This window comes from Dendropsophus ebraccatus, chromosome 2 (genome assembly GCF_027789765.1).
Source record: "Dendropsophus ebraccatus isolate aDenEbr1 chromosome 2, aDenEbr1.pat, whole genome shotgun sequence".
Taxonomy (NCBI): domain Eukaryota; kingdom Metazoa; phylum Chordata; class Amphibia; order Anura; family Hylidae; genus Dendropsophus; species Dendropsophus ebraccatus.
The window spans coordinates 8261157-8333245 of record NC_091455.1 but is presented as its reverse complement, the minus strand read 5'-3'; the positions used below and the strand labels follow the sequence as shown (position 1 = coordinate 8333245).

At 44.9% G+C, this 72089-nt stretch overlaps 2 protein-coding genes and 1 long non-coding RNA gene across 9 annotated transcripts; 1 reads left to right on the top strand and 2 right to left on the bottom strand.

Annotated features, from left to right (window-relative positions):
- The first annotated feature begins 11874 nt into the window (after positions 1-11874).
- Positions 11875-46945, top strand: OPLAH (5-oxoprolinase, ATP-hydrolysing). Of its 6 annotated transcripts, none has more exons than XM_069957014.1 (27): positions 11875-11912; positions 18333-18517; positions 18607-18798; positions 18986-19100; positions 19790-19913; positions 19994-20189; positions 20293-20458; positions 22375-22513; positions 22612-22679; positions 23215-23480; positions 24042-24154; positions 24231-24401; positions 25767-25904; positions 26495-26633; positions 31838-31950; positions 32843-32994; positions 33073-33233; positions 33596-33697; positions 34001-34175; positions 34261-34445; positions 42407-42553; positions 43729-43863; positions 43995-44144; positions 44650-44807; positions 45054-45214; positions 45561-45658; positions 46048-46945. In XM_069957014.1, exons 2-27 carry the CDS (start codon positions 18350-18352, stop codon positions 46195-46197), a joined length of 3882 nt encoding a protein of 1293 aa, XP_069813115.1. In that variant the 5' UTR covers positions 11875-11912; positions 18333-18349; the 3' UTR covers positions 46198-46945. The 6 variants fall into 6 exon arrangements, with proteins under 6 accessions (XP_069813115.1, XP_069813113.1, XP_069813112.1 ...); XM_069957012.1 differs by having other exon boundaries at positions 11886-12170; XM_069957011.1 differs by having other exon boundaries at positions 11886-12270.
- Positions 33596-38792, bottom strand: LOC138782969 (uncharacterized). Of its 2 annotated transcripts, none has more exons than XR_011361604.1 (3): positions 38764-38792; positions 36281-36396; positions 33596-34144 (listed from the first exon to the last, which is right to left on the bottom strand). It is a non-coding gene; the product is annotated as an uncharacterized lncRNA (long non-coding RNA). The 2 variants fall into 2 exon arrangements; XR_011361603.1 differs by having other exon boundaries at positions 36281-36429; positions 38764-38790.
- An 8205-nt stretch (positions 46946-55150) lies between the features above and the next one.
- Positions 55151-58668, bottom strand: LOC138784282 (forkhead activin signal transducer 3-like). The gene is made up of 3 exons (XM_069959795.1): positions 57910-58668; positions 57569-57673; positions 55151-56044 (listed from the first exon to the last, which is right to left on the bottom strand). The coding sequence occupies exons 1-3, from the start codon at positions 58189-58191 to the stop codon at positions 55382-55384; spliced, it is 1050 nt and encodes a 349-aa protein (XP_069815896.1). The 5' UTR covers positions 58192-58668; the 3' UTR covers positions 55151-55381.
- Between the last annotated feature and the right edge of the window lie 13421 nt (positions 58669-72089).

Here is a 72089-nt window from a genome sequence, read left to right as displayed (position 1 = left end):
CTCCCGTACCATTGCAATTGGGAAGAGAAAGGGTTGGACACAGAAAAAATATACTGTTCCTCCCAGAATGACATGGTTAAGTTTGCTAATGAGGGGGAATGTCTAGCCCCCATTGAAACACCACTGCGCTGAAGATAGAATTTTCGATCAAACATAAAAAAGTTATGACCCAACAAAAAGGATGCAACATCCAAAATGAAGTTGCACAAATCATTTGTATACTGCCCATATTTATGGAGGTGAAATTCTAAAGCAGTTAATGCAACTGACCAAGGGATGGATGTATACAACGACATGACGTCACATGACAGCCAGTGCCACTCTGGCTGCCATGTGACGTCGCTGAGGGACGTGAGAACATCTCTAGAGTCCTGTAAGTAACCCGGCACTCGTTTGACCAGCGGCTGTAATAAACCGTCCAACCATGCTGAAAGTCTTTCCAGCAACGAACCCGTACTGGACACTATAGGACGCATGGGTGGGGGCAGAATCCCCTTATGCGTTTTCGGTAGTGCATACATAATGGGGGTGATGGGATTCTTCACCATTAAGTAGTCAGACTCTCTGGTACTAAGAATCCCCAAATATACACTATTGTTAATGATTTGTTGTAGTTCGCCCGAAAATTTCTTGGTGGGATCAAATGTGAGTTTGGTGTAAGTTGTCTCATCACATAATAAAATATCCACCTGGTGCATATATTCAGTTTTGTTCATAACTGTAACCACTCCACCCTTATCAGACATCCTGACTACAATGTCGTCATATGTGGATAACTCTCTCAAAGCTTTTTGTTCACCTGGTGATAAATTGTGTTTGGTGTGATGATTCAAATTACACGTTCCAAGTAAGTTGGAAATATCACGTTCTACCACATTTTGAAATCTATCCATACAGTCCGCACGGGACTGAACAGGATAAAAATCTGGGTTTTTAGTAAGAAATGAAGCATTATTATGTACATCCTTTACCGTGGTTATATCATGTAGATCCAACAATGACAAAAGAGCTTGTTGCTCTGAAAATGATTTGCCAACAAATTCATTCGCAACCGCAAGTGTGCTAGAAGTATGGGTGTGAACAGTGTCCACTTCAGAAAAATGTCTACGTATAGTTAGGTTGCGAATGAATTTGTTGACATCACATAAGATGGAAAACGCATCAGGTGTATTAGTTGGTGCAAAATTCATACCCCTAGAAAGAACGGAAATTTGATCTTGGGATATTTCCCTAGTGGATAAGTTCATTACTACTTTTTCTTCACTTGACTCCTCAATTCCCGTGCCTCCACGTTTCCTATGTTTCCTGCCGCCCCGCCGGGGCTTTGCCTGTTTTTTGATTTTTTATTTTTGGAAAAATATGAGGCACTTGAAGATGGTTTTGGGGAGGCTTCTGAAGCGGAGCTGTCGGGGTTATCTGTTTCCATCTCTGAGGAGCTGAAGGTAACTTTTGATTTTCTAAATTTTTTCTTTTTTTTCCCCTCGCCCTTCTTGAGAATAGATTTTGGTGTAAAATCACTGCGATCCCATCGGCCCCATTCGTATACTTGTTTTTTTGCATAGTCATTTGTGTCACGGTCAAATTTGATTTTTTTCATTTCCATGATTTGTTCCTCCAGCTGCTTTATACGGTTATTCATGTTAGTATTGAGCAGTTCAAAATCTGGTACATTGTTGTAATTAGGTAAAGTCTCCTTCATTTGCGCAATGTCCTTTTTTAATGTGTCAAGCTCCAGAGCCTCATACTTGGTAATGGCCTTCATTAGGCGTGCAGAGCAATCACTCAGGGCGTCGTTCCACTCTTGAACAAATTCATCACAATATACTTTTGTAGGAATTTTCTTTATACGAAGGCCCCGTGGGATCATCTCTTTACTTATATAGCTGTTTAGCGTAACATGATCCCACCAGACCCTCATTTCTTGGTTTAAGGCTTTTTCCAAATTATGCATTAGGATCTTAAAGTCCACTGTGTCATCATTAATGGTGCTAGCATTTGAAAATAATAATGCAGCTTTTTCTGCGCGGTCCATGCCGCCTTCTGCCATGTTAGTAGCTGCAGTCACAAAAAGGGTATGCACTATATAGGTGTTCACAATAAAGCGTGAGTTGCTTGAGTCATATGGGAGCACGAAAAACGCCAGCTGGAAAGACTTTCAGCATGGTTGGACGGTTTATTACAGCCGCTGGTCAAACGAGTGCCGGGTTACTTACAGGACTCTAGAGATGTTCTCACGTCCCTCAGCGACGTCACATGGCAGCCAGAGTGGCACTGGCTGTCATGTGACGTCGTGTCGTTGTATACATCCATCCCTTGGTCAGTTGCATTAACTGCTTTAGAATTTCACCTCCATAAATATGGGCAGTATACAAATGATTTGTGCAACTTCATTTTGGATGTTGCATCTTTTTTGTTGGGTCATAACTTTTTTATGTTTGATCGAAAATTCTATCTTCAGCGCAGTGGTGTTTCAATGGGGGCTAGACATTCCCCCTCATTAGCAAACTTAACCATGTCATTCTGGGAGGAACAGTATATTTTTTCTGTGTCCAACCCTTTCTCTTCCCAATTGCAATGGTACGGGAGATTCATCGATGATGTCATCATCATTTGGAACGGAGATGAATCTTCCGTACCATTGTTCCTTGAGTATCTGAACTCTAATAAATATAATTTGAGATTTACATATAATCCCAAAAAACATAAGATTGAGTTCTTGGATTTGCTATTACAGGGTATACCAAACAAACAAGTGGAATTTTCCACCTTTCGCAAACCCATCTCAGGGAACACACTACTAAGAGCAGATAGTAATCATCCCACTCATACCATACGGGCTATTCCTGTGGGGGAACTGACACGTATCAAGAGGAATTGCACCAATATAGATACATTTAATCAGGAAGCCCTAGCTCTAGAGGGTAGATTGAGGAAGAGGGGGTACAGCAATTTCCACTGTGACAGGGCCCGACATATAGTGGCTAGGAAAGACCGTCAAACCCTGATACAGACTAAACAAAAAACACATAACAGCAATATGATATCTAAACCAGTTTTGTCACTAACTTATACTCCTATATTTAATCAAATCAAGTACATCATAAAAAAACATATACACATCTTACAGGAGGATGACAAACTATCTGAAATCTTGGCTCAGGGTTGTGCCATTGTCCCCAAGAGAGCAAAAACCCTTGGGGATATACTATCCCCTAGCCTAGTTCTATCCGAGAAAAGGTCACCTACATGGCTGCAACGACATGGTTCATTTAAGTGCGGAACTCATCCATGCCGCACGTGCACATATGTCAAAGTATGTAACATGTTTCATAATCATGACCACACACGCCAATTTCATATTGGACAACACATAGATTGTAACTCCGTAAACGTGGTATATGTCATAGAATGCACGGAGTGTAGAATCAAATATGTCGGTTGCACGGGTAGAAAATTAAAAATACGTGCATTAGAACATCTAAATGACATCACAGGCAATCCACTCAGGAACAAGTCAGGTGCCTCGTTGCATTTCATTCATGAACACCACAAAAGTAGTAGAAACTTCATAATATATGGTATTGAAAGGGTTATTCCAAAACCAAGAGGGGGTGACACACAGAAACATCTAAGAGATCGGGAAGCTTTTTGGCAGTATACTCTGGGGACACGAACCCCCACGGGCATGAATATACGTAGAGAGCTGTTATTTCACTATTGATTTCAGTTGCCCTGGTCTTCATTTGCTTCTATTCATTATACACCATGCGTATTACTTTTATTGGTCACCATTCACACACATGGTGCATGTGATCTCTTCTTATGGCATTTATTACAGTATATACAAAAATAAATATAAATTATGAATTATATTATATAAGCAATTTCATCATCTCATTACCCTGGGATTATTTTGGCCATATGATTATTATAGTCCCCCCCTTTGCATTTCATAATTTTGCAATTTTATTTATTATTCATTATTTAGTATTTTTTCATATATTTATTTATTGGCAAATTTATGTTTATGAGTACCATTTGTTGTTGGGCACATCTATGCAGGCTTATAGTGATGATTATGTTACACTAATATTATATTTTATTACAATTCATTTGTTTATATTTGGTTAGTGTAGTTATATGAAATATGAGTAATTAATTTTTATTATGATCATTATTTGTTATTATTAATATTGTCATTATTATCCAGTCTGCGTTTCTTCTGCGTTTTACCAATGGTGGGTTCATTTGGGTGCATATGGTTGGTAATGTCATATATTCATATACCATTTTGGATTAGTGCACCCTACACACCCGCCACTTGGTGTTAGTAAGTTATGTATATTCTTTTTATGTGATTGGTTTGATTCAACATTATTTTTCTTTTTTGTACTACATAGTATGCAGTCATTTAATCATTCTTTACTTCTTACACCTGCATGTTGCACCTGTGGATCTGGTTATAGTGGTTGGAAGTAGGGGGTGGGATCATCAGTGAACAAGAGTGCGCATGCGCTCGAAACGCGTCTGATCTGTGGGGTCCCTGCACTATGGTGTTTCACTTGTAAGATCTGCATTTTGAAAATAAAGGCTAATTTTCCTTGCAACGTGCTGGATCGCTGGTCTCTCTTATGCATAATTTAGAAAAGGTACTTTACATAGACATTGGGGGGTGGGGGGGACAAGAACACAGGTTATGTTTCTATAACATTTTGGCCCTGAATTTGCCATATACATTGACAACTTGTAAAGAAATTTTACCACCATATAGTACAGCGTACTACATAAGTGACGTCTTGTCTCCAGCTCCCAACGGCATCACTGTATAAGTGCTGCGTATTGGAACTGGAGTCATGATGTCACCTACAGCAGCTGCAGAGCGCTGTGGGACCCCTGCCCAGATTAGTGGCAGGTATACAAAGTATATTAGAAAGTTGCAGGGATCCCTAAAAGCCCGGAGGCCCCCTGTAAGTTTTCTCATAATTCTATGGACTTGAGCCTTTATTCACATACAGCATGGGTCACAGGCAGCAGTCCTACTGCTGCCTGTGACCCATGTTGTATGTGAATAAAGATGCAGATTTTGGTGGAAAGATGCAGATTTTGGTGGCACCTTTTCATTAACTAACATTTTAGTACATACTCTTCTCCACACTGCTTCACCACAGAAAAAGGAAGCTGTGAGGAGAAAAACAAGAGGAGGAGCCCTGCAGGTGTCCCTAGAAGCTGCCCTGTGATTGGCTGACGATAGAGGAGCCATTCCTGCCCAGGAGGACTTCATACAGAAGATGGCCGACACAGGGCCATGAAGAGTAAGTTTTTTAACACCCACAGCACCCCCCCGGGCCATATTACAGACAGGAGGCCAATAGCAACAAACACCACCCTCTCCCCCCGGACACAGTGCGTCCGGGAGCGCGACATCAGCGGCACAACCAGGATCACTGCAGCGGCTATGTGTGCCCTGTCATTGTGCTTGCTGCTGCAGATGTGATCATGATCCTGTCGCATATGCCTGAACGATATCGGCTTAGATATATTCCTTTCCGGTATCCAAGATGCTATCGAGAGGGCGCTATTTACCTTGGCCAGTGGGGGTAGGTGCGCAGTGTAGGGGTACACCTGCTCACCTCTGGCGCGGGGAAGACCTCGTGAAGTGGAACTTGAGGAGTCGGCGAGGCCAGCCGCCGGAACAACTAGGACATGCCCACCGCTGGAGCGGTGGTCTGGCATGCTGGTGACCTCGCCCAGAAGATGTCGAGCAAGGTCTTTCTCCTCCAGATGTTTAATGGTAATGCAGTGTCCCGGAACAGGCTCTCTATTCCTGTTCTGGAAAGCATATCCACTGCAACTGTTTGCCATGCCACCCCCTACAACTCTCAGGTTCTATGGTTATACTCAGGTTTCCTGTATATTCCTTTGTGCACATGTTTTTGTATAGTGGTTATGCAAAGGCTGGTGATCACGTGACTGTGCCCTGTTACCATGGTAACCCCAATGGCCGTCGAGCTTTGGCCAGGGGTTGCCATGTGACTTCCTCTAGCCCTCAGTTCCTGTTCCCTACCTCAGAGGGGATAGGTGTGTTCCCTGCAGTCTCTCTCCCCTGTTAGGAGAGTGGTCTGTGCTCTGCTGCTCCAGTTCCTGGCTGTCCGACTGCTTCAAGTGCCAAGAGTATCCTCGTATCTGGGTGTCGTTCCAGTCCTCAACTTCCTCATCAACTCAAGTTATTTACCGCAAGTACTCATTCTTCGTATATTCCACCCAGCATCTCTACTCTATTGTCACCACTACTCCCATCATCCTGCATGCTTCACCAACAGCCTATTGCAGCACCACTGGTTGCATCCGGAAGAGACTGTTGCTATTGGTTACTACCGGTACAATAAAATTGTAACCATCCTTGTTACTGAACCCTGGCATTGGTGTGATAATTGGTGCCCGACTAAGTGCAACGAAGAATCGCATGCCCAGTATTCCCGCATGGTCAGGAGCCCAGTTTCCAGCTGTATGACCCTCGTGCCTACACCGTGACAACCCTATGCCCTACAGCTGCCCCGGCACCTGCCTGTTAGTACCATCTACACTGCGGAGTGGCCCCTAGGGGCCAGGGTCATTGCAGTAACAAGTTTTTGTTTTGAAAATAAACAAGCTGTGGCCTACCCCCATGCATAAAAAGTAACTGGTGTCTGAGCCTTAATTGTTCACAAGCTGGTAATGGTCTGACGGTCAAGAAGGTATGGTCAGGGCCGCCGATAGGGCATTACAACTGGTACTGCCGTATGGGGCCCGGACCCTAAGAGACATGGGGGGGGCCCGCCAGGCCCGCCGCCCCCTGTCCGCTACGCTAGGGGGGCCCGCACGGCCCCCCTTGCCACCTGTTTTTGAGCATCCCGAGAAGCTGCGGCCGCGCAGCTTCTCGGGATGCACTGATCGCTTTGATGTTCCGCCCGCACATTGAGCGGGCGGAACATTAAAGCGATCAGAATACAGGAGCAGGACCTGTCAGCGTCCTCCTCCTGTATTCTCTCCCATAGGCTGCCGGCACTTCATACCAGCAGCCTATGGGAGGCCGGGCCGTGACCTCTCCGGCAGGCGTGATCATGTGACGTCATCACGCCTGCCGGAAGTCCCGTCCCTGCGGCTCGCAAGATGGAGCCCGAAGAGGAAGAGCTGCTGCCTGCACAGCGCGGATTAGGTGAGTAGGATGTTTGTTTTTTTAGGGGCACCTCTGGGGGCATTATTAGTGTATGGGGGCACCTCTGGGGGCATTATTAGTGTATGGGGGCACCTCTGGGGGCATTATTAGTATATGGGGGCACCTCTGAGGGCATTATTAGTATATAGGGGCACCTCTGGAGGCATTATTAGTATATGGGGGGCACCTCTGGGGCCATTATTAGTGTATGGGGGCACCTCTGGGGGCATTATTAGTGTATGGGAGCACCTCTGGGGGCGCTATTAGTTCATAGGGGGCACTTCTGGGGGCATTATTATATGGGGGCACCTCTGGGGGCATTATTAGTGTTAGGGGGCACCTCTGGGGGCATTATTAGTTCATGGGGGGCACTTCTGGGGGCATTATTATATGGGGGCACCTCTGGGGGCATTATTAGTGTTAGGGGGGCACCTCTGGGGGCATTATTAGTATATGGGGGCACCTCTGGGGGCATTATTATCTCATGGGGGCACCTCTGGGGGCATTAGTATATGGGGGCACCTCTGGGGGCAGTATTAGTTCATGGGGGGCACCTCTGGGGGCATTATTAGTTCATGGGGGGCACCTCTGGGGGCATTATTAGTATATGGGGGCACCTCTGGGGGCATTATCAGTGTATGGGGGCACCTCTGGGGGCATTATTAGTGTATGGGGGCACCGCTGGGGGCATTATTAGTATATGGGGGCACCTCTGGGGGCATTATTAGTATATGGGAGCACCTCTGGGGGCATTATTATTTCATGGGGGGCACCTCTGGGGGCATTATTAGTGTATGGGGGCACCTCCGGGGGCATTATTAGTATATGGGGGGCACCTCTGGGGGCATTATTAGTTCATGGGGGCACCTCTGGGGGCATTATTGGTTCATGGGGGCACCTCTGGGGGCATTATTAGTTCATGGGGGCACCTCTGGGGGCATTATTAGCTCATGGGGGCACCTCTGGGGGCATTATTAGTATATGGGGGTACCTCTGGGGGCATTATTAGTTCATGGGGGCACCTCTGGGGCATTATTAGTTCATGGGGGCACCTCTGGGGGCATTATTAGTATATGGGGGTACCTCTGGGGGCATTATTAGTTCATGGGGGCACCTCTGGGGGCATTATTAGTATATGGGGGCACCTCTGGGGACATTATTAGCTCATGGGGGCACAGCAGGGAATCCTACATACAGGGGGCATCCCACATTCCTACTCGCTTTACTGCACATAACACCAAACAGGGCAGTTACTATGGGAGCCTACAGGGGGGAGGAAGGGAAGGAAGTTGCTAGAAATGTGCGGAGCCTAAATTGTTTGTCTCGCAGGTTCTGAAAAGATGAAACGTATCTGGAAGGACTCATCATGGAGGTCTGGGCATGCTGTTACATAGGACTGCAGGTCACATCTACTACATTATCTGTACTCAGAGATATCACTGTGTTATCTGTGGTATTACATAGGACTGCAGGTGACAGCTACTACATTATCTGTACTCAGAGATATCACTGTGTTATCTGTTGTGTTACATAGGACTGCAGGTGACTACTACATTATCTGTACTCAGAGATATCACTGTGTTATCTGTGGTGTTACATAGGACTGCAGGTGACTACTACATTATCTGTACTCAGAGATATCACTGTGTTATCTGTGCTGTTACATAGGACTGCAGGTGACATCTACTACATGATCTATACTCAGAGATATCACTGTGTTATCTGTGCTGTTACATAGGACTGCAGGTGAAATCTACTACATTATCTGTACTCAGATACTCTGTGTTATGTGGTGTTACATAGGACTGCAGGTGATATCAGGTGATTTCTCCAGGTTGCAGAAGTTCAAACTTCATCGTGCCCTGGTGTGCTGGTGTCTGTATACATGTGTGCTGGTGTCTGTATGTGTGTATACATGTGTGCTGGTGTCTGTATACATGTGTGCTGGTGTCTGTATACATGTGTGCTGGTGTCTGTATGTGTGTATACATGTGTTCTGGTGTCTGTATGTCTGTATACATGTGTGCTGGTGTCTGTATACATGTGTGCTGGTGTCTGTATACATGTGTGCTGGTGTCTGCGTGTGAGATCAATTCTAGAGAACTGGCTCATATACCCCATTTTCCCCAGTGGCTTAAAATGTAACCTCTGTTATACAGTTATAAAATTGTAGAACCTAAATGTGAACAAGGTGCAATTCAAACAGACACTTACTTGTATAGCTGTCTCTTGTGCTCTGTATGCAGTGCGTTATACTCACCCCTGCAACGTACAATTTATAGCGTGTCTACACGCCCAGTGGGGCTCATTATGATGGAGACTAAAACTTATACAAGAGTGGGGTAGGGGTTCCCCTGTATTCAGAATGCTGTTGAGTACTAGGCAATGCCCCGTCTGGGATTATTGAATTTCGAGGGTCTATGCAGAGCAGGATAAAGACACCTCTGCTGCACAAACAGGATCTCCTAGAAAGCGTTCTCACCGCCATGTATTCGCTATCACTGGCTTGGGTGAGCTAAACTAGTCTGCCTGGGGTAGTCTGCCTCTACCCCAGTACACACTGCTCATGCTATATCCTCTGCCCCAGTACACACTGCTCATGTTATATCCTCTGCCCCAGTACACACTGCTCATGCTATATCCTCTGCCCCAGTACACACTGCTCATGTTATATCCTCTGCCCCAGTACACACTGCTCATGCTATATCCTCTGCCCCAGTATATATACACTGCTCATGTTATATCCTCTGCCCCAGTACACACACTGCTCATGCTATATCCTCTGCCCCAGTACACACACTGCTCATGCTATATCCTCTGCCCCAGTACACACACACTGCTCATGTTATATCCTCTGCCCCAGTACACACTGCTCATGCTATATCCTCTGCCCCAGTATATACACTGCTCATGTTATATCCTCTGCCCCAGTACACACACTGCTCATGCTATATCCTCTGCCCCAGTACACACACTGCTCATGTTATATCCTCTGCCCCAGTACACACTGCTCATGTTATATCCTCTGTCCCAGTATATACACTGCTCATGTTATATCCTCTGCCCCAGTACATAGACTGCTCATGCTATATCCTCTGCCCCAGTATATACACACTGCTCATGTTATATCCTCTGCCCCAGTACACACACTGCTCATGTTATATCCTCTGCCCCAGTACACACACTGCTCATGCTATATCCTCTGCCCCAGTATATACACTGCTTATTCTATATCCTCTGCCCCAGTACACACTGCTCATGCTATATCCTCTGCCCCAGTATATACACTGCTTATGTTATATCCTCTGCCCCAGTACACACTGCTCATGCTATATCCTCTGCCCCAGTACATAGACTGCTCATGTTATATCCTCTGCCCCAGTATATATACACTGCTCATGCTGTATCCTCTGCCCCAGTACACACTGCTCATGCTATATCCTCTGCCCCAGTACACACTGCTCATGTTATATCCTCTGCCCCAGTATATACACACTGCTCATGTTATATCCTCTGCCCCAGTACACACTGCTCATACTATATCCTCTGCCCCAGTATATATACACTGCTCATGCTGTATCCTCTACCCCAGTACACACTGCTCATGTTATATCCTCTGCTCCAGTATATATACACTGCTCATGCTATATCCTCTGCCCCAGTACACACTGCTCATGTTATATCCTCTGCCCCAGTATATACACACTGCTCATGTTATATCCTCTGCCCCAGTACACACTGCTCATGCTATATCCTCTGCCCCAGTATATATACACTGCTCATGCTGTATCCTCTACCCCAGTACACACTGCTCATGTTATATCCTCTGCCCCAGTATATACACTGCTCATGTTATATCCTCTGCCCCAGTATATATACACTGCTCATGTTATATCCTCTGCCCCAGTATATACACTGCTCATGCTATATCCTCTGCCCCAGTACATACACACACTGCTCATGTTATATCCTCTGCCCCATTACACACTGCTCATGTTATATCCTCTGCCCCAGTATATATACACTGCTCATGTTATATCCTCTGCCCCAGTATATACACTGCTCATGTTATATCCTCTGCCCCAGTATATATACACTGCTCATGTTATATCCTCTGCCCCAGTATATACACTGCTCATGCTATATCCTCTGCCCCAGTATATACACACTGCTCATGCTGTATCCTCTGCCCCAGTATATATACACTGCTCATGCTATATCCTCTGCCCCAGTATATATACACTGCTCATGCTGTATCCTCTGCCCCAGTACACACACTGCTCATGCTATATCCTCTGCCCCAGTACACACTGCTCATGTTATATCCTCTGCCCCAGTATATATACACTGCTCATGCTGTATCCTCTGCCCCAGTATATACACTGCTCATGCTATATCCTCTGCCCCAGTATATATACACTGCTCATGCTATATCCTCTGCCCCAGTACACACACTGCTCATGTTATATCCTGCTGCCAGGTCACATGACCCCCACACAATGCACAGCACAGACACGTGGCTGCAGCTTATATCCAAATGACTGCCTTCTGGGCGGGATTATATATGACTGCGGCCAATCGCAGGTGGCCACTCTCCAATCCTGTTTTTCCATTGGTCGATCAGGAGGCGTGTGCATAAAGCTACAGAGAAGAATGTTGTTAACCCCTTGAGTGCTGCAGGTGGGTTCAGCTTCATGACATCTTGGAGGAGCAGGAGGTGAGGAGTCTGCAGAACGGGTTCTGCAGAATATTCCTCCTGCGTCTATAGATAAATGTTTGTGCCTATAGTCAGTGTAGGAGGCTCCTCGCTGCACAATCGGGGGTCTCGGTGTGGTCGGTGCACTTGTCCCCTCCTCCTGCCGGCCTTGTTATTACTGCTGGGATTCTGAGGTTATCCTTCATTCACCTCTGGTCGGAGGGATTGTAGACGCCGACCTCGGAGACGCAGATCCTGAAGACGTGGTGTCCTGTCCTGGTGAGCCGGTGTCCTGTCCTGAAGACGTGGTGTCCTGCCCTGGTGAGCCGGTGTCCTGTCCTGGAGACGTGGTGTCCTGGTGAACCGGTGTCCTGCCCTGGTGAGCCGGTGTCCTGTCCTGGAGACGTGGTGTCCTGGTGAACCGGTGTCCTGTCCTGGTGAGCCAGTGTCCTGGAGACGTGGTGTCCTGTCCTGGTGAGCCAGTGTCCTGTCCCGGAGACGTGGTGTCCTGGTGAACCGGTGTCCTGTCCTGGTGAGCCAGTGTCCTGTCCTGGTGAACCAGTGTCCTGTCCCGGAAACGTGGTGTCCTGGAGACGTGGTGTCCTGTCCTGGTGAGCCAGTGTCCCGGAGACGTGGTGTCCTGGAGACGTGGTGTCCTGTCCTGGTGAGCCAGTGTCCCGGAGACGTGGTGTCCTGGAGACGTGGTGTCTGTCCTGGTGAGCCAGTGTCCTGGTGAACCAGTGTCCTGTCCCGGAGACGTGGTGTCCTGGAGACGTGGTGTCCTGTCCTGGTGAGCCAGTGTCCCGGAGACGTGGTGTCCTGGAGACGTGGTGTCCTGTCCTGGTGAGCCAGTGTCCCGGAGACGTGGTGTCCTGGAGACGTGGTGTCTGTCCTGGTGAGCCAGTGTCCTGGTGAACCAGTGTCCTGTCCCGGAGACGTGGTGTCCTGGAGACGTGGTGTCCTGTCCTGGTGAGCCAGTGTCCCGGAGACGTGGTGTCCTGGAGACGTGCTGTCCTGGTGAGCCAGTGTCCTGGAGACGTGGTGTCCTGGTGAGCCAGTGTCCTGTCCTGGAGACGTGGTGTCCTGGTGAACCGGTGTCCTGTCCTGGTGAGCCAGTGTCCTGGAGACGTGGTGTCCTGGTGAGCCGGTCTCCTGTCCCGGAGACGCAGGTAGGTGACCAGGAAGTGATGAGTGCTGTTATACAGAGGGGATGGATGACACCGCCCTGTTACCTTATACAACCTGCAATATCCATCTGACAGTGATCAAGAGTAGTAGATACTTGGAGGAATCTTCCAGCAGATGTGGTTATAGATGCCAATCACTGGCCGAGGATCTCTCTGTGTAGCCCTAATCTAGTCAGCACACCTTGGCCAAGGAACGTTGCTTGTAGCCCCCAGAGATCATGCCCCCACCCCCCTCTATTGCTTTTTAGAGTTTGGATTTGTTTTAGGACAGGAGAGGCGCTGTTTCTAGAAGACAGTGGCCATGTTTTTCTAATGAATACAATTAGCATATGTTACTGCTTCTCTGACCTCCCCTGTAGGACCCGTCATTGTTTCCAGGGGTCAGGTGACCATCACACAGGTGCACAACTAGATTAGAAAGGACTGGAACAAGTGTAGCGATCTCTGCACCCATGTGACGGTCACATGACCGGGGGGGTTGAGTGGAGCTGCAAACTGTTAGGGTATGTGCACACTGAGGAAAACAGGCGGAGGACTTGTGGCAGATTCCGACGCTCATCCCCGCACTCTCCCACTTCACAATCCGTCTGGGGGTGACATCTACCTCATTATCTGTACCAGAGGCGTAGCTAGGATTCATGGGGCCCCAAAGTAACAAACTGTACAGGGCCCCATGAATCCTGTACGCCCCCCCCCCCCCATACATGGCCAACTCCTGAACACACACAGTGATGCACATATATACACACAGAGGCCACCACTAACATACACACATTTACACTAGTGCAGACATATACACCATGAATAGACCAGATACAGGGAAATCATCTCCCAACTGTAATAAGAACTAATGATCCAGAAATAATATCTGCAGCATTTTCTTTTAGTGGTGGTTCCTTTATTAGAGCCCAGCATTAATACAAAACTGCTGCAGAACATCTTTGGGACCAAACCTGTCAATCACTTGAGACACTACTGACATACACAAACACACACATATACACCAGTGTTACAGACATTACTGACACATACACACACATATACACCACTGTCGCAGACACTACTGACATACACACAAAGATACGTAGATACAGTAGATACACACACTGACATATACAGCCAAAGATACATACATACACTGACCTATACATATATACCCACAGATACACACACTCACTGACACATACACACATACACAGAACTTACAGCTCCCAGGCTTCCCCCTCCTCCTCCTGTAGTCGGGCTGATCTATACACAGAAGTATTGAGGACCTTTGGGTCATGTGATCAGGTCCTTCATTCCTCTCCTTCTGTGTGTGCAGGACCTGGCTGGTCCTGCTCCTCTATTCCTCTCCTTCTGATGTGCAGCTCACCCTGCACTAGGGAAGAGTACAGTGGAGGGTCCCACTCCCTCTCCGGGCCCCTGGTGTAGCAGTGGTGTGGTCCTCGGCTGTCTGTGGCTTACCTACCATGAAGGCAGAGCAGGCTTTCCCGGGCCCCCTTCCTGCAGGGGCCCCATAGCAGTCGCCTTCCCTGCCTTCATGGTAGCTACCCCACTGGTCTGTACTCAGAGAGATATCACTGTTTATCCATGGTGTTACATAGGACTGCGGGTGGTGTTACATAGGACTGCGGGCAGCTTATTCTGTCAGTATCCGGGTGGCTGGCAGCGGTTGGCATTTGTTATCTAATCTGAGCAGTTGACACCTCGGTGCAGATAACCGGTCGCTGCCCTGGAAATCATAAACTTCTGCTGCCAAAAAAAGAGAAAAAGATCCCGGGAGTCTAACAATTCCCCCTGTGCGGTGATATCGGTGTCTGTGGGTTCTGGCAGGTTTTATCTCCGGTATAAATGTGGGGAAATCTGTGAGAATTGGACACGGTATATGGGGGAGCCATAGGGATTAGATACAGGGCGAAGGAAATCCTGGCTGCCTCCCTGCTGGTGAATAACAGCGCCCCCACCAGATTTCTGTCTAATAAATGATCTTATAATGCAGGTATTTGTGTAGAGACTCCGCCATATTTATACCCCTCTTCCATATTGTTACCCCTCTCCCTTATCAATGCCCCTCTCCCATATTACTGCCCTTATTCTTACCCCTGTCCCTTATTGATGCCCTTATTCTTACCCCTCTCCCATATTGATGCCCTTATTCTTACCCCTGTCCCTTATTGATGCCCTTATTCTTACCCCTGTCCCATATTGATGCCCTTATTCTTATCCCTGTCCCATATTGATGCCCTTATTCTTACCCCTGTCCCTTATTGATGCCCTCCTCCCATATTGATCACCTCTCCCTTAGGGCCCTATTACACAGGATGATTATCGTGCGAAAAATCGTTAAATCGTTCAAATTTAAACGATAATCGTTCTGTGTAATTGCAGGCAACGATTGAAAAATCGTTCGTATGTCGTTGATCGTTGATATAGATCTGAACCTAAAATTATCGTTAATCGTTTGCTAATCGTTCGCTGTAATTCCACATTCTTTCACTCAAGTTCCGCATTTTCCGCATCGTTCAGTGTCATTACACATTGTTCATTGTTTTTCTGGGATCAGAAGGAATTCGTGTGAATTTGCACGATAACTATCGAATTTGAACGACAATTGTACATGTAAACGCAGCGAACGATAAAGCAACGAGCGAGAAATCGTTCATTTTGATTTTACAACATGTTCTAAAATCGTTGTTTGTCGTTTGCAAACAATTCGCAGATCGTTCCATGTAAACAGTCGTTCACCGATTCTACCTATATGCGAGATAGGCTTAAGCAATCGCAAAACGATTTTTCCGTACGATATATCGTTCTGTCTAAACGCTGATCGTTATAAAAAAAAAATCGTTACTTCGAAATCGTTAATCGTACGATCGGGCGAGTTATCGCTCCGTGTAAACGCAGCATTAGTTACAATCGTTACTATGATCATTTTTGCGATCGTTAGGGCCCTATTACACGGGACGATTAGCGTGCGAAAAATCATTAAATCGTTCAAATTTAAATGATAATCATTCTGTGTAATTGCAGGCAACGATCGAAAAATCGTTTGTATGTCGTTGATATAGATCTGAACCTAAAATTATCGTTAATTGTTCCCTAATCGTTCGCTGTAATTCCACATTCGATCTCTCAAGTTCCACGTTTTTTTTTTCTCTAATCGTTCAGTGTTATTGCACATTGTTCATTGTTTTTCTGGGATCAGAAGGAATAAACGATCATAGTAACGATCGCAATAACGATCATAGCAACGATCGTAACTAACGATTATCTTTCTGTGTAATATGGTGAACGATTTCAGGTTAACGATAAACAATCTCGTTTGCGATCGTTTATCGTTAATCATTAAAAATCACTCAGTGTAATAGGACCCTTATGCTGCGTTTACACGTAACGATTATTGGCCCGATCGTACGATTAGCGATGTCGGATTTACGATTTTTTTTTAATAACGATCAGCGTTTAGATGGTACGATATATCGTACGAATATTCGCACTGCGATCGTTTTGCGATCGTTTAAGCCTATCTCACACATTGGTTAAATCGGCGAACGACTGTTCACACGGAACGATTTGCGAATTTTTTTCGTATGATGGACGATTTGATGACCTGATAAAAGATCAAAATGTACGATTTATCGTGCGTCGTTCGATCGTTCGCTGCGTTTACACGTACGATTATCGTTCGAATTCGACCGTTATCGCGCAAATTCGCACGATAATCGTTACGTGTAAACACAGCATTATTCATCCCCTTTGCCATATTGTTACCCATGTCCCTTGTTACCCCTCTCCCTTATCAATGCCTCTCTCCCATATTGATGCCCTTATTCTTACCCCTGTCCCATAGTGATGCCCTCCTCCCATATTGATTCCCTCTCCCTTATTGTTACCCCTCTCCCTTATCAATGCCTCTCTCCCATATTGATGCCCTTATTCTTACCCCTCTCTTATTGGCCCTATCCCTCCTGGTCTCGATGCTGAAGGATTTCTGACCTATCCCTGATGAAGCCTGAGGGGGCGCTCTTCGTGTGGCCTCACTGCGTCTTTGCGTTTACTTTAGCTTGGACTTTATCACTTCGTCTTCATTGAACCAGAAAACTTTCTTTTCAGTTCCGAGAGTGGAAGTGAATGGATTACTGATTGTAGGAGAGGAATGTGCGGAGATTTCTGCTGCGTCAGAGGTTTCAGCGTCCACAATTATCATAACTATCCCCTCTTATTGTAGTATAGTCCTGGTTTAATAGCCGGACCCTCTCTATTGTTAGCAGATTACAATGTTATTAGGCAATAGGTATAGCAGTCATTTCACCCAATCGCAGCGCACCGTACACACTGTAGAGGAAGTTAGTCCCATGGGTGGGGGAGGAGCCATTCTGTGTACTAATAATGAGATGGGAGCCATGCTGGGGACTAGAAATGAGATGGGAGCCATGCTGGGGACTAGGAATGAGATAGGAAGCCATGCTGGGGACTAGGAATGAGATGGGGAGCCATGCTGGGGACTAGGAATGAGATGGGAGCCATGCTGGGGACTAGGAATGAGATGGGAGCCATGCTGGGGACTAGGAATGAGATGGGGAGCCATGCTGGGCACTAGGAATGAGATAGGAGCCATACTGGGGACTAGGAGCGAGATGGGAGCCCTGCTGGGGACTAGGAATGAGATGGGGAGCCATGCTGGGCACTAGGAATGAGATAGGAGCCATACTGGGGACTAGGAATGAGATGGGGAGCCATGCTGGGCACTAGGAATGAGATGGGAAGCCATGCTGGGGACTAGGAATGAGATGGGAGCCATGCTGGGGGGCAGGAATGAGATGGGAGCCATGCTGGGGACTAGGAATGAGATGGGGGCCATGCTGCAGAGCAGGAATGAGATGGGAGCCATGCTGGGGACTAGGAATGAGATGGGGAGCCATGATGGGGACTAGGAATGAGATGGGGAGCCATGCTGGGGACTAGGAATGAGATGGGAGCTGTGCTGGGGACTAGGAATGAGATGGGAGCCATGCTGGGGACTAGGAATGAGATGGGAGCCATGCTGGGGACTAGGAATGAGATGGGAGCCATGCTGGGGACTAGGGATGAGATGGGAGCCATGCTGGGGACTAGGGATGAGATGGGAGCCATGCTGGGGACTAGGAATGAGATGGGGATCCACATTGGGGACCAATAACAGAAATATCTCGGCACAGTAGCCATTAGCTGTTTTTGTGAGATCTAACAGAGTTACATATACCTTTCATAACAGGAGGCACCTGACAGATAATGGCCGACCTTCAGAAGTTCCAGTTTGCCATAGATCGCGGCGGCACCTTCACCGATGTGTTTGCAAGATGCCCTGGAGGAAAGGTCCGAGTGATGAAATTATTGTCTGAGGACCCAGCAAACTACAAGGATGCCCCCACTGAGGGAATCCGGCGGATCCTAGAGGAGGTGAGAGGCAGCACTGCTTCCATAGAGATCCATCACTGAATGCTGAATTTAACTATAACAAGTATTCGCATCTGTAATTCGTCTCTCAGGAGACTGGTCGTACTTACCCCCGCGACCGTCCACTGGACACTGAACAGATAGAATGGATTCGGATGGGGACCACAGTGGCCACCAACGCTCTTCTGGAAAGAAAAGGAGAAAGGATCGCTCTGTTGATCACAAAGGGCTTCAGGGATCTGCTGCATATTGGAAACCAGGCCCGGCCCAAAATCTTTGACCTGGTAGGCCTCCACATCATGTAGGTCGTGGGCCATATAGGGGATACAGAGGTGGCTTCACATCCTGGCCCTGGTACCTGAGGGGACACTAAGCTCCTGGACACCAGTATTATACGTGTATTATAGGTAGAGCGTCTGTTACCAATTTTTTTTGTTTTGTTTTTTATGTTATTTTTGTTTCCTTTTCCAGGAAATTCGGATGCCCGAGGTTCTGTATGAAGAAGTGATCGAGGTGGAAGAAAGAGTCGTTCTGCATCAGAAGGGCTGTCAGCTTCCCAAGGATCCTTCTCTGAGGACATTTATAGGTGAGGGACACCACAGATCTGCAAAATATAAGGGACGGTCCAGCCTTTATGGGTCCTCCGGAGGGCGAGGTGCCTGCTGGAGGGATCAGTATAATAGCCTAGCCTGTGTTCCCCTAGGTCTCCTCTTCTGCCCGCTGCTTTAAGAGGGCGTCAATGAGTGATCTCACCCTCCATTCCAATCTACTTCATGCATATTAGATCACCGGATGATCCTGCTGAAGTAGATGTGCTCATCCAACCTGTGTGGCCAATGTTAGACCACCATTTTCTAGTATTAGCGGCTACGTGGCTCACTGTGTCTGCTGCCTTGATGCCACTGGTGCTAGTGCTATGAACAGAAGCACTGCACTCCCAGGAGATTATATGCTCGTGAAATTTTTATTCAGAAGAAAAATTAGATATCACAATCCAACCAGATCAAGATATGCGAATTTAAGTAGAGAAGTAATGCTACGGGCGACGTTTCGGTCGTGCTTCCGACCTTCCTCAGGCCTATGTAGCCATACTGTAGGACGAATGTATAGTACGGGGGATCTGGTGGTAGTGGTAGACTGGGGGAAGGGATTGTGGTCAGGGTCCGGTTATTTGGGGTTCAGATGTAACCTGTGCCATTGATTATCGACAGCAGTTTCTAGTCTTTCTGGCCTTTACGTCTAACACATGGTGAGTGGGTGTTCTTCTGTTTCCAGGTTCCACTGGTGACACCTTAGAAGTCTGGGAGCCGGTTAATATAGAGAAACTGAGGATCCAGCTACAAGACGTCTTGTCCAGGGGGATCCGGAGCCTGGCGGTGGTCCTTATGCACTCTTACACGTGAGTCGGGATGGGGGAGAGGACTGTGGTACACAGTATAGTGAGACCTTTCCTTTATGTTGGTCTCCATTATTTTCCAGGTGGTCCTCACATGAACATCAGATTGGGAAACTGGCACGTTCATTGGGTTTTACCCACGTTTCTCTTTCTTCGGAGGTAATGCCAATGATTCGGATGGTGCCGCGAGGGTACACGGCCTGTGCTGATGCCTATCTCACCCCGTGTATACAGAGGTATCTGGATGGGTTTCGTGGCGGCTTTAAAAACCAACTTAGGGTAAGACGTGGAATGTTTGACCGCACAACATGACATTGAGGGGGTGGCCCATTGGTCAGTTTTTTGACTGATGGATTCACAGGTTGTGCCACTTTTTTCACAGGACCTTCAGGTTCTCTTCATGCGCTCAGATGGAGGACTGACCCCCATGCACAGCTTCAGTGGGTCTCGTGCCATCCTATCTGGACCTGCAGGGGGAGTGGTAGGTTACGCCATCACCACCTATCAACCCGAAAATCCTCAGCCTGTTATTGGCTTCGATATGGGAGGTGAGATAGAAGATCAGTGGGGGATGGAAACTCGATATTAAACTTGTATATCGACATGATTACATTTTCCAACACCCCCTGCTTGTTCGCAGTCTATGCAGAGTATGGCCTGGAGAAATACAATTGTCAGCAAGGAAGGACTAACATTTCCCATGGCCATAAGTAGTCAGCCCATTCGCTACCACACATGAAATTCAGCTGCTCCAATTTCTCCTGATCATTCCTGAGATGTTTCTTCATCTTGATTGGACTCACCAGTGGTAAATTCAGCTGATTGGGTGGAATATGGAGAGACTCCGCCCCTGTCCATATAAGGTCCCATAGCTAATAATGTATCAGGGCAAATGCCAAGCCATGAGGAGGAAAGAGCTGCCTGTAGAGCTCAGAGACAGGACTGCGTGGAGGAGGAAAGAGCTGCATGTAAAGCTCAGAGACAGGACTGTGTGGAGGAGGAAAGAGCTGCCTGTAGAGCTCAGAGACCGGACTGTGTGGAGGAGGAAAGAGCTGCCTGTAGAGCTCAGAGACAGGACTGTGTGGAGGAGGAAGGAGCTGCCTGTAGAGCTCAGAGACAGGACTGTGTGGAGGAGGAAAGAGCTGCCTGTAGAGCTCAGAGACCGGACTGTGTGGAGGAGGAAAGAGCTGCCTGTAGAGCTCAGAGACAGGACTGTGTGGAGGAAAGAGCTGCATGTAAAGCTCAGAGACAGGACTGTGTGGAGGAGGAAAGAGCTGCCTGTAGAGCTCAGAGACAGGACTGTGTGGAGGAGGAAGGAGCTGCCTGTAGAGCTCAGAGACAGGACTGTGTGGAGGAGGAAAGAGCTGCCTGTAGAGCTCAGATACAGGACTGTGTGGAGGAAAGAGCTGCATGTAAAGCTCAGAGACAGGACTGTGTGGAGGAGGAAAGAGCTGCCTGTAGAGCTCAGAGACAGGATTGCGTGAAGGAGAAAAGATCTGCCTGTAGAGCTCAGAGACAGGACTGTGTAGAGGAGGAGAGAGCTGCCTGTAGAGCTCAGAGACAGGATTGTGTGGAGGAGGAGAGAGCTGCCTGTAGAGCTCAGAGACCGGACTGTGTGGAGGAGGAAAGAGCTGCCTGTAGAGCTCAGATACAGGACTGTGTGGAGGAAAGAGCTGCATGTAAAGCTCAGAGACAGGACTGTGTGGAGGAGGAAAGAGCTGCCTGTAGAGCTCAGAGACCGGACTGTGTGGAGGAGGAAAGAGCTGCCTGTAGAGCTCAGGATTGTGTGGGGGAGGAGGGAGCTGCCTGTAGAGCTCAGGATTGTGTGGGGGGAGGCTTATCTGGAGAAGAGGATAAACATGTCCCTGTTGGAGTGCACTGGTCAGTGTTGGGGGAAAGCTGAATAGAGTAAAGATTTTCTTACCCATAATATGAGCCAAATCAGGACCTCAGACTGGGTTGAGGTTTCATCTTCCAACAAGGCAATGACCCTAAGCACACAGCGAGGACCAGACAGGAGCGGCCTAGGGACAACTCTGTGAATGTCCTGGAGGGAGAACCGTGACCCCAATGGGACATCTCTGGGGAGATCTGACAATGGCGTCCACCACCACCGGCCCCCATCCAACCTGACAGGACGGGGGAAGAATGGCCGAACAGTCCCCAAATCCAGGTGTCACCCTTGTGGCCTTATAGCCAATAACACTGGGGGAGGAATCTCTGCCCGAGGGGCTTCACCTAATGCTGAGGGACCACTCCGAATACTGATGGGGACGGAGATTATAGGGAGTATAAGGATGACCACCATCCTGTCCCCACTTATCACTATGGGGTATTGGGGGCAGAATGATGGGGAAATGTTCTGGTAAGGTGTGGGGGTCCTGACCTGGGGGGCTTCTCCTGATGATGTCACCATATACAGGGATGTACCGACGACCACATGACGGCCCCTTCTCTCCTCCAGGGACCTCCACGGATGTCAGCCGCTACGCCGGAGAGTATGAACACGTGTTTGAAGCCACCACAGCCGGGATCAGTATCCAGGCCCCTCAGCTGGACGTGAACACTGTGGCCGCTGGAGGGGGCTCCATGCTCTTCTTTAGGTGGGTGTCCGCAGATGGTCGCACATCTAGTGGTAGAAGGAAGTTACTAAGCAATAATATATATATATATATATTAATAATTGACTCCATTTTTGTAGGTCGGGATTGTTTGTTGTTGGGCCGGAGTCTGCAGGAGCCCACCCCGGACCCACCTGCTACAGGAAAGGTAATGGCAATAATGGGGGCAGTCATAAATAGGGAAGGATTAAAGGGGTACTCCGGGGAAAGTCTTCTTCTTTCAAATCAACTGGTGTCAGAAAGTTATACAGATTTGTAATTTACTTCTATTTAAAAATCTCTTGTCTTCCAGTACTTATCAGCTGCTGTATGTCCTGCAGGAAGTGGTGTATTCTCTCCATTATGACACGGTGCTCTTTGCTGCCAACTCTGTCCATGTCAGGAACTGTCCAGAGCAGCAGCAAATCCCCATAGAAAACCTCTCCTGCTCTGGACAGTCCCTGGACATCGGAGTACCCCTTTAATATACAATGGGTGCTTCCATTCAGAATTTCTACTGTTCATATAAATCAAGTTATTTCTGTATAAGGTGAAATTTTACTATTTTTTGCATTTTACACTCTTTGCTATTTCTGGGATTTCCGCTGACTGTCAGTGAATGGAAACAATTGTTATTTATATAGAGGCCGGAGACCCGTCCTGATGGGGTGTAACTCATTATTTATTCCTCCCTTCTCCTCTAGGGGGACCGCTGACCGTGACGGACGCCAATCTCTGTCTCGGCCGCCTCCTTCCTGATTACTTTCCTCACATCTTTGGTCCATCTGAGGATCAGCCTCTCTCCAAGGAAGACACTATACACAAGTTCAAGGAACTCGCTCTAGAAATCAACCAATTCCAGCATGGCCGACCAGGGGGCGGAGCTTCACTCAGCATCGAGGAGGTGGCCATGGGTTTCATCCGAGTGGCCAATGAAGCCATGTGTCGTCCAATCAGATCTCTTACTCAGGTGATGACGGACTGAGTCAGTAATGTAATGTATGTACACAGTGACCCCACCACCAGAATAGTGAGCGCAGCTCTGGAGTATAATACAGGATGTGACTCAGGATCAGTAATGTAATGTATGTACACAGTGACCCCACCAGCAGAATAGTGAGTGCAGCTCTGGAGTATAATACAGGATGTAACTCAGGATCAGTAATGTAATGTATGTACACAGTGACCCCACCAGCAGAATAGTGAGTGCAGCTCTGCAGTATAATACAGGATGTAACTCAGGATCAGTAATGTATGTACACAGTGACCTCACCAGCAGAATAGTGAGTGCAGCTCTGGGGTATAATACAGGATGTAACTCAGGATCAGTAATGTATGTACACAGTGACGGCACCACCAGAATAGTGAGCGCAGCTCTGGAGTATAATACAGGATGTAACTCAGGATCAGTAATGTATGTACACAGTGACCTCACCACCAGAATAGTGAGCGCAGCTCTGGAGTGAAATATAGGATGTAACTCAGGATCCGTACAGGATCATTGATATATATTGTTATTATTTGTCCGCAGGCTAAAGGTCATGACACTTCCCGTCACATCCTGGCATGTTTTGGGGGTGCCGGGGGGCAGCATGCTTGTGCTATCGCTCGTTCTCTTGGCATGAAGACGGTGTTCATCCATAAGTGAGTGCCGCCATTGATCAGTTCTTGCCCTGGTATCTGTGTATATAGCTCTGAGCTGTACATGTTGTGTATACAGATATGGCGGTGTGCTCTCGGCGTACGGTATGGCGCTGGCGGACGTGGTCCATGAGGCTCAGGAGCCCTGCTCTATGCTGTATGGTCAGGAGTCCTTCCCGCTTCTAGAGGAGAGAATCGCAGCTCTGGAGGCTCAGTGCATGGAAGCTCTGCAGGGACAAGGATTTCACCGGTAGGAGATCAGCAATTTAGCTTTACCTGTCAGGCAGATTTCTTAACTTTTGCCATATTTTTTGGCTGGTACTTACATGTACATGATTAGCGGAGGTAGGTAGTACAGCGGCTGCCTGGTCACCATCTCTCCATTATAGAGGGGGAGGTGTCAATCACAGACCCTCTCTATTACCTCCTTATAACTTGGTGTCGCCATCCCTGGTGGTCTAGGGTAGTGTAAGCGTCCCTGGTAATCTGGAGTAGTGGAGTCACTGCCACCATCCTTTGTGGTCTGGGATAGTGGAAAGGTCAGTGTTGAATTCATGTTGGCACCCTCGTAGTCTGGGTTAGATCCAGCATCCCTGGAAATCTGGAGGAACCTATATCCTTGGTAGTCTGGAGTAACCTCTATCCCTGGTAATTCCGAGTAACCTCTATCCCTGGTAATCTGGAGTAACCTATATCCTTGGTAGTCTGGAGTAACCTATATCCTTTGTAGTCTGGAGTAGACTGTATCCCTGGTAATCTGGAGTAACCTATATCCCTGGTAATCTGGGGTAACCTGCATCCCTGGTAATCTGGAGTAACCTGCATCCTTGGTAATCTGGAGTAACCTGCATCCCTGGTAATCTGGAGTAACCTGCATCCTTGGTAATCTGGAGTAACCTCTATCCCTGGTAGTCTGGAGTAACCTGTATCCCTGGTAATCTGGAGTAAACTCTATCCCTGGTAATCTGGAGTAACCTGTATCCCTGGTAATCTGGAGTAAACTCTATCCCTGGTAATCTGGAGTAACCTGTATCCCTGGTAATCTGGAGTAAACTCTATCCCTGGTAATCTGGAGTAACTTGTATCCCTGGTAATCTGGAGTAAACTCTATCCCTGGTAATCTGGAGTAACCTGTATCCCTGGTAATCTGTAGTAAACTCTATCCCTGGTAATCTGGAGTAACTTGTATCCCTGGTAATCTGGGGTAACCTGCATCCCTGGTAATCTGGGGTAACCTGCATCCCTGGTAATCTGGGGTAACCTGTATCCTTGGTAATCTGGAGTAACTTGCATTTCTGGTAATCTGGAGTAACCTGCATCCCTGGTAATCTGGAGTAACCTGCATCCCTGGTAATCTGGAGTAACCTGCATCCCTGGTAATCTGGAGTAACCTGCATCCCTGGTAATCTGGAGTAACCTGTATCCCTGGTAATCTGGAGTAACCTGCATCCCTAGTAACCTGCATCCCTGGTGGGCTAGAGCATTCCAAAAATTAAAGGTTCATATATCAGAACACACATGGCTAACATAGAGATATAAAATCCCGGCATGGTAACACGACGACGATGAGACCCCAGAGGCCGACACTTACACCGTCTCCTATCACTTTATACAGGTCCCAGATCGACACTGAGCCCTTCCTGCATCTCCGCTACGAGAGAACGGACTGCGCTCTAATGTGCTCAGCGAGGGGATACCCGGGGACCCCCGACTCCTGCCGCCTGGGGGACTTCAAGGCGGCCTTCACTGCCCGGTGAGATGGCATTACTGTATATGAGTGTGAGTTCTCTATAGAAGCAATTGTAGTATCAGCTGGAGGATATACTGCGGCTCAGCTCATAGGTTAAACCGGTTGTTCAACAAAACTTTTTTTTTTCTTCATATGAACTGGTGCCAGAAAGTGCCAGAGATTTGTAATTTACATCTAATAAAAATCTCCAGTCTTCCAGTACTTATCAGCTGCTGTATGCCCTGCAGGAAGTGGTGTATTCTCTCCAGTCTGACACAGTGCTCTCTGCTGCCACCTCAGTCCATGTCAGGAACTGTCCAGAGCAGCGGCAAATCCCCATAGAAAACCTCTCCTGCTCTGAACAGTTCCTGACATGGACAGAGGTGGCAGCAGAGAGCACTGTGTCAGAGTGGAGAGAATACACCACTTCCTGCAGGACATACAGCAGCTGAAAAGTACTGGAATTAAAGTAAATTACAAATATGTATAACTTTCTTGCACCAGTTGATTTGAATACATTTTTGGGGGGTGAACAATTCAGGAAATAACCCAGAGAAGTGATATTTTAGTTTTTTATGACCATTCTGAGGGGTCTGGATGCTGATCCTCACCAGGTATATGAAGGAGTTTGGATTCACCATCCCATCCAGGAATATTGTAGTGGACGACATCCGTGTACGAGGGCCCGGCAGCACCGGCATCCGCTGCGAGACTGCTATGGAGGCCGGCGGACGGGCGGCTCGTGTGGAGACTGTGAGTGACCATTACGGGTGATGTATAGTGATCAGTGTGTGACCCCCTCGCTGCCAGACACACCATACAGGAGAATGGCATGGGGAACCTCCGGCCCCTCCAGCAGGTGCAAAACTACATTTCCCATCATGTCTGTAGAGCTAAAGCTTTGGCTGTCAAGGCATGATGGGAATTGTAGTTTTGCATCCCTGATGTAGAGGATAAGATAAAATATTTTTCTTTGAAATCAACTGTTTTTAGAAAATTATATAGATTTGTAATTTACTTCTATAAAAAAATCTCCAGTGTTCCCGTACTTATCAGCTGCTGTATGTCCTGCAGGAAATGGTGTGTTTTTTCCAGTCTGACACAGTGCTCTCTGCTGCCACCTCTGTCCATGTCAGGAACTGTCCAGAGCAGGAGGGGTTTTCTATGGGGATTTGCTGCTGCTCTGGACAGTTCCTGACATGGACAGAGGTGGCAGCAGAGAGCACTGTGTCGGACTGGAGAGAATACACCACTTCCTGCAGGACATACAGCAGCTGATAAGTACTGGAAGACTGGAGATTTTAAATAGAACTAAATTACAAATCTGTATAACTTTCTGAATCTAGTGGATTTGAAAGAAAAAGATTTTTCCCAGAGTACCTTCCCCCCCTTAAATAACTAATCCAGTTATGCACAGTCCCCACCCACCCTCCACTTTTATAACCCAATCACCCACAATCACTATACACCTACAGGACACACTACACACAGGACACACTACACACAGGACACACTACACACAGGACACACTACACACCTCCACTACACACCTACACTACACACAGGACACACTACACACAGGAGACACTACACACCTACACTACACACAGGAGACACTACACACCTACACTACACACAGGAGACACTACACACCTACACTACACACAGGACACACTACACACCTACACTACACACCTACACTACACACAGGACACACTACACACCTCCACTACACACCTACACTACACACAGGACACACTACACACAGGAGACACTACACACCTACACTACACACAGGAGACACTACACACCTCCACTACACACCTACACTACACACAGGACACACTACACACAGGAGACACTACACACCTACACTACACACAGGAGACACTACACACCTACACTACACACAGGAGACACTACACACCTACACTACACACAGGACACACTACACACCTACACTACACACCTACACTACACACAGGAGACCCTACACACCTACACTACACACAGAACACAGTACAGACCTACAGGACAGACTACACACCTACACTATACACAGGAGACACTACACGCAGGACACACCTACACTACACACAGAACACAGTACACACCTACACTACACACAGGGCACACTACACACAGTACACACCTACACTACACACCTACACTACACACAGGAGACACTACACACCTACACTACACACAGGAGACACTACACACCTACACTACACACAGGACACACTACACACCTACTCTACACACAGGACACAGTACACACCTACTCTACACACAGGACACAGTACACACCTACACTGCACACAGGACACACTACACACCTACACTGCACACAGGACAGACTACACACCTACACTGCACACAGGACACACTACACACCTACACTACACACAGGACACACTACACACCTACACTACACACCTACACTACACACAGGACACACTACACACCTCCACTACACACCTACACTACACACAGGACACACTACACACAGGAGACACTACACACCTACACTACACACAGGAGACACTACACACCTCCACTACACACCTACACTACACACAGGAGACACTACACACCTACACTACACACAGGAGACACTACACACCTACACTACACACAGGAGACACTACACACCTACACTACACACAGAACACACCTACACTACACACAGAACACAGTACACACCTACAGGACAGACTACACACCTACACTATACACAGGAGACACTACACACCTACACTACACACAGGAGACACTACACACCTACACTACACACAGAACACACCTACACTACACACAGAACACAGTACACACCTACAGGACAGACTACACACCTACACTATACACAGGAGACACTACACACCTACATTACACACAGGACACACCTACACTACACACAGAACACAGTACACACATACACTACACACAGGGCACACTACACACAGAACACAGTACACACCTACACTACACACCTACACTACACACAGGGCACACTACACACCTACACTGCACACAGGACACACTACACACCTACACTGCACACAGGACACACTACACACCTACACTACACACAGGACACACTACACACAGGAGACACTACACTCCTACACTACACACCTACACTACACACAGGAGACACTACACACCTACACTACACACAGGAGACACTACACACCTACACTACACACAGGACACACTACACACCTACACTACACACCTACACTACACACAGGAGACACTACACACCTACACTACACACAGGAGACCCTACACACCTACACTACACACAGGACACACTACACACTTACACTACACACAGGAGACACTACACACCTACACTACACACAGGAGACACTACACACCTACACTATACACAGGACACACTACACACCTACACTACACACAGGACACACTACACACCTACTCTACACACAGGACACAGTACACACCTACACTACACACAGGACACACTACACACCTACACTGCACACAGGACACACTACACACCTACACTGCACACAGGACACACTACACACCTACACTGCACACAGGACACACTACACACCTACACTACACACAGGACACACTACACACCTACACTACACACCTACACTACACACAGGAGACACTACACACCTACACTACACTACACACAGGACACACTACACACCTACACTACACACAGGACACACTACACACCTCCACTACACACCTCCACTACACACAGGACACTACACACAGGAGACACTACACACCTACACTACACACAGGAGACACTACACACAGGAGACACTACACACCTACACTACACACAGGACACACTACACACCTACACTACACACAGGACACACTACACACCTACACTACACACAGGAGACACTACACACCTACACTACACACAGGAGACACTACACACCTACACTACACACAGGACACACTACACACCTACACTACACACAGGAGACCCTACACACCTACACTACACACAGGACACACTACACACCTACACTACACACAGGAGACACTACACACCTACACTACACACAGGACACACTACACACCTACACTACACACAGGACACACTACACACCTACACTACACACAGGAGACCCTACACACCTACACTACACACAGGACACACTACACACCTACACTACACACAGGAGACACTACACACCTACACTACACACCTACACTACACACAGGAGACACTACACACCTACACTACACTACACACAGGACACACTACACACCTACACTACACACAGGACACACTACACACCTCCACTACACACCTCCACTACACACAGGACACTACACACAGGAGACACTACACACCTACACTACACACAGGAGACACTACACACCTACACTACACACAGGAGACACTACACACAGGAGACACTACACACCTACACTACACACAGGACACACTACACACCTACACTACACACAGGACACACTACACACCTACACTACACACAGGAGACACTACACACCTACACTACACACAGGAGACACTACACACCTACACTACACACAGGACACACTACACACCTACACTACACACAGGAGACCCTACACACCTACACTACACACAGGACACACTACACACCTACACTACACACAGGAGACACTACACACCTACACTACACACAGGAGACACTACACACCTACACTACACTACACACAGGACACACTACACACCTACACTACACACAGGACACACTACACACCTCCACTACACACAGGACACTACACACAGGAGACACTACACACCTACACTACACACAGGAGACACTACACACCTACACTACACACAGGAGACACTACACACAGGAGACACTACACACCTACACTACACACAGGACACACTACACACCTACACTACACACAGGACACACTACACACCTACACTACACACAGGAGACACTACACACCTACACTACACACAGGAGACACTACACACCTACACTACACACAGGACACACTACACACCTACACTACACACAGGAGACCCTACACACCTACACTACACACAGGACACACTACACACCTACACTACACACAGGAGACACTACACACCTACACTACACACAGGACACACTACACACCTACACTACACACAGGAGACCCTACACACCTACACTACACACAGGAGACCCTACACACCTACACTACACACAGGACACACTACACACCTACACTACACACAGGAGACACTACACACCTACACTACACACCTACACTACACACAGGAGACACTACACACCTACACTACACTACACACAGGACACACTACACACCTACACTACACACAGGACACACTACACACCTCCACTACACACCTCCACTACACACAGGAGACATTACACACCTACACTACACACAGGAGACACTACACACCTACACTACACACAGGAGACACTACACACAGGAGACACTACACACCTACACTACACACAGGACACACTACACACCTACACTACACACAGGACACACTACACACCTACACTACACACAGGACACACTACACACCTACACTACACACAGGAGACCCTACACACCTACACTACACACAGGACACACTACACACCTACACTACACACAGGAGACACTACACACCTACACTACACACAGGAGACACTACACACCTACACTACACACAGGAGACACTACACACCTACACTACACTTACTGAGGACCTGCCACATGCCATGCCACCACTGGTCAGGTACCACGTTTATACCGCTCACCCACTGGACACTTGTCACACCCATTCATTGCCGCTCACCTCCTGGGCACGTGCCACGTTTACCCCCTATACACACAAATGCCACTAGCCTGGTGGCCGCCTTCCCTACTAACACAGCAGCTGGCAGCGATCACCGTCTCCTTCTCCTACACTGTGACTTCTTATCTTCTTCTCCCCGCAGGTCACTAGATGTTTCTTTGAGGATGGATACATGGACACCGATGTGTATCTCCTGGAGGACTTGTCCTGTGAGCACACCATCACTGGGCCGGCCATCATCATCGATAAGAACAGGTGCGGACAATGCGTGACCATACTGGGTCTCATCTATGGACGCACCCTACATAATAATAATCAATCAGTGGATAATATTCAGCCCACGTGGAGGGGAGGCTAAGGTGCCCGGACGGGGGTCACTGCTGGAGAGCCCTGGGGTCTTAATAATGGGGTATACCCCTCAAACATAACTTCTAATATGTTGCTGCCCATGATGAGACTAACAATTCATTCTATACTTGTTATTATCTATTCAGTCTCCTTCCCCCAGTTCTCAGCTGCTTTCTGCTGAAAACACAAAAATCTGTGTGTGAGCCTTTCTCTCTGTCTCCCTTCTGAGACGGCTGATGTAAACAAGTCCTTGGCAGGCTGTATCTGTAACATTTTAGCTTCTTTGTAATGCTACGAGGGTTATTCTGACGTCAAATTGCTGATGAACTCGCTGTGATCCTCCAGCATTAAAAGGAAGCTACAATGTTGCAGATACAGCCTGCCAGGGACTTGTTTACATCAGCTGTCTCAGAAGGGAGGGGGGAAGAGGAGGGAGAGACAGAGAGAGAGGCTCACATACAGATTTTTGTGTCTTCAGCTGAAAGCAGCAGCTTAGAACTGGGGGAAGGAGACTGAATAGATAATAACACGTATGGAAGGAATTGTTAGTCTCACCATGGGCAGCAACATATCAGAAGTTATGTTTGAGTGGAATACCCCTTTAACCCCACTGTTGACCTTGTGTCATGGGTATTGAGCTGGTGGGCACAGTAAGCCATGGTGTATAGTGATATCATGGAGTCAGAAGGCTGGGTTGGGGCTCTGGCTTTGTAGTAATAATCCAGAATGTGATTGGACTTGATTAGTATTATTAGTATCTGGATTTTTTTCTGGAGTTACCATATGTTTGTATCCGTAGCACGGTGTTGGTAGAGCCGGACTGTGTGGCCTCTATTACGGAGTATGGTGATATCCGGATCTCTGTAGGGAGCGGCAAACAGCATACGATTGGGCCGGAGCTCGATACCATCCAGCTGTCCATCTTCTCCCATCGCTTCATGAGCATAGCCGGTCAGACTCCAGCATAGTCCGCTGCCATCTGCTTATGATACCGATTCCCGTACTCATCCAGCGTCTCCTCCTCCACAGAACAAATGGGTCGTATCCTGCAGAGAACGGCCATCTCCACCAACATCAAGGAACGCCTGGACTTCTCCTGTGCTCTCTTTGGTCCTGATGGGGGCCTGGTGTCCAACGCCCCCCACATCCCTGTGCACTTAGGAGCCATGCAGGAGACCGTGCAATTCCAGGTAACAGGAGTATTGTAACTGGAGCCGGATCCCGGCAGCTGCCAGCCAGTGTCCGATATAGGTTAAAGGGGATCTCCAGCAGTTTTTTTACTTTTGACGTCAGAAACCTCTATAGATTTTTAATTTGCTTCTACTTAAAAATTTCCAGTCTTCCAGTACTTGTTAGCTGCTGTATGTTGGCGTTCCCCTTTAATGACCCTTCATATAAAAATGAAGGCACATTATTTATTCTGCACAATTTGACACACAAAGAAAGTGCAAAAAACTAGTAAAACATCTCCTGGTTGTGCACAGTGTAAAGCACCAAGAGATTTGTGAAATTTATCAAAATTTATTTTTAGTTTATTTTTTTTTTGCTTTAGATTAAAAACTTGCAGGATGATCTGAAGGAAGGTGATGTGATTCTGAGCAATCACCCCTGTGCCGGGGGCAGCCACCTCCCGGACCTGACCGTCATCACACCGGTAAGAGTCCATCCATCATGTAACCTCAGAATTATTACTTTGTGTTTTATATGGTTGTTTATATGGTATTAGGCATGTAACAATAATTGTTTATACATGCACAGCGCCATATATACAGTTGTGGCTGTGCTTGGTATTACAGTCCATCCCCATTCACTTTGCTGATAGGAAATGGTTCCGTTGGATCTTTGTTTCTCCTAAGGATAAGTCGGTAACCAGTTCTCAGAAAATGTCACCAGTTCAGACCTTTATGTTATTTTTATGTTGGTTTCTGCTGGATTCCTTTGACTCTTTGTCCTGCAGGTGTTTCGAATTGAAGCTCCACGTCCAGTCTTCTTTGTGGCATCCCGTGGCCACCATGCTGACATTGGAGGCATCACCCCGGGCTCCATGCCGCCACATTCCAAGTCCTTGAATGAAGAAGGAGCCGTCTTTACCTCTTTCAAACTGGTGAAGGCAGGAATGTTCCAAGAAGAAGGTGAGCGGACAAGAAATACGAGGAGTATGGCGGTATATTTACTGAATATCTCCTGTTACAGTAAAACATTTATGTGTTCTTACAGCGGTTACTGAGGCTCTGATGGCTCCAGGACTAATACCCGGCAGCAGTGGAACCCGAAATCTCCATGATAATTTATCAGACCTGCGCGCACAAGTGGCAGCCAACCAGAAGGGCATCCAGCTAGTAAATGAGTTAATTGACATCTACGGGCTGGAAGTAGTACAGGCATACATGGCGCATATCCAGGTCAGTATCTGTGAGTTGTCTTTGATTAAATATAACTACTATAATGCTGCTCCTATATACAGGAATATAACTACTATAATACTGCCCCTATATACAGGAATATAACTACTATAATACTGCTCCTATATACAGGAATATAACTACTATAATACTGCTCCTATATACAGGAATATAACTACTATAATACTGCTCCTATATACAGGAATATAACTACTATAATACTGCCCCCTATATACAAGAATATAACTACTATAATACTGCTGCTATATACAGGAATATAAATACTATAATACTGCTCCTATATACAAGAATATAACTACTATAATACTGCTCCTATATACAGGAATATAACTACTATAATACTGCTTCCTATATACAGGAATATACTACTATAATACTGCTCCCTATATACAGGAATATAACTACTATAATACTGCTCCTATATACAGGGATATAACTACTATAATACTGCTCCCATATACAGGGATATAACTACTATAATACTGCTCCTATATACAGGAATATAACTACTATAATACTGCTCCTATATACAGGAATATAACTACTATAATACTGCCTCCTATATACAGGAATATAACTACTATAATACTGCTCCTATATACAGGAATAGAACTACTATACTACTGCCTCCTATATACAGGAATATAACTACTATAATACTGCTCCTATATACAGGAATATAACTACTATAATACTGCTCCTATATACAGGAATATAACTACTATAATACTGCTCCTATATACAAGAATATAACTACTATAATACTGCTCCTATATACAAGAATATAACTACTATAATACTGCTCCTATATACAGGGATATAACTACTATAATACTGCTCCTATATACAGGAATATAACTACTATAATACTGCCCATATATACAGGAATATAACTACTATAATACTGCTCCTATATACAAGAATATAACTACTATAATACTTCTCCCTATATACAGGAATATAACTACTATAATACTGCTCCTATATACAGGAATATAACTACTATAATACTGCTCCTATATACAGGAATATAACTACTATAATACTGCCCCTATATACAAGAATATAACTACTATAATACTGCTCCCTATATACAGGAATATAACTACTATAATACTGCTCCTATATACAGGGATATAACTACTATAATACTGCTCCCTATATACAAGAATATAACTACTATAATGCTCTCCTATATACAGAAATATAACTACTATAATACTGCTCCTATATACAGGAATATACTACTATAATACTGCTCCTATATACAGGAATATAACTACTATAATACTGCTCCCTATATACAGGGATACAACTACTATAATACTGCCTCCTATATACAGGAATATAACTACTATAATACTGCCCCCTATATACAAGAATATAACTACTATAATACTGCCCCTATATACAGGAATATAACTACTATAATACTGCTCCTATATACAAGAATATAACTACTATAATACTGCTCCCTATATACAGGAATATAACTACTATAATACTGCTCCTATATACAGGAATATAACTACTATAATACTGCTCCTATATACAGGAATATAACTACTATAATACTGCTCCTATATACAGGGATATAACTACTATAATACTGCTCCTATATACAGGAATATAACTACTATAATACTGCTCCTATATACAGGAATATAACTAGTATAATACTCCCCCCTATATACAGGAATATAACTACTATAATACTGCTCCCTATATACAGGAATATACTACTATAATACTGCTCCCTATATACAGGAATATAACTACTATAATGTAAACGGGAGAAATGATCCAGCACTCACCAGGAGATGTCTTCAGCAGTTTATTTTGTGGATTCCATAGCAGGGAGGGGGAAGGTGGAGAGGTGTAGGTGCAGGCGCATCACCTGGAATAGCTATTTCGGGACTCCTCCCTTCGTCTAGCCAGGAATATAACTACTATAATACTGCCCCTATATACAGGAATATAACTACTATAATACTGCTCCTATATACAAGAATATAACTACTATAATACTGCTCCCTATATACAGGAATATAACTACTATAATACTGCTCCCTATATACAGGGATATAACTACTATAATACTGCTCCTATATACAGGAATATAACTACTATAATACTGCCCCTATATACAGGAATATAACTACTATAATACTGCCCCTATATACAGGAATATAACTACTATAATATTGCTCCTATATACAAGAATATAACTACTATAATACTGCTCCTATATACAGGAATATAACTACTATAATACTGCTCCTATATACAGGAATATAACTACTATAATACTGCTCCCTATATACAAGAATATAACTACTATAATACTGCTCCTATATACAGGAATATACTACTATAATACTGCTCCCTATATACAGGAATATACTACTATAATACTGCTCCCTATATACAGGAATATAACTACTATAATACTGCTCAGGGCCGGGACAAGGAGTTTTGGTGCCCTAGGCAGAGAAGACAGATGTCCCCCCCCCCCCCCCCCAGAGTAGACTGTACACTATACGGGGGCAGCCAGGAGGCTATACTGTATGTGGGGGCTGATACTTGGTCATCACAGGCTCTGCAGAGTATTACCACACTGCAGACTATATGTACCCTCTAAATATGACAGGACCATGTATACTGTACCCCCTGACTGTAACAGGACCGTGTATACTGTACCCCTTACTGTAACAGGACCATGTATACTGTACCCCCTGACTGTAACAGGACCATGTATACTGTACCCCCTGACTGTAACAGGACCATGTATACTGTACCCCCTGACTGTAACAGGACATGTATACTGTACCCCCTGACTGTAACAGGACCGTGTATACTGTACCCCCTGACTGTAACAGGACATATATACTGTACCCCCTGACTGTAACAGGACCATGTATACTGTACCCCCTGACTGTAACAGGACCATGTATACTGTACCCCCTGACTGTAACAGGACCGTGTATACTGTACCCCCTGACTGTAACAGGACCGTGTATACTGTACCCCCTGACTGTAACAGGACCGTGTATACTGTACCCCCTGACTGTAACAGGACATATATACTGTACCCCCTGACTGTAACAGGACATGTATACTGTACCCCCTGACTGTAACAGGACATGTATACTGTACCCCCTGACTGTAACAGGACCGTGTATACTGTACCCCCTGACTGTAACAGGACGTGTATACTGTACCCCCTGACTGTAACAGGACCATGTATACTGTACCCCCTGACTGTAACAGGACCATGTATACTGTACCCCCTGACTGTAACAGGACCGTGTATACTGTACCCCCTGACTGTAACAGGACATGTATACTGTACCCCCTGACTGTAACAGGACCGTGTATACTGTACCCCCTGACTGTAACAGGACATATATACTGTACCCCCTGACTGTAACAGGACCGTGTATACTGTACCCCCTGACTGTAACAGGACATGTATACTGTACCCCCTGACTGTAACAGGACCATGTATACTGTACCCCCTGACTGTAACAGGACCTTGTATACTGTACCCCCTGACTGTAACAGGACCGTGTATACTGTACCCCCTGACTGTAACAGGACCTTGTATACTGTACCCCCTGACTGTAACAGGACCGTGTATACTGTACCCCCTGAATGTAACAGGACCATGTATACTGTACCCCCTGACTGTAACAGGACCGTGTATACTGTACCCCCTGACTGTAACAGGACATATATACTGTACCCCTGACTGTAACAGGACCGTGTATACTGTACCCCCTGACTGTAACAGGACATATATACTGTACCCCCTGACTGTAACAGGACCGTGTATACTGTACCCCCTGACTGTAACAGGACATATATACTGTACCCCCTGACTGTAACAGGACCGTGTATACTGTACCCCCTGACTGTAACAGGACCGTGTATACTGTACCCCCTGACTGTAAATCACTGGTGTCAGGGGGATTAGCCTGTACACAATAAACAGAATATAAGTGTTCACCAACCTGTGGGTCCCGAGCTGTGGCAGGACTACAACTCCTATCATGCTGTGACTGTTGTAGTTTTGGAGCAGCTGGTGACCCACAGGTTGGGGAACAATATGGGAAGTGCTGTGTATAGAGGAGCAGTGCAGGGATATGGGGCAGTGTTATATGGGGCAGCCCTGTAACCTAGGTGACCTCCCTCTCCCAGCTCTCCCAGCTCTCCCAGCATTCCCAGCATTCCCAGCTCTCCCAGCATTCCCAGCCTTCCTACACCTAAAGAATGATGAGTCAGTCAGTGAACTCACCAGACAGCAGCCTAGAAGTGGTACAGCCTCCAGCAGTCAGACAGAGAAGAGGTCACATGGTGAGGAGGGGGCGGAGCCTCTGTAGGTCCTGGCAGGTCCTGCAGGTCAATGATTTTTTTTTTTTTTTTTAAAGAAATTGAAATTGCGCCCCTGTAATTTACCACTAGATGGCGCCCTAGGCCATCACCTACCCTGGCCTACCCTTTGTCCCGGCCCTGATACTGCTCCTGTATACAGGGATATAACCAGGGCCGGATTAAGGTTGGTGGAGGCCCCGGGCGACAATTTTGTTGGAGGCCCCCACTCCCCTCCCCCCCCCCCCCCCCAAAAAAAACCAAAAAAAAACCTATACCGCGATCTATACGTATGTTAGCTTACTGTAGGTGACTTAGCACAGACCCCCCCTCGCTCCTGGCTGTATGGCTCAGCATCCTCCTCTGTTATGCACGTGATGGTCACTAGAGGCTGCAGTGCAGAGGAAGATGCCAGGCCTAGAGACAGGAGCAGGGAGGGCTGACTATTAGGGTGTGTTCTCATATTGTGTTAATAATGCAATGTGAGAACCCAGCACTTTACAAACTACCGAAAAAAAAATGTAATTCAGTAACTCACAGGTGACGGCTTCTTTGATCTGAGGCAATCGCTCTCAGTTTCCTTTCCATCTTGCCCAGACCTCCATGATGATTTCTTCAAGCTACAATTCATCTCTTCAGAACCTGTCAGACAAACATCTTAGACTCCGCACATTTCCAGCAACTTTTTTCCCTTTTTCCCACCTATAGGCTTTCATACAGTAGTAACTCTGCTGTTTGGTGTCATGTGCAGTAAAGTAAGGAGGTTTGTGGGTCCCGTGTTGTGCCCCCCATATAGTAATAATGTCCCCATGCTGTGCCCTCCATATAGTAAAAATGCCCTCTGTCCCCATAGTAATGCCCTCTGCTCTGCCCCCATAGTAATGTCCCCTGCTCTGCCCCCATAGTAATGTCCCCTGCTCTGCCCCCATAGTAATGTCCCCTGCTCTGCCCCCATAGTAATGTCCCCTGCTCTGCCCCCATAGTAATGTCCCCTGCTCTGCCCCCATAGTAATGTCCCCTGCTCTGCCCCCATAGTAATGTCCCCTGCTCTGCCCCCATAGTAATGTCCCCTGCTCTGCCCCCATAGTAATGTCCCCTTCTCTGCCCCATAGTAATGTCCCCTGCTCTGCCCCCATAGTAATGTCCCCTTCTCTGCCCCATAGTAATGCCCCCTGCTCTGCCCCCATAATGCCCCCTGCTCTGTCCCCATAGTAATGCCCTCTGCTCTGCCCCCATAGTAATGTCCCCTGCTCTGCCCCCATAGTAATGTCCCCTGCTCTGCCCCCATAGTAATGTCCCCTGCTCTGCCCCCATAGTAATGTCCCCTGCTCTGCCCCCATAGTAATGTCCCCTGCTCTGCCCCCATAGTAATGTCCCCTGCTCTGCCCCCATAGTAATGTCCCCTGCTCTGCCCCCATAGTAATGTCCCCTTCTCTGCCCCATAGTAATGTCCCCTGCTCTGCCCCCATAGTAATGTCCCCTTCTCTGCCCCATAGTAATGCCCCCTGCTCTGCCCCCATAATGCCCCCTGCTCTGTCCCCATAGTAATGCCCCTGCTCTGCCCCCATAGTAATGCCCCCTGCTCTGCCCCAATAGTAATGTCCCCTGCTCTGTCCCCATAGTAATGTCCCCTGCTCTGCCCCCATAGTAATGTCCCCTCCTCTGTCCCATAGTAATGTCCCCTGCTCTGTCCCCATAGAAATGCCCTCTGCTCTGTCCCATAGAAATGCCCTCTGCTCTGTCCCATAGAAATGCCCTCTGCTCTGGCCCCATAAAAATGCTCCATGCTCTGCCCCATAGTAATGTCCCCTGCCCTGCGCCCCATAGTAATGCCCCATGCTCTGCCCCCATAGTAATGACCCATGCCCCCATAGAAATGTCCCCTGCCCCATAGTAGATGCCCCCTGCTCAGCCCCTATAGTAATGTCCCCTGCCCCATAGTAGATGCCCCCTGCTCTGCCCCCAGAGAAATGCCCCCTTCTCTGCCCCCATAGAAATGCCCCCTGCTCAGCCCCTACAGTAATGCCCCCTGCCCCCATAGAAATGCCCCCTGCTCTCTCTCAACACAAGAAAATAAAAAAATAAAATCATACTCACTAATTCGGGTCCTCTCCCTGGAGTCTGTATTCTAGCTTCTTCACCTTAGAGTAATGGAGTTGCCAGACATTATTACAATCAGGAGGCATTACATGAGGTATAAGAGGAGGACTACAACTCCCAGCATGGCCAGCCTGTTATTATGGGAGATCAGAGGACATTACAGGAGGAGGTATAAGAGGAGGACTACAACTCCCAGCATGGCCAGCCTGTTATTATGGGAGATCAGAGGACATTACAGGAGGAGATATAATAGGACTACAACTTCCAGCATGTCCAGCCTGTTATTATGGGAGATCAGAGGACATTACATGAGGTGGTATGAGGACTACAACTCCCAGCATTGCCAGCCTGTTGTTATGGGAGATAAGAGGACATTATAGGAGGAGATAGAATAGGACTACAACTCCAAGCATGTCCAGCCTGTATTATGGGTGATCAGAGGAGATTACAGGAGGAGATATAATAGGAATACAACTCCAAGCATGTCCAGCCTGTTATTATGAATGATCAGAGGAGATTACAGGAGTCGGTATGAGGACTACAACTTCCAGCATGGCCAGCCTGTTATTATGGGAGATCAGAGGACATTACAGGAGGCGGTATGAGGACTACAACTTTCAGCATGGCCAGCCTGTTATTATGGGAGATCAGAGGACATTACAGGAGGCGGTATGAGGACTACAACTTCCAGCATGGCCAGCCTGTTATTATAGGAGATCAGAGGACATTACAGGAGGAGATATAAGAGGAGGACTACAACTGCCAGCATGGCCTGCCTGTTATTATGGGAGATCAGAGGACATTACAGGAGGAGGTATGAGGACTACAACTCCCAGCATGTCCAGCCTGTTATTATGGGAGATCAGAGGACATTACAGGAGGAAGTATAAGAGCATACAGCATACAGAGGGGAGGTATAAGTGAGCCCCGCCCCCTCAAGTCACATGACAATGATCACAGGGCCTTCATCCACCAGCATCCTCCCGTTCTCAGCCCCGCCCCTTATGACGTCACCACAGGTCCTTCCCCATCACTCTGCTGCAGACACGGCAGGTCCTTTACACCTCCTTCTAACAACTCGATTCTAGGGAGGGAGGGAGGGCCCCCCGGACGCAGGGTCGGCAGCACCCGCCCCTGGGGGCCCAAGTAAGCCGGGTGCTGACGCCGGCCCTGATATACACCAGCCTGAACCCGGAACTCTGTTTCCGGGTTCGGGCTGGTGGGTGCCCCTGTGTGGTGGGGGCCCCGGGGCACGTGCCCCTTGTGCCCTCCCTTTTATCCGGCCCTGGATATAACTACTATAATACCGCTCCTATATACAGGAATATAACTACTATAATAATGCTCTTATATACAGGAATATAACTACTATAATACTGCTCCTATATACAGGAATATAACTACTATTATACTGCTCCTATATACAGGAATATAACTGCTATAATCCTGTCCCTGTATGTCTCACATAGGCCAACGCTGAGGTTGCAGTGAGGGAGATGTTGAGGGAGTTTGCGGAGCGGTGGGAGCAGCAGACGGGGGCTCTGGAGGTGGACTCTGTGGATTATATGGATGATGGGTCTCCTATCAAGCTGAAGGTGAAGATTAACAAGGCGGAGGTAATATCAGCTATAAGGTGAAGGGGTTGGCGGAGGGTCTGCGTCTTGATCTGTGTATAAATGGTTGTGATATAATGGAGATCAGAAGGAGAGGTTGTGTCTCCTCCCCATCCTGACATCATGTATAGCACACATATAGTACATATAGCACACATATAGTACACATAGCACATATAGCACACATAGCACATATAGTACATATAGCACACATAGCACATATAGTACATATAGCACACATATAGTATACATAGCACATATAGCACACATAGCACACAGCACGTATAGCACATATAGCACACATATAGTACACATAGCACATTTAGCACACACAGCACATATAGCACACACAGCACACATAGCACATATAGTACATATAGCACACACAGCACATATAGCACACACAGCACATACTGTATAGTACATATAGCACACACAGCACATATAGTACATATAGCACACATAGCACATATAGTACATATAGCACACATAGCATACATAGCACATATAGCGCATATAGCACACATAGCATACATAGCACATATAGCACACATAGTACATATAGCACACATAGCACATATAGCACACATAGCACATATAGCACACATAGCACATATAGCACACATAGTACATATAGCACACATAGCACATATAGCACACATAGCACATATAGCGCATATAGCACACATAGTACATATAGCACACATAGCACATATAGCACACATAGCACACATAGCACATATAGCGCATATAGCACACATAGCATACATAGCGCATATAGCACATATAGCGCACATATAGCACACATAGCACATATAGCACACATAGTACATATAGCACACATAGCACATATAGCACACATAGCATACATAGCACATATAGCGCATATAGCGCACATATAGCACACATAGTACATATAGCACACATAGCACATATAGCACATATAGCACACACAGCACATATAGCACACATAGTACATATAGCACACATAGCACATATAGTACATATAGCACACATAGCACATATAGTACATATAGCACACGTAGCTCATATAGTGAAATCTTTTGCACAGATATTAAATATTCTCGTTATTTTTTAATCAGAAATAAAGGGAAATTCCACTACAAATCACTGAGTTCTATGATCAGCAATGTGAGGTTGTGTCCACTCTTCCACAGGGGAGCGCTGTGTTTGACTTTACCCACTCCGGGTATGAAGTGTTTGGGAACTGTAATGCCCCCCGTGCCATCACCCTGTCTGCCCTCATATACTGCCTGCGCTGCATGGTGGGACAAGACATTCCACTGAACCAGGTGAGCGTGTGTCTGGCACTGCAGCTTTTTTTTATTATTATTATTATATTTATACAATATTTTTTTATTTTTGACTTTGTTTTAATTATTTTAAATCCTAGACAACTTTTTATGTTTCGTTGTTTCTTTAGGGTTGCTTGGTGCCCATCCGAGTCATCATCCCTAAAGGATCTATCCTGGATCCCTCTCCGGACGCGGCAGTGGTGGGCGGCAACGTGCTGACATCACAGAGGATTGTTGATGTCATCTTTAAGGCCTTCCAAGTCTGTGCAGCTTCCCAGGTGTGATGTCTGGGGGCCCGCTCTGCTATGCTTACTATAACTATACAATATGGTGCTCTGAGCCCCGTAAGATCTGTGGTCTGCAATATGGCCGCCTTTAGGGTTATCCAGGATTTGAAAAAAATCCTAGCTACTTTTTTCCTCCCCCAGTAACAGCGCCACTCTTGTCCTAAGGTAGGGTGTGGTACTACAGCTATGTTTCATTAAAGTGAATGGAGCTGAGTTGTAATACCACACACAACCTGAAGACAGGGTGGCGCTGTTTCTGGAAGGAAGCAGCTATGATTTTATAGTCCTAAACAACCCCATTATATATATTTTTTCAAAAATATGAGGTCCCTTATACATCATAAGCCGCTATGTTGGGCACTGTTTGCTACGTAACGGGTGTGAACAGGGCTGAGACTTTAGATATATTTTCCTTACCCTGCGTCCTCTATCTGGAGGAGAAGCTGCGGGTCGGTGCGGTGACATCATTGTAATGGTCTCCAGTGTGTCTCTCCAGGGTTGTATGAACAACATCACGTTTGGTAACCAGAACATCGGCTACTATGAGACTGTGGCCGGCGGTGCTGGGGCCGGACCGCACTGGGACGGGAGAAGCGGCATCCATAGTCACATGACCAACACGCGGATTACTGACCCCGAGATTCTGGAGAAACGGTAGGAGGGGCCATCAAATGTCTAATATCTGGGGGAATTATTGAAATCATGGGATGGACAGATCTGATAATTATATACTAATTATATGCAATTTATGTAACAATAGAAACCTGATATTGATCATGTGATCACTTGCTGATCAATGGTGTCCCAGATGTGCAAGAAGTCCGAGGAATGTTCATTAAGGATAGCCGTCCCGTGAATAGTGGCCATCCCTCTGTCTGACCGCCCCCTCTCTTTCTATAGGTATCCAGTTGTCCTGAAACGTTTCCAGCTTCGTCCAGGCTCTGGCGGTCAGGGGACGTTCTGTGGTGGAGATGGAGTCGTCCGGGAGCTGCTGTTCAGAGAACACGTCATCTTGTCCGTTCTCACGGAACGAAGGGTGTTCCAGCCATACGGCATCCAAGGTGACAGATCTATTATAAGCCTCTCTGATAACCACAAGATGCATCATGACCCCCATGTGTAGCCTCACCTCTTGGACCAAGCGTGCAGACCCATCAAAGTCAATGCAAATTGTGTAACTCTTAGGCTTCATCTGTTTTCGGCCTGACCCCCTCTGTCCACCGTGAACAGAGGGGCCCAGGAATCCCTCAATCTGATGATAAGCGCGGGTCCTAGAGGTGAGGGAGGCATCTAGGGGACTCCTATGGCATATCCCGTGTCCCCGATAGGTGTACCCCTATAAGACGTCAGCACCCCTTTGCCCACCTTAATCTGCATTCTAGTCTCTGATATTCTTCTTTCTTCTAGGAGGATCTCCTGGTGCTCCGGGGCTCAACCTCTTGCATCGACATGAAGGGAAAACCATTAACCTGGGAGGGAAAACATCCGTTTCCTTAGGACCTGGGGTAAGAGAACGAAGGGTTAATCTGTGCAGAATTGTACATTTCCGTATTCCTTACATTGTCGCCTCTCTTCTGTTTAGTTTACCTGACCAGGGGAGTAGCTATTGGGGGGTGCAGGGGTAGCAGTCACACCCGGACCCTCTCTGCCTCATGAGTAGACCCCAGTATTACATGGCACCTAGTGGGAGGGGCCCTGTTACAGATTTGGCATGGGGCTCCGCGGGTCTTCAATCAATAAATTGTGCATTTAGCATTGACCTGACTTGAGGTTGAAGAACCCCCAACCCCCTGATGTCATGTATCCCCCCTCGGCCACCATAGTGCTCCATGGATCTCACCACCCCAGAAACATGGTGGACGACATATATAGGTAATTCTCTCTTATCCCCCAGGATATATTCACCCTTCACACTCCAGGAGGAGGAGGATACGGAGATCACAATGAGGGCGATAAGACGCCGACGCCAGTCAAGACTGAAAGTCGCAGCTTCGCAGAACGAGGAAGTGTCTACGATTACCGAATGGCACAGGAGACGGTGTGACCCCAACCGGCTGAGCCCAATGGCTGAACGATGAGGAGAATCGGGCCGGTGTGATCTGTCTCCTACAGCGGATACAACCGCGTGCGGTGCGGGAAAAGATCCGACCTCACTGTCCTATAAGATAATAGATGGTAATTGTAAAAAAGAAAGAAGGATTTCAATTTCACATTTGATTATTTCTTCTGACTGGAGAATGGGGTCTCTAATGTCGAGATCGAGGGGGAAGGGAGGGGGTCCGACCACTGGGGATACCTAACTTTATCATCCACACATAGGAGCAAGCAAGGCTGCAGATGTCAAATTATTGAAAAGAGTAAAATCTGTGGTAAATCTAAAAAAAAAAACTTTTCTAATTTTACATTTATATTTAAAAAAAAAAAAATATCTACAAAACATTAACCCAGTTAGTGCGGAAATGTGTGAACTACTGAACCAGAGCGTCATTGAACGATGTCAGTGATATAAATATAATCGAGTCCAGACATAATGCTCATCCCAGAAAACAATAAAAAGTCATCAAAAAGATCCCGACATCTGGGCCAGGAAACTATCAAAATGAGGGGTGTCCCTGCCCAGATCCCCCCCAACCCCATTCATTACACTGGCCCAAGCATAGTGAGCTGGTCTGCACAGGATTTTCCAGTCCCAATCTACATAAAATGCACAACATATTAATTTATGTTGTAGATCCGCTGCGGTTTAAAGATTTGCAAATTACTCCTAATAAAAATTCTCCAGTCTTCCAGTACTTATCAGCTGCTGTATGTTCTACAGGAAGTGGTGTATTCTCTCCAGTCTGACACAGTGCTCTCTGCTGCCACCTCTGTCCATGTCAGGAACTGTCCAGAGCAGCAGCAAATCCCCATAGAAAACCTCTCCTGCTCTGGACAGTTCCTGTCATTGACCTCAGTTCCATTAAGTGATTGGAGCTGAATTGTAATACCACACACAACCTGAGGACAGGGGGGAGCTGTTTTTTTTTTTTGTTTGTTTGTTTGTTTGTTTTGTTTTTATTAAAGGTAACTTTGTTTTTTTTAGTTGTGTAAAATTCTGGATAAACCCCTTTAGTAATGTCGCATCTATAGGATGTCGCCATTACAGTAATCAAAGGGAAAGTCGGAAAGAAGGATGACCGTCCTAATATTTAAAGGGGGCTACCCTAGTCAGTGAGGCGTATCAGAGTACACATAAGCCAGTCTGATTTATTCCAGATTGGAAGCTGAGGTCCACCATGATCTCATCCTATGCTGTTTGAGGCCATGTTCACACAACGTAAGTTCCGCTATAATCATGGCCGTTGTTGCAACAGCCGCGATTAGTACGGAACTTGCGTAGTGCTGCAGGCTGAGGGAATTCGTTGCCCTTAGCAACCAGGTGGAAATATTTTTTTCTTATTATAAGCTGCTGTTGCCATGACTACTATACAATAGACATATAATTCTATGACAACAATTTACGTGCAGGTTATTGCCCCTAGCAGCCAGGTTAATGTGCCGTTTTCTGAGAATAATTTAGTGTTGCTATGACAACAGTTCACATGCCGCTTGTCACAAACACCTCCAGATACAGGGCGGCCATTTTCTTTAGGGTAACCTGAGCGTTCTTTACACTTCTGTCGCTGGGGTTGCTAGGGGCAACGACAATCTGTGGGCATTGGGTCCCATCTGGCCTGGTGTCTGTATTTTTTCCCTTGACCATGGTTACCAGGTATTCTTTATAGAGGCCTACTGGTGCCAGAACAAGCGGTTACATTGCTGGGGGTCTTTGGAGACCGCCCATGGTAAGCGTATTCCTCCATTTACATACTGGGCTCCAAAATACATGAAGACAACACCTTCCTATGTATCCTGTTCTAACAGTATACGGAAATCATATAGGTAATAATGGCTCTTGCAGATTCCACCCATCACATGTAGGACACGGTCGGCCATTGATATGTCATTACAGGAAATATATAGCCAATATGGCTTCCCTGGCGATACCAGCTGCCTGTCGGCGAGTTTTCAGGAGAAACTCCCCCCCATAAACCTGACACAATGTCCGTCCCCTCCACGTCCCCACCGTCATGAGAGACAATGGAGAGTGACAGACAGGATGGAGACAGCTGGGCCTGGAGCCGGGGTGGATGTCAGTGCAGCTTCTATAGGATTGTATGGAAATAGACATGCTAATAAATAAGGTGTGTGGTGTACGGGGCCGGAGGAGTCACCCATTCCTATAGGAATTCTCAGTATATATTATAGGAGGAAGCAGAAATCGTGTGTGTGTGTGTTTTTGTGCATATCCCCATATAATATATATAGTAAGTAGTTATGTATATAGACCCCCCCCATATAGTAGGTAGTTATGTATATAGACCCCCCATATAGTAGGTAGTTATGTATATAGACCCCCATATAATAGGTGTACGGTATGTAGTTATGTATATAGACCCCCATATACTAGGTGTATAGTAGGTAGTTATGTATATAGACCCCCATATAATAGGTGTACAGTAGGTAGTTATGTATATAGACCCCCATATAATAGGTATATAGTAGGTAGTTATGTATATAGACCCCCATATAATGGATATATAGTAGGTAGTTATGTATATAGACCCCCATATAATAGGTGTACCGTAGGTAGTTATGTATATAGACCCCCCATATAGTAGGTAGGTAGTTATGTATATAGACCCCCATATAATAGATATATAGTAGGTAGTTATGTATATAGACCCCCATATAATAGATATATAGTAGGTAGTTATGTATATAGACCCCCATATACTAGGTGTATAATAGGTAGTTATGTATATAGACCCCCATATAATAGATATATAGTAGGTAGTTATGTATATAGACCCCCATATAATAGGTGTATAGTATGTAGTTATGTATATAGACCCCCATATAATGGGTATATAGTAGGTAGTTATGCATATAGACCCCCATATAGTAGGTAGTTATGTATATAGACACCCCATATAATAGGTGTATAGTAGGTAGTTATGTATATAGACCCCCATATAATAGGTGTATAGTAGGTAGTTATGTATATAGACCCCCATATAATAGGTATATAGTAGGTAGTTATGTATATAGACCCCCCCATATAGTAGGTAGGTAGTTATGTATATAGACCCCCATATAATAGGTATATAGTAGATAGTTATGTATATAGACCCCCCGTATAATAGGTGTATAGTAGGTAGTTATGTATATAGACCCCATATAATAGATATATAGTAGGTAGTTATGTATATAGACCCCCATATAATAGGTGTATAGTATGTAGTTATGTATATAGACCCCCATATAGTAGATATATAGTAGGTAGTTATGTATATAGACCCCCCATATAATGGGTATATAGCAGGTAGTTATGTATATAGACCCCCCATATAATGGGTATATAGCAGGTAGTTATGTATATAGACCCCCATATAATAGATATATAGTAGGTAGTTATGTATATAGACCCCCATATAATAGGTATACAGTAGGTAGTTATGTATATAGACCCCCCATATAGTAGGTAGTTATGTATATAGACCCCCATATTATAGGTGTATAGTAGGTAGTTATGTATATAGACCCCCATATAATAGGTGTATAGTAGGTAGTTATGTATATAGACCCCCATATACTAGGTGTATAGTATGTAGTTATGTATATAGACCCCCCATATAATGGGTATATAGTAGGTAGTTATGTATATAGACCTTATATAATAGGTATATAGTAGGTAGTTATGTATATAGACCCCCCATATGATAGGTATATAGTAGGTATTTATGTATATAGACCCCCATATAATAGGTGTATAGTAGGTAGTTATGTATATAGACCCCCATATAATAGATATATAGTAGGTAGTTATGTATATAGACCCCCATATACTAGGTGTATAGTATGTAGTTATGTATATAGACCCCCCATATAATGGGTATATAGTAGGTAGTTATGTATATAGACCTTATATAATAGGTATATAGTAGGTAGTTATGTATATAGACCCCCATATAGTAGGTAGTTATGTATATAGACCCCCATATAATAGGTGTATAGTAGGTAGTTATGTATATAGACCCCCATATAATAGGTATACAGTAGGTAGTTATGTATATAGACCCCCATATAATAGGTATACAGTAGGTAGTTATGTATATAGACCCCCCATATAGTAGGTAGTTATGTATATAGACCCCCCATATAGTAGGTAGTTATGTATATAGACCCCCCATATAATAGATGTATAGTAGGTAGTTATGTATATAGACCCCCCATATAGTAGGTAGTTATGTATATAGACCCCCCATATGATAGGTATATAGTAGGTAGTTATGTATATAGACCCCCATATAATAGGTGCACAGTAGGTAGTTATTTATATAGACCCCCATATACTAGGTGTATAGTAGGTAGTTATGTATATAGACCCCCCATATGATAGGTATATAGTAGGTAGTTATGTATATAGACCCCCATATAATAGGTGTACAGTAGGTAGTTATTTATATAGACCCCCCCCCATATAATAGGTAGTTATGTATATAGACCCCCATATAATAGGTGTATAGTAGGTAGTTATGTATATAGACCCCCCCATATAGTAGGTAGTTATGTATATAGACCCCCCATATAATAGGTAGTTATGTATATAGACCTTATATAATAGATATATAGTAGGTAGTTATGTATATAGACCCCCATATAATAGGTATACAGTAGGTAGTTATGTATATAGACCCCCATATAATACAGTAGGTATATAGAATGTAGTTATGTATATAGACCCCCATATAATAGGTATATAGTAGGTAGTTATGTATATAGACCCCCATATAATACAGTAGGTATATAGTATGTAGTTATGTATATAGACCCCCATATAATAGGTAGTTATGTATATAGACCCCCATATAATAGGTGTATAGTAGGTAGTTATGTATATAGACCCCCATATAGTAGGTAGTTATGTATATAGACCCCCATATAATAGGTGTATAGTAGGTAGTTATGTATATAGACCCCCATATAGTAGGTAGTTATGTATATAGACCCCCCCCATATAGTAGGTAGTTATGTATATAGACCCCCATATAGTAGGTAGTTATGTATATAGACCCCCCCCCCCATATAGTAGGTAGTTATGTATATAGACCCCCATATAATAGGTATATAGTAGGTAGTTATGTATATAGACCCCCATATAATAGGTGTATAGTAGGTAGTTATGTATATAGACCCCCATATAATAGGTGTATAGTAGGTAGTTATGTATATAGACCCCCATATAATAGGTATATAGTAGGTAGTTATGTATATAGACCCCCATATAATGGGTATATAGTAGGTAGTTATGTATATAGACCCCCATATAATAGGTGTATAGTAGGTAGTTATGTATATAGACCCCCATATAATGGGTATATAGTAGGTAGTTATGTATATAGACCCCCATATACTAGGTATATAGTAGGTAGTTATGTATATAGACGCCCATATAATAGATATATAGTAGGTAGTTATGTATATAGACCCCCATATAATAGGTAGTTATGTATATAGACCCCCATATAATAGGTATACAGTAGGTAGTTATGTATATAGACCCCCATATACTAGGTATATAGTAGGTAGTTATGTATATAGACGCCCATATAATAGATATATAGCAGGTAGTTATGTATATAGACCCCCATATAATGGGTATATAGTAGGTAGTTATGTATATAGACCCCCATATAATGGGTATATAGTAGGTAGTTATGTATATAGACCCCCATATAATGGATATATAGTAGCTAGTTATGTATATAGACCCCCATATAATGGGTATATAGTAGGTAGTTATGTATATAGACCCCCATATAATAGGTGTATAGTAGGTAGTTATGTATATAGACCCCCATATAATAGGTGTATAGTAGGTAGTTATGTATATAGACCCCCATATAATGGGTATATAGTAGGTAGTTATGTATATAGACCCCCATATAATGGGTATATAGTAGGTAGTTATGTATATAGACCCCCATATAATAGGTATACAGTAGGTAGTTATTTATATAGACCCCCATATAATAGTTATATAGTAAGTAGTTCTATTACACCAAACGATTATTAGCCGTACTTGGCTTTTACTGGCCGTTATGGCCGATAATCGTCTAGTGCAGTGATTTTCAACCAGTGTTCTGCGGCACACTAGTGTGCCGCGTCACATGGTCGGGTGCGCCACGGGGAAAGTTCCCCAAACTATGGTGCCCCTGCAGATCGTCCCGCTGCTGCTGTCCGCCTCACCTACTGGCCGCCTGAAGAGCCCGGACGTGCTCCTCCTATCCAATCAGTGGAGACCGGGAGCATGGTGCGCTGCGGCGGCATGGTGCGCTACGGCTCGCTGAGTCTCCGCTGATTGGAGGAGCAAGTCCGGGCCCTACGGGCGGCCAGTAGGTGAGGCGGAGAGCAGCGGCAACCATGTGGGAGGAGGTGAGGAGGAAGGGGGGGAGAGAAACCTGGGGATGGGGGAGAGAAGCAGGAGAAAACAATGGGGGAGAGAAACCTGGGGATGGGGGAGAGAAACAGGAGAAAACAATGGGGGAGAGAAACCTGGGGATGGGGGAGAGACAGGGAGAGAAGCATGGGGATGGGGGAGAGAAACATGGGGATGGGGGAGAGAAACATGGGGATGGGGGAGAAACAGGGGAGAGAAACATGGGGATGGGGGAGAAACAGGGGAGAGAAGCAGGGGGGAGAGAAGTATGGTGGAGAGAAGCATGGGGGAGAGAAGCACAGGAGATAAGTAGGGGGAGAAGTATGGTGGAGAGAAGCAGGGGGGAGAGAAGTATGGTGGAGAGAAGCACAGGAGAGAAGCAGGGGGGAGAAGTATGGTGGAGAGAAGTAGGGGGGAGAAGTATGGTAAAGAGAAGCAGGGGGGAGAGAAGTATGGTGGAGAGAACCACAGGAGAGAAGCATGGGGGAGAAGTATGGTGGAGAGAAGTATGGTAAAGAGAAGCAGGGGGGAGAAGTATGGTGGAGAGAAGTAGGGGGGAGAAGTATGGTAAAGAGAAGCAGGGGGGAGAGAAGTATGGTGGAGAGAAGCACAGGAGAGAAGCATGGGGGAGAAGTATGGTGGAGAGAAGTAGGGGGGAGAAGTATGGTAAAGAGAAGCAGGGGGGAGAGAAGTATGGTGGAGAGAAGCACAGGAGAGAAGCATGGGGGAGAAGTATGGTGGAGAGAAGTATGGTAAAGAGAAGCAGGGGGGAGAGAAGTATGGTGGAGAGAAGCGCAGGAGAGAAGCATGGGGGAGAGAAGCAGGAGGGAGAAGTATGGGGGAGAGAAGTATGGGGGAGAGAAGCACAGGAGAGAAGTATGGTGGAGAGAAGCACAGGAAAGAAGTAGGGGGGAGAAGTATGGTAAAGAGAAGCAGGGGGGAGAGAAGTATGGTGGAGAGAAGCACAGGAGAGAAGCATGGGGGAGAAGTATGGTGGAGAGAAGTAGGGGGGAGAAGTATGGTAAAGAGAAGCAGGGGGGAGAGAAGTATGGTGGAGAGAAGCACAGGAGAGAAGCATGGGGGAGAAGTATGGTGGAGAGAAGTATGGTAAAGAGAAGCAGGGGGGAGAGAAGTATGGTGGAGAGAAGCGCAGGAGAGAAGCATGGGGGAGAGAAGCAGGAGGGAGAAGTATGGTGGAGAGAAGCACAGGAAAGAAGTAGGGGGGAGAAGTATGGTGGAGAGAAGCACAGGAGAGAAGCAGGGGGTAGAAGTATGGTGGAGAGAAGCACAGGGGGAGAAGAAAACAGGCCCAGGTTTCACACTGAGTGAGTATAAATACATTTAGAATCTATATTATTAACTATATGTATAATATGTACTGTTTTAGTGTCATTTTGTGCCATTTTGGTTGGTGGTGTGCCCCGGGATTTTTTAAGTATAAAAAGTGTGCCGCAGCTCAAAAAAGGTTGGAAATCACAGGTCTAGTGTATCAGCTCATGTTAGAGCCAACGTCTGATTATTTTCTTGCAACGTGTTGGGGATCACGGCAGCAGTGGTCGTCTCTTCCTGTAATGGGAGGCAACAGCAAACCACCGCTCTCTTCCATGGGCCACCAAGGCGATCTATGGATCATCCAGGCCCCAGCTCACTGCGGTCCCCCCACTTCTCCCCACTCGCCATCTACATGTAATAACACAGACAGTGAGCGGGAAGTGAGCGCTGATCTGCCTGGTCAGCGCTCGCTTCCTCCTCTAGATTGTGCGGTGTAATACGGCCCTTAGAGTTGCTCTTTACTTCTTTGCCGGACAGTCTGTGCTAAGGGCAGGGGTTTAAAGGGATACTTCACTGAAGACCTTTTTCTTTCAAATCAACTGCTTTCTAAAAATTATATTGATTTGTAATTTACTTCTATTTTATAATCTCAAGTCTTCCAGATCTTATCAGCTGCTGTATGTCCTGCAGGAAGTGGTGTATTCTCTCCAGTCTGACACAGTGCTCTCTTCTGCCACCTCTGTCCATGTCAGGAACTTTCCAGAGCAGCAGCAAATCCCCATAGAAAACCTCTCCTGCTCTGGACAGTTCCTGACATGGACAGAGGTGGCAGCAGAGAGCACTGTGTCAGAGTGGAGAGAATACACCACTTCCTGCAGGACATACAGCAGCTGATAAGTACTAGAAGACTTGACATTATAAAATAGAAGTAAATTACAAATCTATATAATTTTCTGTAAGCAGTTTTCAGACTGGAGAGAATACACCACTTCCTGCAGGACATACAGCAGCTGATAAGTACTGGAATATTTTTTTAAAATAGAAAGTTATATAGATCTGTAATTTACTTCTGACACCAGTTGATTTGAAAGATTTTCGCTGGAGTACTCCTTTGACTATAGGGGACATGAAGTTACATCTCTGTCTCACACAATCAGATCGAGAACATTTTACAATAAAAAAAAAAAAAGTTTATTGTAAAAAAAAAAAAAAAAGAAAATAATGGAAGCAAAACAATTATTTACAAAAAAAATTACAAAAATAGAGCAAAGACATTGTTGATGTATATACAAGACCTTGTGCCACCCCCCTTGGACCAGTGTTGTGCTATAGTTTGTGTCTCTGTGACCTGGAGCGTCTATAAGAGCCAACGAGGGCCCAGGACTAAAGTGATAACACAAGGCCCAAAAGTAGCTTTGTCTGAGCATCCATGGGGTTAGTAGCCGGGGTGCCTGTACCCAGGGAGGCCGGGGGTGCTGTGGGCCAGGTGGTCGAGGTATAGACCCTGGTGGGGCATGTAGCCAGGGTGCGGGGGGTACACCGGGATGTCAAACACCGTTTTGTTGGGGGGAAATTCGGCTGAAGGGCTCTTTATCTCCAGCGGCAGCGGTGGGGGGAGGGGCATTTGGGGTTGTAGGGTGGGGGGGTAGGCCTCCCTCCTCTCATGGTACGTGGGACTGGTATACGGAGGGGTCATGTAGTTATACAGGGATATGGAGGGGAAGTTGGAGTAAAGCAGAAGCGGGTGGATACTAGGAGGGGCCACCACATTAGGGGCGATGCATTTGGAGTAAGATGTAGGAAGGTTCCATAGGATCATCGGGAACGACACGGCGGGGTCGGAAGCCGAAGAGGTGGACGGAACCGCGGCTTCTGGTTCTGTTCTGACGGGACCGGCCTCTTTCGGGAGATGAGAGCGGCGGAAATCCATAGGCCTGTAGGGACGTCCGTGATAAATGTAGGGGGCCAGGTCATGTGGGTAGACGTCCTGACGGGTGACCGCCGTGTTCTGGAGCTTCATGGCGTCGGCGGGAATCCGGCTGACATCCACCGTCCAGTAGTTTCCCTTGGCCTGAGGTTTGAGCGGATCTTTCAGAACCTGAAAAAAAAGATAATGGTGTAAAATGATAACTATAAAGGTCTTGGTGGAGGAGATATAGAGGGCCGAGGAAGAAGCTGGTCCTGGAACTGCGGGGACTTGGAAAAAATCTTTTCCTTCAAATCAACTGGTGCCAGAAAGTTCCATAGATCTGCAAATTACTTCTATATAAAAATCTCCAGTCTTCCAGTACCTATCAGCTGCTGTATGTTCTGCAGGAAGTGGTGTATTCTCTCCAGTCTGACACAGTGCTCTCTGCTGCCACCTCTGTCCATGTCAGGAACTGTCCAGAGCAGCAGCAAGTCCCCATAGAAAACATCTCCTGCTGTGGACAGTTCCTGACATGGACAGAGGTGACAGCAGAGAGCACTGTGTCAGACTGGAGAGAATACACCACTTTCTGCAGGACATACAGCAGCTGATAAGTACTGGAAGACTGGGGATTTTTAAAGAGAAGCAATTTACAAATTTATATAACTTTTTGATACCAGGGATACTAAACTGGAGTGCCCCTTTAAGGTTGTCCCAGCTATAAGCATGATCCCTGTATAACCAGAGCTGGGACCCCCATCACAATACACTAAGCATGTAACATTAGTGACGCCATTATGTAAATCCCCGCTATAGAGTAACTATGTGGCGGCCATTGGAACCATAATCACATTGATTTCCTCCTGTTTGGAGAAGATGATGGTGTAATAATGAGGGTGTATGTGGGGGAGGGGAGGGTATAGGGCACATGGAGCTCCGGGGGACACGTTTTATCAGATAGAGGAGTTACATACAATAGAGCGCTGGGCTCTTCCTTTCTACATATAATGCAAATAGTATCTGTGGTGTATGGGTGGAAGTGCTGGTGGGGGAGGGGGGAGCTGCTGCAGAAGTTCCTGTATGGAGCCGTTTTGGCGGCAAGCACATGGCTTTCTGCAACCCCAGAGAATTATACAGCAAATTCACACTACTATACACGAATACGAGTATATGAGGGGTCCCGGGAGGACCATAAAGACCATACCATAAAGATTTAATACAACTAGTCACCAAATATACAAAACAATATAAAAGTTTAAAAAAACAGACTCTCAAGAATCCTGATTTTCTCAGATTTATTAGCTGGGGTCACAGGCCGCATTTATACCTACAATAAGAATTTTTGGGTGAAAATTGGTGAAGGGGATTGATGATTTATTACAGATTAGAGAAGTGATATAACACAGGGTTTCATGGAGAAATTTTAATGTATAATGTTAAAGTTACACTTTGCAGCAGTGCTGAAAAGTGTGTAAAGAAGGGGTGTGGCTAAGAAAAAAATAAAATGCAACAATTAATATAATAATGTGCCATCTATTGGTTAAAAAATATAACAAATTGGGTCCAATGCAACGTACTGCACTAGTATTTTTATGATATTATTTTACACCTTTTCACCATTTTCGGCAGGCCATAAAGCGATGCATTTTACAATGGTAAGAAATCTGAGAAAATCTTAAGAGGTTTAAGTGAAGATGCCAGGGAGTTTCTTACCTTTTTGAAGCAGTCGTTGGAGGACAGGTTATGTCTGATGGAGTCCTTCCAGCCTTGGTAGTCTCCCTTGAAGAAGGGGAATAAGGTGCTGATCTCCTGGAGAATCTGAAGATGAAAAATACACAAAAACATTCAGTCCTGTGATCTGTTAGTAAATTGGGGGTCTCCCCTTAAAAAAAGTAAAGGGCTTCTATACAAAGTTAAGGGCCTAGCAAGAACTTTTTGAAAGTTTTTGGAAGTTTTCCTATGGCTAATGGTTCCAGCTTATTTATACTATATTTATTACCCTGGATCTGACCCCATTGACCTTTGAATATTTTGGCCCCTTGAGGTTCTCTTACCTGAGACAGCTTGAGCCTCTTGTCTGGGGAGTTCTGTATAACCAGGGCGATCATGGCCAGGTAGGAGTATGGAGGTTTGGCGTATCGCTGGTAGTTCTTCTTCTTCCCAGTTGTCGCCGTGGTCGTCTTCTTCTTCTGCTCCCCGGAGGAGTCTGGCTCTCTCGGGCCGCCCTTCTCTTCCCCTGAGCTGTTCTCCTTGTCTATGGGCGCCATCCGCTCCATGCTGGGGAGCTCGGGGGCTGCCATGAAGATGGGATCCCAGGGATGGAGAGCAAAAGTCATATCCTAGTGTGGTCTTCACAACTTCCAATACCAGATGTGATGGGACACTGGGCCAGGAGCCTTGATAAGTGCCGGTCACCCCACCTCCAGCTTTGTTATGGTAATGCCCCCCAGCACAAGAGGGAACCCACTCCAGGTAACACCTCAACCTCTATAGACAGACCCCCATCCATAAAGACAATGACAATGAAGTTTCAGTGCTGGGGTGGGATCATCTAGAAGATGCTTTTTGTTATGTATATAGAGTGTGTATGGTGTATATAGTATGTATATAGGGTGTGTATGGTGTATATAGGGTGTGTATAGCATAGAGCTTCCTATTATACATAAGTCATCATTAGCTGCAGAAATTGTGTCGGGGCTAATATGGTAATAAACAGCCAATAGGCAGCACAGGGGAGACCCTCGGCCGCAGAGCTTACACTTCATACCAGGCACTTCTATCATAAGTCTATGAAAGTCTATGTAACACATTAATAATGGGGATAATTATAATAATTATATATGGGTATAAATAATTGTATATGGGTATAAATGGTTGTATATGGGTATAAATAATTGTATATGGGTATAAATGGTTGTATATGGGTATAAATAATTGTATATGGGTATAAATGGTTGTATATGGGTATAAATAATTGTATATGGGTATAAATGGTTGTATATGGGTATAAATGGTTGTATATGGGTATAGATTGTTGTATATGGGTATAAATAATTGTATATGGCTATAAATGGTTGTATATGGGTATAGATTGTTGTATATGGTATAGATTTTTGTATATGGGTATAAATAATTGTATATGGGTATAAATGGTTGTATATGGGTATAGATTTTTGTATATGGGTATAAATGGTTGTACATAGACATAAATAGTTGTATATGAGTATAAATGGTTGAATATGGATAGAAATTGTACAGTATATGGGTATAAATGGTTGTTTATGGAAATATGTAGTTGTATATGGGTATAAATGATTATATATGGATATACATAGTTGTGTATGGGTATAGATGGTTGTATAAGGATATAAATGGCTGTATATGGGTAAAAATGGTTATGTATGAATATAGATGGTTGTACAGTATACGGGTATATATGGTTGTATACGGGCATAGATGGTTGTTAAGTATACGGGTATACATGGTTGTTCTTCCCATTAATGACATTGTCACAAAATCCATATTAGACAGAGAGAAGGAATGAAAATAAGGTCGTGTATATAGACGTATGTACCTGCTATGTCTGATGATGTTCCCAGAAATGTGACTGGGGCCATGAAGTGATATGCATCACCCATAGACTATCATAGTAGCGGCTCAACAGGGACATTGTCATCTAGAGTGGTGTCACTGTTCACTCTATACTTTATTCTTTGTCATATACTGATGCACCATATATGCCACAAGGACACTTTGTTAGATTTATTGGGCTAATGTAACCCTATAGACAAGACTAGCCCTCCCGGTATACGTACGAAATAAGAACAGGGCCTAAAGCTGAACTATGTGAGATTATTCCTTTTATCATATAGTGGATGTAATATAGTGTAATAAATGTCCCCGTGATTGTGAATCTCCTGGAGGTTATTGATTAAACCAACAAAAAAAATGTAAGAAACAAGTATACAAAAACAGTTAATAAACAAAAGTGTCACTTTTAAAAATGTTCTTCTAATGTTACATTTACAATCCAAAAACAGTTGTTGTTTTTTTGTTTTTTTTAATTTACAAATCTTTTATTTTCTTTACATTTGGAAGAACATTTAATTCCATTTGATGCTGAATAGAGAATAAATATCATTCCTGTTACAATAGCATTGGCATTTCCCAAACAGGCGAATATAATCATCCCACTATAACATACAGTTCAAAAACAGTAGAAAATTCGATGGCAGTGTTTACATTTAGGACGTGTTCACACCTTGCAGTTTCATTGCATTATTGACACATTTCATTGTAGTAATTAATCATTTTATTGCAGTACCGCATCATATTTGTGAAGACGCTGCTGCATCACGACAGGACTGCAGTGAAACACAAAAATATATTACAAAAAAATTCAGTTGATAAACAAGAGTCACAGTTTGAAAATTTATAGCAATTTTAAATTCAAAATTGTTGATAGAACAAGAGTCACATTTTGGAAATGTTATTGTAAGGTTTACATTTAGGTTATGTTCCCACAATGTAAAAATAAGCGCAAAACAACGGCCGTTATTAGGCTATGATCACATGCTCTATAAACAATGGCCGCTCCTACGACCAGAATTAATGATCATGATTGTGCTGATGTTTAGCCTCAATGTTGAAGTTCATTAATAATGGCCGTTATTTGGCCTACGGCTGTGTTCGCACATTGCGGTTTCATTGCAGCACTGCATCATAGTTGTGAAGACGCGGCAGCATTACAACAGGACTGCAATGAAACCCCAACGTGTGAGAACAAAAAGAAATTCAAAAACAGTTAATAAACCAAGGTCACATTTAGAAAATTTATTGCAACTATAAATTATAAATTCAAAAACTGCTGTTAATAAAACAAAAGAGTCAAATTTTGGCAATTTTATTGCAATGTTTAAATGTAAGCTGTGTTCACACATTGCAGTTTCACGTTCACACAATCTAAAAATAAGTGCAAAAACGGCCGTTATTTGGCCTTATTTTTACATTGTGTGAACATAACCTTGTTGCGTTACTGCCACATATCATCGCAGTACCGCATCATATTTTTAAAGATACTGCAACTCCATGTGTGAACACGGTCTTAAGACTCAAAACCAGTTAAAATACAAAAGTCACTTTTCAAAAATGTATTGCCACTTTAAATTTAAAATTCAAAACCAGTTGATAAACAACGACGTCAGTGAGTGATTCTCTAAGCTCTAATTTCCCAGATTCCTTTCATCATCTCTGGAATATTAAAGTCTAATTTGCCAGTATTGACGCCAGTGCTGTGTGATAGATGGCGGGCTGTGTGGGGATAGCCCCCCGCTGCTGCCGCTTGTTTACCCCATTACCATATCACTGGCCCCCATATCACCACATTACCATTCCATTGTGTGAGTGATCTTTCACCCCAGGAGGCTGCACTCACCTGACACCTCCGCACTCTCACTGACACCAATAGGAAGCTTGTTATGTAATGGCCGCCACACCCTGATCTCTCTGCTAGGAGAATGTCATTGACCTTTAAGGACTCAACATTTCAATATGTTACCAAAATAACCCAAAGCTATTCCCCTTGTGAGATCCCCAGTGATTGGAGGCCGCCATCTTGGATGTGGCCGTTACACCTCGTTATAGCTCAAAGGCATTACACTACAATTAGGGATTTACAGTCAGTGATTAGTGAATCCTGCCGCACTCCAAATATCAAATTATTATGAAATGTCAAAATAATATTCTTAACGGGTTGACACTTTTTTTTTTTTTTTTCGAAAAACGGATGGAAAAACAGATGCATCTTTTTTTTCTATTCACTTCTATTATAGAAAAAATGGATCAAAATGCACCCTTTTTTTTAACGCAAACAAAAACGTGCTTGACCTTATTTGACCTTACATTTGAACAGACGTTTTTTAATGCTACCTACGGCCAGAATTAATCATCATGCTGTTGTTTAGCCTCAATGTTCATTAATAATGGCCGTTATTTGCCCTTATTTTTTAGCCTATGGCTGTGTTAACACATTGCAGCACTGCATCATACTTTTTTTTTTTTTTTTTCAAAAAACGGATGGAAAAACAGATGCATCTTTTTTTTTTCTATTCACTTCCATCACAAAAAAAAGGATCAAAACGCAACATTTTTTTTTTACTGCAAACAAAAATGTACTTGACCTTATTTCTGCGTACGTAAAAAAAAAGTATGCCTTCTGATCTGATTTTTCTTTATAATGGAAGTTTATTATAGTGGAAAAACGGATGCACAAAATTGAATCAAATGCAACAAAAAGTTGATAATTTTGGTGCATTCTACCCGTCACAAATTTTATCCATGGCGATGTTCCCACACAGTATTTTGCCACCAAAACCAGGAGTAGATTGAACACACAGAAAGGCTCTGTCACACACTGTTGAAATTGAGTGGATGGCCGCCATTGGGGTCCTATTACATTTTAATGATTAACGACTAACGATAAACGATTGCAAACAAGATTGTTTATTGTTAACCTGAAATCGTTCACCATATTACACAGAACGATAGTCGTTAGTTATGATCGTTATTGATCGTTACTATGATCGTTTATTCCTTCTGATCCCAGCAAAACAATGAACAATGCGCAATTACACTGAACGATTAGTGAACAAATGCGGAACTTGAGCGAACGGATGTGGAATTACAGCGAACGATAATTTAGGTTCAGATCTAAACGACATACGAACGATTTTTCAGTCGTTGCCTGCAATTACACAGAACGATTATTGTTTAAATTCGAACAATATAACGATTTTTCACACAATAATCGCCCCGTGTAGTAGGGCCCTTACACCAATGTTTTACCCAGGACACACTCACACATTCTTCCCATCACACAAATAGTGGAGAATAAATTAAGGAAAATGTGACAAAGCTGCATCAAAAAGCAAAAGAAAAGAAAACGGTCATTTTAGGTTATATAAGGAAAAACAGCCAGAAAACGACATTTTTTCCTTTTTTTTTTTTTTTTTTTGGGTGTGGAAGGTTGTTTGGCAGTTTCTGTATCATTTTCACGGCTGTTTCTTTGGCACCAAAATGTGTTCCTTAATGACGGCTGTAATTTGCATAAATTGCTAACATTTTGTTGCCATAATGACATCTGTCCAAAAAACAGCTTCAAAACATCCAAAAATAGACGTGGTGTGAACATAGCCTTAGGGTGCTTATTATGTGTGTTTTTATTTTATTTTTTATGAACTGTAATTCTTTTATCGAGAATCTTCTATTAAATGATTGAGGGGGAAAAAAGTAAGATGTGGTGTTTTCTCTGCCGTATCTTTTCCCCTCAAATATAGACGTCTATAGGAGGGAAATCTCCATACCATTATTATTATTATTATTATTATTATTATGCCAAAGTGTAAAAAAGCCACACAAAAAAACCACTGCATGGGTCTGTATTTTCCTTACTAACCAAGTGTGAGTCCAGCCTTGAGGGAGGGGGGAGGGGGGTTATACAAGTTAGATAGTTAGATGGACTGAGCTTTCCCCTCCAGCCCACCCATACACACACACATACAGCTTAGGCCGGGTTCACGCTGTGTTTTTGACGTCCGTTTCACATATCCGTTCTTAAATGGTTACTTTTAACGTATAAAAAGCGTGGTCAGCCATGTTTTTGTGTATGTTAAAAAAATGTCATTGTGATCCTTTTTTTTTTATAATGGAGGTCAAAGGTGAAATGAATCCCAGTGGTTTGCACACTTTTTTGCACCCGTTTCCCCTCCAATAAAACGTTTACATTAAATGGACTTCAAAAACCCTTGTGGTAGCGGCCTCAGCCGAGTGTATGTCTGAGAGTGGAGGAAGTCGCTGCCAGACGCCGCCGGTGACGTCTTCTGATCCTGACCATAGAGCGTTACTTCTACGATTGGGAGGAAATTGTTAAAATTGTTCCCCAAGTGAATGGAGCGGCTGTGCACAGACCCATAGAGAATGAATGGAGCGTGCGAACTGCGGGGGTCACTAGTGGACGCCCCAGTTATCATCTCCTGGAGATGGAAACAAACTGGAATTGTGAAATAACCACAGAAAGATGTCTCTGGTGACCTTGTATATACAAAGTATATATATATATATATATATATATATATATATATATATATATAGATATATATATATATATATAGATATAGATATATATCTATACTGATTCTATCCACTGTGTAACTAGAACATGCGCTGACACCATATACATTGCTATTATTATTACTATTATTACTACTATTATTATTGTTACTTCTATTATTTTAATTTACTATTATTATAATTATTTTTATTAATATTACTATTATTATTTTAATTCACAATTTTTATTACTATTATTACTAGTATTATTATTACTATTATTAGTGTTGTTATTATTATTATTATTATTACTACACTTATTATTTTTATTGTTATTATTTTAATTTACTATTTTTATTATTAGTAGTATTATTTTTTTAAAATATTATTAGTAGTAGTATGATGATGATGATTATTATTATGATTACTGTTGTTATTATTACTATTATTATTTTTTATTATTATTATTATTTTTATTACTACTATTATTACTAGTATTATTATTACTGTTATTATTGTTGTTATTATTATTACACTTATTATTTTTATTGTTATTATTTTAATTTACTATTATTATTACTATTATTTTTTTTTAATTATTATTATTGTTATTATTATTATTATTATTACTATTATTATTATTATACAGATCTTTCTCCTGATTATATTACAAATGTATCAGGAATATAACCCTACAGCCAGTATATACGGACACATATCTGTACAGTATAATATGAAGATGATTCTCCTATATACTGATCACTGTATCTGTCTTTTCTCATCCTTTATATCTTCTCGCACATTCTATACCCGTCACCTTTCCTCTAACCGTTCCCGTAGGTCTCTATCCATTTCCATAAGAAAGCGAGGAGCCGAGCTCGGGGCCCGGTGTGCGGCAGGGAGGGCCCCAGCATTCACAATAGGGGGCGGTATGGAGTCAATGGCCACTTGTGTACTCACAAAAAAGAACAAAAAGTCACAAACACAACATTTGTTGTGGGAGATTTGATAATAAACGGCGTCCGCTGTGTCGGCCATCGGGGGGCGCTGGGAACATGGCTGCCGCCTTCTCGTATGCTAATCGGTTCCACTCTCTCTAAGCTTCTGCTTTGTTTTGTTGTAGTGATTTGTGACTTGTTGTTGCTTCTTTGTGGTGTCAGATAAAGGGGATTTATTTTACTTTATGTTTTTTAGCTAAAGAGCTAAAGCGGAGAGACAGTAATCGTAGCAGCGTCGTCTCCAGAGCTGTCTGCCCCCCATCCCCCTGGGGCTTATGGCTTATCGTACTACTTTAATATTTTTGGGCTATGCTCATACTCACACACAGCACACACAGAGCACACTTGTTAACACATTATTTATCTTAAAGGACAACTCCGGCCAAAAGTATTTTATGATATGTTATTACTTATGGAAAGTTAGACAAATTTCTAATATACACTAATTATGGGAAATGCACATAAAGTGCTATTTCCCTCAATTTAGTAGATCAGGCAATTTTTCTAAAAACCAGTGACGTCACGAACCGAACCAGAGAAGGGCTGGGTGTAATTCCTATAAAGCGTCCAGCAGGGGCGCAGTGTATGGAGAAATTCCATAGTAAGAATAACTATCACAAGTGCCAGCAGCCCCATCCACGGCACATAGGATGGGGCTACTGGCACTTGTGGTGCAGCTGCCCCCGTGCCAGCAGCCCCCAAGTAAACACCCCCACCACTTAAAGATCCCCAAACTACCCCTATCAGAAGTGCCATCAGCCCCGTCCACAGCGCTTAGGACGGGGCTGGTGGCACTTGTAGTGCGGCTGCCCCCTCTCTCTCCCCCCCCCCCTCCACTCCACAGGACAGTAGACCCCAGACCAGCTGCCCACCCCCACCAAAAAAACCCAAACTACCTTATTCAGGAGTGCCAGCAGCCCCGTCCACGGCGCATAGGACGGGGCTGCTGACACTTGTAGTGCGGCTCCCCCCTCAGACCAGCAGACCCCCCCCCAAGGACCCCCATAGCTTACCCCTGCACAGCCTCTTCCCCCGGTGCCCCCCGATCCGCACACAGAGGAGATACACATCCTCCTGTGCTGCGGCATCTCCCCACTCTGTCTCTCTTCTTCCGCTGCTGCTGTACGGGAGAAGAGAGCGGGGAGATGCCGCAGCACAGGAGGATGTGTATCTCCTCTGTGTGCGGATCGGGGGGCACCGGGGGAAGAGGCTGTGCAGGGGTAAGCTATGGGGGTCCTTGGGTGGGTCCGCTGGTCTGAAGTCTGCTGTCCCGCAGGGGGGGGGGGGCGGGAGCCGCACTACAAGTGTCAGCAGCCCCGTCCTATGCGCCGTGGACGGGGCTGCTGGCACTCCTGAATAAGGTAGTTTGGATTTTTTTGGTGGGGGTGGGCAGCTGGTCTGGGGTCTACTGTCCTGTGGAGTGGAGGGGGGGGGAAGAGAGAGGGGGCAGCCGCACTACAAGTGCCACCAGCCCCGTCCTAAGTGCTGTGGACGGGGCTGATGGCACTTCTGATAGGGGTAGTTTGGGGATCTTTAAGTGGTGGGGGTGTTTACTTGGGGGCTGCTGGCACGGGGGCAGCTGCACCACAAGTGCCAGCAGCCCCATCCTATGTGCCGTGGATGGGGCTGCTGGCACTTGTGAGTTATTCTTACTATAGAATTTCTCCATACACTGCGCCCCTGCTGGACGCTTCATAGGAATTACACCCAGCCCTTCTCTGGTTCGGTTCGTGACGTCACTGGTTTTTAGAAAAATTTAAGCCTGCCTGATCTACTAAATTGAGGGAAATAGCACTTTATGTGCATTTCCCATAATTAGTGTATATTAGAAATTTGTCTAACTTTCCATAAGTAATAACATATCAAAAAATACTTTTTGCCAGACTTCTCCTTTAACTTACAGCTACAGTTGTTGTTAGCTTTTAGTTTACTTTGTGTGACCATAGTCTTAAAAGGGTTCTCCGGTTTTCTCACAAATCAACTGTTTTTAGTAAGTTAAAAATATGTGTAATTTACTTTTTTTAAAAATCTCCAGTCTTCCAGTACTTATCAGCTGCTGTATGTCCTGCAGGAAGTGGTGTATTCTCTCCAGTCTGACACAGTGCTCTCTGCTGCCACCTCTGTCCATGTCAGGAACTGTCCAGAGCAGCAGCAAATCCCCATAGAAAACCTCTCCTGCTCTGGACAGTTCCTGACATGGACAGAGGTGGCAGCAGAGAGCACTGTGTCAGAGTGGAGAGAATACACCACTTCCTGCAGGACATACAGCAGCTGATAAGTACTGGAAGACTGGAGATTTTTCAATAGAAGTAAATTACACATCTTTTCAACTTTCTGACACCAGTTGATTTGAAAAAAAAAAAAAAATCACTGAAGATTTTTCAATAGAATAAAATCTCTAATCTCTGTCACCAGTCGATTTCAAAGAAATGTTTTCTTTATGAACTACCCCTTTAATCCAATATGGTGGGTTTTAAGATGGCGGCCATGTTTCGGACATATCCTAAAAGATAGGCCCCTCACCCATTACTTGCAGGGGTATCAGATACGTCATTTCCCCCTTTTATTTCTGTTATTAACCCTTTGAGGACCAGGCCTAAAATGACCCAGTGTTTTCGTTTTTCCCTCCTCCCCTTCTAAGAGCTCTAGCACTCTCAGTTTTCTATATACAGGCCATGTAATGGCTTATTTGTTACAGGAATAGTTGTACTGTGTAATGGCGTCTTTCATTTTACCATAACATGTATGACGGAATCCCAAATATGTTATTTATGAAGATATAAATGGGTGAAATCGTAAAAAAGAGCAATATGGTAACGTTTGGGGGGTTCCTGTGTCTACGTAATGCACTATATGGTAACAGCGACATGATACTATTATTCTATAGGTCAGTCTGAACACAACCATATGCAGGTTACACAGATTCTCTAATGTTATAGATTTTTTTTTTAAAATGAAATCCTTGTTTTCCCAATTAATTATAAATAAAATGGGCCTATTGTGACGCTTATAGCGCTTTTATTTTTTCACCTACGGGGCTCTATGGGGTGTCATTTTTTCCGCCATGATCTCTAGTTTTTATTAATACCATATTTGTGAAGATCGGATGTTTTGTTCACTTTTTATAAATTTATATCACCAAAAAAACGGCAATCCTGGCGCTTTTTTCCCTCTCTTCGTTTACGCCATTTGTGATGCTGTTATATTTTAATACATCAGACCATTGCGCACGCTACGGTATATAATATGTTTATTTATTTATTTTTATGTGTCTTATTTATATAATGGGAAAGGGGGATGAGTTTAACTTTTATTGGGGGAGGGGCTTTGGGGTAATGTAATAATGTAATAAAGTTTTTTTTTAAACACATTTTATGTCCCTTTGGGGGCTATTACATACAATAATTACATTACTCACACTGGTCATTGGTTTGCCATAGGCGTAGCATTGATCAGTGTGATAGGCGCTCTGCTCATTGTGCCCGCCCTGTGGCCTGCGGCAGACTCAATCAGCAGATGGCCGTTCGGACCACACGGAGGCAGGTGAGAGACCTCCGGCGGTCCGTTACAATGATCAGGACCCCCGCAGTCACACTTACACGCTGTGGTCGTGCAGCGGCATTTAAGGGGTTAATGACACGCTGCCACGCGATCGCTGCAGCCTGTCATTAACGGTGCTCACTGCAGCCGGCCCCCACCTCCTATGAAGCACGCTCCGCTCCGGAGCACGCTTCATAGGTCAGGACGTACTGGTACACCCAGGGTCGCCTGGGGACAGACCTTCAGGGTGTACCGCTACGTCCTTAGTCGTCTAGGGGTTAAAGGGGTCCTGAGACTTTTGACTCATCCTGTATACAGAGAGGGAAACATAGAAGATCGTTGGCAGATAACTACCACATCTGCTGGAAGTTTCCTCCAGGTATCTACTACTCTTTCAGTAATATAAGATTTTCTCATGTTGCTTTTTAGAGAAATTTAATTAAGAAAGTTGGGAAGAAAATGAGAGTGAGCAAGAAAGAGACGTCCCGACCTGCGGGTTAAGCGAGCACCAGCCTGCTAGGTCAACGCTCTATTACACGGCTGGATAATGGCACGGCAGGGCTGTATGTATGTTAGTGATGTCCACACTTCAATCACCAATTACATGGAGAGATGTGCAGATGATTTTATTACATGTTTTAAAGGGTTTGTTCACCAAAAGAAAATTGGTGCCAGAAAGATGTGTAGATTTGTAATTTACATCTATTTAAAAATCTCCAGTCTTCCAGTACTTATCAGCTGCTGTTTGTACTGCAGGAAGTGGTGTATTCTCTCCAGTCTGACACAGTGCTCTCTGCTGCCACCTCTGTCCATGTCGGGAACTGTCCAGAGCAGGAGAGGTTTTCTATGGGGATTTGCTGCTGAGGTGGCAGCAGAGAGCACTGTGTCAGACTGGAGAGAATACACCACTTCCTGCAGGACATACAGAAGCGGATAAGTACTGGAAGACTGGAGATTTTCAAATAGAAGTAAATTACAAATTTGTATACATTTCTGACACTAGTTGATTTAAAAAAAAAAAAACGATTTTGGCCAGAGTACCCCTTTAAATTGCTTAACCCTTTTAAGTAATTTACATAAATGTTAGAGATCCCATGGTGGGAAGGTGTGCGAGGTGACAGCGACCATTTAACCCATATCTGGTGAATAAAACATATTAAACCATTTGTATTTTATTTTACAATATATGAAATCAGTGAAGAGAAGATGAATAAACGTAACTAATCATAAACACATGTACACTGATATACAACGGCCACACACTGTGTAACGTGCAGCTGTGGATATAACTTTGTTTTCTTACACAGCTTCATATAGTTGAATGGTAAAGCCACCACTAGGGGGAGCTCATTGCACACAGATTATTATTCAGTGAGAGTTATGTAGCGGCAGCTCCCCCTAGTGGTGGCTTCAGGCAGATGCCCATAGTTAGTGTTGGCCAGAAAGGAGAGAATAATGGTAAAATGAACTAGTGACACTTTCTGGATGTATTTCTGGATTTCATGTCTGGAGGAGTTTATACACGTGACATTTACACTTTAAGTTCCAGTTGAGGAATCCTGATACCACAAGGTAACTCTGGCTGCCTTAAAGGGACAGTGTCATCAGAAAATCAACTACAGTTTAAGTTACGCTTTATGTGTTAAGCAGATTTTTTTTAGGAATTTTTGTGTATTCTGTTTTATTTTCCTTTTTACTATATTATAAAATAATCCTGAGATCTTGCAGTTTCCATTCTCACCACTGAGACTTCCTGTTCTGCACAGATCATTTCCCAGCAGTCTCCTCCTTATCATCACAGCACTGTGACGGGTGGCAGGAGCATATAGATAACAGAGGGACACACAATGGCTGCTGCTCACAACTTAGCCCCCTTTCCTGTGGAATGAGCCCACAGAGCATGCTCACAACTCAGTGCCTCTCTCACGGGGAATAAGCCCACAGAGCATGCTCACAACTTAGCATCTGTCTCCTGGGGAATAGGCCCACAGAGTACACTCAAAACTCAGCCCCCCGTTCTGTGGAATGAGCCCACAGAGTATGCTCAAGCCTCAGTGCCTTTCCCCTGGGGAATAAGCCCACAGAGCATGCTCACCACTCATCACCCCTCCCCTAGGAAATAAGCCCACAGAGCATGCTCACAACTCAGCATCTCTCTCTCTTAGGAAATAAGCCCACAGAGCATGCTCACAACTTAGCATCTCTCCTAGGGAATACGTCTACAAAGCATGCTTACAACTCCATCCTGTGGAATAAGCGCACAGAGCATGCTCACAACTCAGTGCCCCTCTACTGGGGAATAAGTTCACAACTTGGCCCCCTTTCTGTGGAATGAGCCCACAGAGTATGCTCACAACTGAGTGTCTCTCTCCTGTGGAATACACCCACAGAGCATGCTCACAGCTCAGTGCCTCTCTCCTGAGAAATAGGCCCACAGAGCATGCTTACAATTAAGTGCCCTTCATGGGAGAAAGAGCCTACAGAGCATGCTCACAACTCCGTGCCCCTCATGGGAGAAAGAGTCTACAGAGCATGCTTACAGCTCAGTGCCTCTCTCCTGGGTAATAAGCCCACAGAGCATGCTCACAAATGTGTCCCATACACAACGTAGGGTCTGGAGACGTTCATTGTGTCTGTCTCCCGGAGGCTTACTGTAAAGCATGTCACAAAGTTACACTCAGAAAATAGAAACAGATGATATAAATAAGAACATGTTCCAGTATCTGGAGCTAAATATATGTGGTACATCCCCTTCAAATAAACTGCTTCATGACAAGAGCCCCTGTACAGTATGGCGGCATTACATGCACTGTATGTGGTCATAACTTATGTGTATTGTATAGATATAGTGTAATATCATATAACATGTGTATATATATATATATATATATATATATATATATATATATATACACATGTCTGTGCTGGATGTGAAACCAATAACGGCATATCAGTGCTGAGCGCTCCATGGACATCCATCCAGTCCCTACAGGACTATAAGTCACTGATCATGTATAATATACAGTCTGACACGTCTTCTGGTTCTTCTCATGGATTCAGGACGAGCAGCTTGCAGGGATCTTCTTCTCTCTCCAGGTTACTGTAAATCCCTTTATATTAAATTGAGGCTTTAAAAGAGAACAGATCTGTGGAGGAGAAGGAGATCCAGAGCGTCAGTGAGAAGGAGATCCAGAGAGTCAGTGAGAAGAAGGAGATCCAGAGCGTCAGTGAGAAGGAGATCCAGAACATCAGTGAGAAGGAGATCCAGAGCGTCAGTGAGAAGGAGATCCAGAGCGTCAGTGAGAAGGAGATCCAGAACGTCAGTGAGGAGAAGGAGATCCAGAGCGTCAGTGAGGAGAAGGAGATCCAGAGCGTCAGTGAGGAGAAGGAGATCCAGAGCGTCAGTGAGAAGAAGGAGATCCAGAGCGTCAGTGAGGAGAAGGAGATCCAGAGCGTCAGTGAGAAGGAGATCCAGAGCGTCAGTGAGGAGAAGGAGATCCAGAGCGTCAGTGAGGAGAAGGAGATCCAGAGCGTCAGTGAGAAGGAGATGCAGAGCGTCAGTGAGGAGAAGGAGATCCAGAGTGTCAGTG

Coding starts and splice junctions, on each gene's coding strand:
- OPLAH (XM_069957014.1), top strand. CDS start 18,350: ATGGCCGACCTTCAGAAGTTCCAGTTTGCCATAGATCGCGGCGGCACC. Junction 26,634..31,837: donor GGGCGGCTCGTGTGGAGACT/GTGAGTGACCAT, acceptor TTCTCCCCGCAG/GTCACTAGATGTTTCTTTGA. Junction 33,698..34,000: donor ACCTGACCGTCATCACACCG/GTAAGAGTCCAT, acceptor TTTGTCCTGCAG/GTGTTTCGAATTGAAGCTCC.
- LOC138784282 (XM_069959795.1), bottom strand. CDS start 58,191: ATGACTTTTGCTCTCCATCCCTGGGATCCCATCTTCATGGCAGCCCCC. Junction 57,674..57,909: donor AGAGGCTCAAGCTGTCTCAG/GTAAGAGAACCT, acceptor TTTCATCTTCAG/ATTCTCCAGGAGATCAGCAC. Junction 56,045..57,568: donor CCAACGACTGCTTCAAAAAG/GTAAGAAACTCC, acceptor CTTTTTTTTCAG/GTTCTGAAAGATCCGCTCAA.